We start from the raw sequence: 72,089 nt of genomic DNA, 5'->3' as shown, positions 1-72,089 counted from the left end.
AAATTAATTTTTTTAAAAAAATATCCAAAAAAAATATCTCAAAAAAAATTAAAAAATACCATAAAAAATTATATTTTTGAAAATGCCATTTGAAATGGCATTTTCAAAAATATCATTTCCCATGGCGTTTTAGCTGGTTAAGACCCAAAAAAAAAGAGAAAAAAAGCAGAACCAGAACTCACCTTGGCGGCGAGCTCCGTCTTCCTTCTCCTCTCCGACGGCGCGGTGGTGAGCTCCCTCTTCTCTCCTTTTCCTTGGCCCGTCGACGATAGCTGGCCGACGGCGGACCCGCATGCCCCCATGTCGTTGGCCCGCTGGTGGGCCGGCGGCGGCCGCCCCGCCCCTCCCTTCCCTTGGCCGACCGCCCCATCCCCTTACTCGACCGCCCCTCCCCGCGCCCTTCCCCCTTGCTCAGCCGGCGGTGGTCCTACGGTCAAGAAATATCCATGTTCACACATTTTAGCTGTGTACCAAAAAATTACTGTATATTTTAGTGGGTTTGTGGATGATGCATATACAATTACAGCATATATGAATGCTTGGAGTGGCGAGTTTAATCCATTACTATATGAAGATTATTGGATGCATACACGTATGTTTAAATGTATTTCTGATCATCATTATTTGAAACCCAAGTAGAAAGGCAGACCAAAGTCAACAAGACTGCGACATGAAATGGATGATAGGTAAACAAGAAGTAAGAATCACTGTGGCATTTGTAAAGAACAGGATCATGATCGTCGCCGTTGTCCTAGGATACTTCAACACACTTCAACTTCAAATAATGGAAGAAATTAAAGGCTTCGAAGATGTATTTTCAATATTATTTTATGTATTTATGTGGGATATTGTTTTATGTATTTATGTGGGATTGTATTTTTAATGTTGTTTTCTATCCGAAGATGAACCACATTGTGTGTTTAAGTTGTATTATATGATAATATTGTGTTTAAAATATATTTCTCATAAAATGAATGGCTATCATATTTTTCATGCTCTAATACACTTGGGATAATATCATTATTTTAGATTCATTAGCGTGCTATGGCTTACGATCCATGATATCCAGACCTTCGAGACACCAGTATTCTTATATTACAGGAGCACCATCGGTCACAGACTATTTTAAATGGCGGTGTAAGCATTCCAATCCTACTCTTACTATTAATATTTTTTAAAATAATATACATTATCTAATTATTATATCTTATTGCAGGAGCCTAGACATTTTCGACTACGATGATCCGATGCTGACTTCTGGAGGATAGAGCATATCCTACTTAGAGTGGTAGATTATTTGCGATATCTTGAATTCTATGGAGTATATCGGATTGGTCGCATACAGATGGACGTTGGTCTTATTACTGCCTTGCTTGAGAGATGGCGTCCGGAGACACACGTTTCATCTCCCATTCGGTGAGGCGACTATCACGTTACAGGATGTCAGCATTCTTACCAGACTATTGATTGATGGCGATCTAGTTATCGAAGTTGATCCCACGCTTACCATTCTGGAGTGACAGGCTTTATGCTTACGATTGCTAGGGTTTGAGCCCGACGTCTAGTTTTTCGATCATTCATGACTCAGGATAGAGTGTTTGGATGATCGTTATCGATATTTTCACATTGAGAATAATGCACCAGAGGAGATGGTGCAGCAGTATGTTAGGGGTCAGGTGCTGCGGTTGCTAGGTAGTATTTTATTACTTGATACTTCATCGAATAAGATGAAGTTGATGTTTTTGCCATTATTGAAGGATTTAGAGTTCGTTCGTAGGCTCAGTTGGGGCAGTACAGTACTAGCTTGCCTGTACAGGGCTATGTGCTGGGGTTCTTATGCTGACCAGAGTGAGATTGGTAGTTATCTTGTATTAATACAGGTATGTGAATTCAAAATTTATATTTTTAATATTTTTAAAAATTTAATATTGTAGCTCTAATTTTATATATCAGGTATGATTTTTTTGAAATTTGCAGATTTGAGAATGGGAGAGGATACCGACTATTAGTCCATTATGGCGATAGTTGCTCGAGATGCCATCAGAGCAGCATGACTCTGATATTCCATTCAGATTAGACGGAGGATATAGGTATAAAAATATTGCTTCATTTACTTAAAATTTAGTACTATTTTAAATTTGAAAAAAATTATTTAACATGAGTAGACTGTCAAGCAGATGGAACATTGTATTCAACGTTCATCATGTATCGACGAGAGTGGCACGGGTTTATAGATGTCAGCTAGATACATTAGTTAATACACATAGACGGATAAATTTTATTTATTTATAAATATCATTTTATAGTATTCATAATCTATTAAAATTTTAGCTAACTAATTTTTTTAATTTTAACTCTATCAGTTTTTGTGGGAGCCAAATACACATGAGATATTGGCTATATTACCGCAGATGTGTATAGTTAGACATGACATATGGACTGCTATGGTGCCACTTATTTATTTTGATGTGGTAGAGTGGCATCTTTCCGATCGTGTCCTATGACAGTTTGGTCAGATTCAGGGCATCCTAGAGCAGTTTGATATTAGCCAGGGACTTCATCGTATTGATCGTCGAGGGAGAGCTCCTATTGACGGCGTATCAGACATGCAAAGTACATCGATATTTGGGATGCACGTCGAGATCACATTGTTCATGGTGATTCCATTTTGAGAGGCCGTCCATATATCGAGGACTACATGACTTGATTTTTTAGCATTACAGTGCGAGTCATTGGACAGTCTCGGTATGCAGTTCCAGGATATGAGGGTGAGAGTTCTGCTGTGTGTCTTTTGATAAGACCATGAAAATTATATTTTATATCAATGTCTTTACTTCTAATAATTAAGATTGAAAAATAGTTTATATTGTTTGTGTTATATTTTTATTTTATATTTTACAATATATTGTTAATTTTATTTTTATTATATAAACTGATTCTATGTCGGATCTTATGTTGGACGTTCATCGTGCTTTATCTACGACTGATGAGGATGAGTGGATTCAGATACTACGTGAGATAGAGAGAACAAGTTCAGAAACATTGGTGGCGATTGGTGTTGACCCAGATAGCTGTGCACCTTGGTATGGAGCAGTCGATGCGCCAGATAATGGGAAATTAGTCATTCCAGTGCAAAGTATTGAAACAAGGTGATCTGGAGAAATACACCTTAGTGATGCCTGATGTATGCCAAAATTCAGGCATAGATAAAGAACAGCAAAACTAGGATGTTTTGACACTAAAATTGAGCATGGATTTGCTTAATTAACCAGGCTTATTGGGCTTTTGCCTTTCTTATCACACTTTAAGGACCATCTTCTCCGTTATTTGAATGAGATCTACTCTTGTAGGTCTTTTCTACCCTACTTCTACTCTCTTTACTTCTACTCTCTTTACACATTAAGGAGCATGGATATTAGCAACACTCATCATCCTAGACTTCTACATATTAGTTATAAACAGTATTTGATATACACATATTCAGGCTATGATCAGTATTTGCTACAGATGACTTAGAATATAATGGGAATAAGAAATTCCTTTTATTGGTTCTTATCTACCATTTATTACATCAAAGCACCACATCAAGTAGAATATGAGTCAGTATTTGATATACACATATTCAGGCTACTACAGAACCAATAAAGACTAGAGTATGATACAGTGACAAATGCAAATTTGCAATATATATATATATATATAATTAATTATTAAGTCAAACAAGTTACGAATCTTGACTACCACACATTATGCATAGCACATAGTAACTTACCTCAACTAAAGACTTATGTAATGCAATAAATTCTTCATGAGATATGGACTTGAGAATAGACTTCAGCCGGTAGACATCACGCTTCTTGAGAATGAGAGAACTTGTGCCAGTTAAGGATGTCATTGAATGGCAAGTCATAGTAATTAGATAAATTACTGAATGGAGTCAGCTATTCGAGCACTATTAACCTGGGAGCCACCTGGACAAATGCAGAACTTAGTCTTGTAAAACCACTTTTGATATACCAACTCTCCTATAGCTCTGCTTCTGCAATTATTGCTGATAGCAAGCTCTGTGTCATTCTCCCATGCATATGCTAAAATAACTCTTATCTTTTATATTTATATATTTTATATGATTACTAACTTTGTTAAATTTTAATTTTATAAAATAATATAGATGCCCCTAGTGAATATAAAGAAAACTATCTAAGGTCGGTTGGTGAGATGTGGAGGAATTGAAAGTCTTATATCAAGCGTCATTACTATGATAAGCACCAAAGGAAAGAAGATCTTATCTCTAGACCTCCTCCGCGTGTGAAAGCTGATCAGTGGGAGGTACTTTTTCATTATTGGGGACAAGAAGATGTCTAGGTATATATTTTTTAATTACCTTTGTGATTAGTTTCTTTTCATATAATGAAAATATATTATATTTTTAATTACATTAATAACTCTTGTAGGCACAGTGTGCATAAAACAAAAATAACAGGAAGATGTTGGGAGGTTTGCATAAGACAGGAAGAATTTTATTTTTTATTATTAGAGCAAATGTATATTAACAATATTATAAGTTTATATTAAATATAACTCTAGTGCAAATTCTTATATATATTTGGGTTATTTATGTTAATAGATGGAAGCAGAGGGATTAGAAACAGATCGACTAAGCATGTTTATTAGAATACGTATTTCAAAATAGGGTGTCATTGATGCGGATGCGCAAGAGTGTCTTGTAAGTGCATAATTTAAATTTTTTTATATATAGTATATTTTACATATTAATGTCAATATTATAATTTTTTATTACAAGAGGAGGTGAAATGATGACTTGAGAAGGTACTTGAGGACGAGCACACACCAGAACTGAAGGATCATATCTTTATAGAGGTGATGGGAGAAGATGGACATGAACGGATGCGTATTTGAAGTTCGAGCATGACAAGGGACGTTTGCATGAGCAGTCTTCTCAAGCACCATCAGAGGAGACTATTAGGAGGATTCGAGATGAGCTTTGGACTGAGTTTGATGACAAAATTTTCTGTTTGGAGGCACAGCTCCATCAGATGCGTGCTCAGATGGCGAGTGGATGTTTTGCACACTGCCCAGTAGGTACTCTTCGTTCAGTGCCATCCAATAACGAGCAGATATAATTTATTTATTTAGTTAGATTTATATTATACATTAATGGGTTATTATTTATAATTTATTTTACATCTTTCAACTTTTTATAATATATAGGTTCCAGATGCATCTAGTGCTCACCAAACACGTGCATCGGAAAATGAGAGATTCATCCAGATGCCTGATGAGGTTTGTGATCATATTCTTGTTGTCCAGATTTTTTTCGAACTATCATTTTTAATAGTTTTGTTAGCATGTGTTCAAGGTGCTTCATATTTCATGAATGTGCTTGTTACTAATTGGTGTCATTGACTGGACTGGTTAAAATAATTGCTCATGAGTGTGGTTGCCTCCCAGGCATGGGGTGGAAGAGTGAGATATGAGCAATATAGGAGTAATGTAGTGATCCAATTTTTTCATTCTGCTCAATCTATGATTTTTTCTCTTTTTCCCTTTTTCTCCATAGCTCATACAGCATCAGAAACCAGGGCATCCTGGCTTCTGATTGAATGGCTGCAGGTTTTGCTATTTTGTCTTGGGATTCTTAATATACGTACCTGATGTTTTCTGATGTTCATTACTGTTGTTTTTGTGTTGAAGGTGTTGAGCTTCAAGGAAACACTGGCCTCCTACCAGAGTGTCTATTTTGTTGGCACCATCGTTCCCATTATGTTTATACTAATGGGTTAATTATATTATCAAATCAGCAAGGCCCGTCAGGCCTAATGCTCAGAAGAGCCAATAGCATACTGAAATGGTGTTTGTCCTTGGTACTAGAAGAAGTAGAAGCGAGAGCTAGTATATCTGCCTCTGGCCTTGACAACTCTCACAATTAACATCTATGGGTTTGGTTGAAGTGATCTTTTTCAATTGGTGTTTCTCCAGTGTCCTCTGATCTTGTGTAAGCTTATGTTCTTAGCTGAGAATTCAGGAATCATTATTGAGGTTTCAACATTTGATTGCTGTGACTCTAATGATTTCCGTGCATCTGAAATTCATAGGTGCCATTGTTAGATTTTCAATGACATTAGAAGAATTTGTTCAACCAAAAGAACACTTTCATCATGAAGGGAGCTGTTTATTACAGAACTACCAGTTCTTTTTGTTGGTGCTGTTTTTATTGTGCAGTCATGTATTGGGTGAAATTGCTCCTTGCTCATGTTATTGCAGGTGAATTAACTAGATGTATCTAGTCTAAACCAAAATTTTTGACATATATTGCTGCACTTTATTTAAAATCGTGCTTCTATACCCTCTTCTAGACAATTCTGTCGTGCTTCTATTAAGCATTTTATATCATTTGCTGATTTGACCTGAGTTTTATTCAGTTAATTTGTATAATATTTTTCGTTATTTCTTCAATGTATGTCTTATTTACTTACAATGCAAGCAGGAAAGTGTTAATTATATTATTTTGTGATTCTATTTTATCTGCTTATGTAGACGCATGATTCTGTGTTTGAAACTTGCTGTGTCCAAACCCACATGTCGTTTTGGAATCATTTTTATATATTTTGTATGAAGCCTTGTCAGTGACCTCATTTTATATTTTTTTATAATAATTTATTAGATTAATATATATTTTTTAATTTATTTTCAGATTTAGCTACAATTCTATGAAGACGAAGCGAGCAAATTTCATGTTTTATTTTGCTATGTTCTGTTTTGCTTGTTATTGTATTTTCGATAGCGGACATGTTTTTGAATACTTATGTTATGTTTAAACAAAATTTAGATAAAATTTTAATATTGAACAAAGAATTTCAAGTTATTTTTGGTTGAATGGATTTGTTTTCAATATTTGAGTATTATGCTTTATTTTCTCTCTAATTGATAAGCGGGTATATCAATAATGGTTATAAGTTCACAAGCACAATTATATTAAAATAAATAAATATAATTAATAAAAATATAATTTAAATTATTTGTGACGGTATTTGTTATCGTAAAAAATTATTAAAAATAATAAAAAAAAATTTTGCTATCATTATTTGTGACGATAAAGTGCTATAAGGAAAAAAAATTTTGCTACCACTATTTGAAGTGCTGTAACGAAAAAATTTTTTTTTGCTATCACTATTTGCGACGGTAAAATGTTATAATAAAAAAATTTTAACTACCACTATTTGCGACAGATATAGTTGGTGCAAAAATAAAGTACTTATTTGTGACGGTAAAATACTGTGAAAAAAATTTTTTGCGACAACATCTTTCATCGCAAATAAATGTTATAAATATATCTTATCCAACGTTCTTTGGTAACACAAGAAATTACCGTCGTAAAAAGTTGTAAAAGCTTTTTGCAATGGCATTCTTCTGTCGCGAAGTTTTTACTATGGTCAAAATGACGACGGTTGAAATACCATCGCAAGACCTTTGCAAATACTCTTCTGTGATAGTAAATGATTTTTTGCGACAGCAAAATGCCGTCTGTTGGAACATTTGGATTTACTCTCCTGATTCTATGTTGGCTGCCCGATTCAAAGTCAGCTCTCCCGATTCCACATCTGTCGGATCAAGCACACGACTTTCAAACTCTAAAGTAAAAGCAGAACTATATTCAGATGCTAGATGTTACTTCCGATGGAAGTAACGATGAATGCAAGCTTTGTAGAATGGATGGAACTTTGACTTGCTATGATGGATACCCTTCAGCACACCATTCAAGATGCATAGGGTTGAGCAAAGTATTTATATCTGGTGGGGTGTGGAACTAACAATATTGCATTGATTATCACCGACACCATCAGATACTTTCCATACAGTGACTATAAAATACAAATGTTGATAAAAGGTGGAAAATGAATCTGCCGCTACAATAACAATGAAGAGAGTGTTAAAATGTATCAAAACCATACCATCAGTATACTAACATCTTGTCAGCTATTAACATCTTTAAACAGCTATCGATATTACATCAGTTTCCGATCCATTCTCAGCCATAAACCATCGAACAATCTCCAACTAGCATAAAGAAAGGATGGCTTATCTCGCCCATGGATTTCTCCTGTCAATTGCCGACCCCGCATTGGATTTTAGCTGACCTCACTTCAACTATTGATCTCTAACAGTTTCGAGCAATTCGAGATTTCTTCAAGATTGACCATCATGGCCGAAACAGAGTTATCATGACCGACTGATCAACAGCCGGCTGTCAAATGACTGACTGCCGACTGCCATGGCCGACTGACCATCATAACCGACTGATCATTATAGCCGACTGACCGTTGTGACCGAAGCAGCATCTTCATGACCGACTGCCTAATGACCGACTACCTAATCTACAATCATGATACTACAATTATAGATAATAACTACATGCCACGATTGTTAGTGGGCATAAATGCCCACTAACTTCATGCTTATGGTCCGATAATCAGGATTAACTATTTTTTAGTACCATAAATATTGGGAATGCATGCTCGACGGTTACACCCAAGTCATTTATAAAGGAGAGGTAAAAGAATAAGCAATGGTAAGATACTTCTGGGGACAAATACTCTATCACTTTCTATATTCAACTTACTATTCGTCCATTCTCCATTGATTTAGGCATCCAAAAATTTTTGTCAGACATAATTTCAACTAGTGGATTTTTTTTTGTAGATAACTTTACACCGACGTCAGATGCTTTAGCGGATTTGCCGCAACACCATCGCAAAATATTCTTTTTCCTATAGTGTGAGTTGCTGATCCAGGATTTGGGTGTTCTCACAAGCGATTGCCGTGAATGGTGCATTAATCTGCTAGGAGAAATGGTCTACTATATATACTGTATGTTACAGGAAAATTGTTGTTTTTTTGCAGTTGATGTTGCTGCTGCTGCTGCTGTTGTGGTGCCATACCATTGGCTTTGTTGCTGTAGGTGTAGGAGAGGTGCACTTTGAAGTAGAAGTATACGGATCCCACGGCATCCCCCAGCACGGTTTCATGTACCTCCAAAATCATCGAGAAGATTGTGCACTGCAAAAAAAAAATTAAAACTCTATGCCGAGTAAGGTGTCTTTCTTTTTCTTTTTTTTTTTCTTTTTAGTCTTTTTTTCAATAAAAATGAGGTACTATTGTCCATGTTCGCCGGGTTCCACGACTTTAGCCCTCCAGGCTGCCATAGAGAGAGCAGTCCGAGATCTGGCATCTGCCATGGATAGATGATGGGGCAGGAACGGCGTGGGCGCAAAAAAAGAAAAAAACAGAATGGGGCGGGGTTGATCGTCTTCCCCCATCTCCGGAAAACAAAGCGATCCTTCCCAGGATACACCGTCGACACGATATTGTTCAAGGGAAGCGGAGTTTTTTTCCTAATTAATATAAAAAAAATTATTTATTTAAATAATTTTATTTTTAATTTATTTATCAAAATGATGTAAAATTAATAAAATACTATTTTGAATGATATTTTATCATGACTACATCATCTCCTATTTTTCATATAGACCACGTAAAAATAAAAAAATTTAAAAAAAATACCAGAAAATATGATATTTTTAAAAATGCCATTTGGAATAGCATTTTTTAAAACGCCATTTCAAATGGCGTTTTTAAAAACACCATATTTTCTGACGTTTTTTTCCCTCCAAAAAAAAATGATAAAAAATGAAAAAAATAAAAAAAAATAAATTTATAAAAAAATAAAAATTCTAATTTTGATAAAAATAAATATTATCATTTAAAATTAGTATCTCCATTTCAAATTATCTTCTTAAAAAAATATCTGAAAAAAATTAGTGTAAAAAAAAAAATTAAAAATACCATTAAAAAAAGAATCGAAAAGAAATAAAAATTATAATTCTAAAATTTAAGAAAATAAAAATTTTAATTTTAATTCAAATAAAAATCTTCATTTCAAATTACAATATCCTTTTCAAATTAATTTTTTTAAAAAAATATCATAAAAAAAGAAAAAAATAGAAAAAATTATAATTATAATTTTGAATGAATTTTAAAGAATAAAAATTTTAATTTTAATTCAAATAAAAGAATAATTTTAAATTATTTTATCCATTTAAAATTTATTTTTTTAAAAAAATATCTCAAAAAATCTTAAAAAATTAAAAAAAATAAAAAATACAATAAAAAAAGAAAAAATGAGAGCCAAATAAAAATTATAATTTTAAAATTAAAAAAAAATAAAAATTTTAATTTTAATCCAAATAAAAACCATCATTTCAAATTACTTTTCCCATTTCAAATTAATTTTTTTTAAAAAAATATGTCAAAAAAATAAAAGATAAAAAAAAGTACCATAAAAGAGCAAAATATTTAAAAATTGAGAAGAAAATAAAAAAAATATCATTTTTAATTTAAAAAAATAAAATTTTTAATTTTAATTAAAATAAAAAATATCATTTCAAATTACTTTTTTCATTTCAAATTATTATTTTTAAAAAATATTCCAAACAAAGAAGTAAAAAATGAGAAAAAAATATGAAAAAAATAAAAATTAAATATTAACTCAAATAAAAAACATAAATTCAAATTATTTTTTATTTAAAATTATTTTTTTTAAAAAAATATCCCAAAAAAATTTGTGGGGGTTAAAAAATAAAAAATATCATAAAAAATATTTAAAAAATGAGAAAAAAATAAAAATTATAATTTTAAATTTAAAAAATAAAAATTTTAATTCAAAAATTTTTTCAATACCGCACCGTACGTAGCTGTTTGTACCCGTACCAGATCGAAATATACCAGTGCAGTCCAATTCATCTCATAATTAAATTATCCGATATACTATTATTATTTATATTATAATTTTTATAGTCCTTTTAGCATAACTTTTTCTCTCCTAATATTTTGAGACATATTAGAGTATGTATAACCATATCCATAAAGCATAATATCCGATCACTTAAAATAAAATAATATAAAATAAAATCAATAATTAATAATATTAAATAAAATTAAAATGTCAAGTGTACAAAAAATAATACAATAAAAGTTTCAAAAATACTAAGTACAAATCTAAAAAACACTAAGTCCTACAAGAACATCGTGGTGCCCGTGGTCACTTGGACCTTCTCAGGAAGGTCCTCAACGGCTATTCCTGCTCTTGCTGTGATGGCTCCTCTCTTATATCAATGGAGGAGGTCTGCTGGTCATGCTGCTCAGGAATAACGGATGCTGTCAGATCATCTACGAACTAAGTGATCCGCTCAACCCTCTCATCTAGATACACGAATGGGCCTGAAAAGAAAGTATCATACTCATATGGCCAATTGGTACCCGGTGATGTCATCTGGGGGATGTAGGAAGAAGAAAATGCTGCCATCTGTGGATCAAAAGGCGGTGGTATTTATGCAGTATCTAGTGATGACATCTGCGGAATATGCGGTGATGGCATATGTAGAACATATGGTGACGGCGTATATCTCATATCTGACGCATCGGCTGCTCATACCCAGGCACACAGCTATATGGATCAACACCAATCGCCACCAATGTTCCAAAACTTGTTCTCTCTATCTCACGCAGTATCCGAATCCGTTCGTCCTTATCAGTCATAGATAAAGCATGACGAGCGTCCAACACAAAATTCGATATAGAATCAATCTACAAAATAAAAATAAAACAATCAATATACTATAAAATATAAAATAAAAATATAACACAAATAACATAAACTAATTTTCGTAGTCTTACCAAAAGACGCACAGTAGAACTCTCGCCCTCATTTTTGAAAACTGCATACCAAGGCTGTCCAATGACTCATACTGTAATGCTAAAAAATCAAGTCATGTAGTCCTCGGTATATGAACGGCCTCTCAAGATGGGATCATCATGAACAATGTGATCTCGACGTGCATTCTAAATATCGATGTACTCTGCATGTCTGATATGTCAGTCAATACGAGCTCTCTCTCGTCGATAAATACGATGAAGTCCCTGGCTGGTATCAAACTGCTCTGGGGTGTCCTGAATCTGACCAAACTGCTGCAGGACACGATCGAAAAGATGTCACTCTACCACATCAAAACAAATAAGTGGCATCCTAGCAGTCCATATGTCATGTGTAACTGTACACATCTGCGGCAATATAGCCAATATCTCATCTGTATATGGCTCCCACAAAAACTGATAGAGTTAAAATAAAAAAAATTAGTAAGCTAAAATTTTAATAGATTATGAATACTGTAAAATAATATTTATAAAAAATTTAAAATTTATCCATCTATATGTATCAACTAATGTATCCAACTGGCCCCTATAAACCCATGCCACTCTCGTCGATACGTGATGAATGTTGAATGCAATATTCCATCTGTTTTATAATCTACTCATGTTAAATAAATTTTATCGAATTTAAAACAGTAAGTTTCAAATAAAAAAATAATATATTTATACCTATATCTCAATGGTCCATCCAGTCTGAATGGAACATCAGGATCATGCTGCTCTGATGGCATCTCGAGCAACTGTCATCGTAATAGACTGATAGTCGGTATACGCTCCCATACCCAAATCTGCAAATTTCAAAAAAATCATACATGATATACCCAATGTTTGGAATATAATTGAATATTAAAAATAAAAATTTTTAATTCACATACCTGTAATAATACAAGATAACCACCAATCTCGCTCTGATCAACATAAGAACCCCAATATATAGCTCTGTACAGGCAAGCTAGTACTGCACTGTCCTAACTGAGTCTACGAGCGAAGTCTAAATCCTCTAATAATGGCAAAAACATTAACTTCATCTTATTCAATGAAGTATTGGATAATAAGACACCACTTAACAATCGCAGCACCTGATCTCTAACATACTGTTGCACTATCTCCTCTGGTGCATCATCCACAATATGAAAATATCGATAACGATCATCCAAACACTCAATCCTGAGTCGTGAATGATCGAAAAAGTGTACGTCGGGCTCAAACCCTATTAATCGCAAGCACAAAGCCTGCCACTTCGGAATGGTAAGCATGGGATCAACTCTGGTAACTGGATCGCCATCAATTTCTAGCTCCCGTAAAACACTGTTAAAAATCTTCGACAAATTTGTAGTTAAGACACTATAGCGCAGGCCATCATCATGTGCCAACGTCCACTTCTTCCTTTCTATCTCAGACAACCAGCTCCAAGCCTCTTCATTCACTGTTCTGATCCTACCTATGATAAAGTTGAACTTGCGAACTTGATAAGCGCTTCCTGCTTGCCATACTGCTCTTTTTAGTTGTATATTTTAAAAATGAGTGTTGAAATTACTGCAGATATGTCTTAAGCAGTATCGGTGATAGGCACGTGATAGACTCCATCCAATAGACTCATCTGCGATAGCATTTAATATACCTAGATGCCTGTTAGAAATTAAGCATATTCCATTTCTATCTTTGACGATATATGTTCTGAGCTGGAAAAGAAACCAACTCCAACTTACAGTCATCTCCTCATCCACAATTGCATATGCTAATGAAAATATCTCATTCTCTGCATCAATTCCTGTTGCAATTAACATCTTACCTTTAAACTTTTCATACAAGTACGTGCCATCAATACTGATTACAGGACGGTAGTGCGTAAAATCCTGGATAGATGTTTGAAAGTCTAAAAAATATAATTTAAAACTCGGACATTGGAATTCATAATTTGAAAAAAAAATCATGAAACAACTGTACCGAAATTTGCTTGTTGAAGTACAGCCATATAATAGGATAATTTAGCATAAGACGGCTCCCATTCTTCATAAATATCAATCAATACCTTCTGTTTTCCACACCATGCTTTCCTGTATGACACTGTATATTGAAATTGATCATTAACGGCTGCCACAATAGCTTCAACTCTGACATCGGGATCTTTTTCAACAATATGTCAGACTAGTGTGCCAATCATCCTTCCACTAACATATTTGTGGTCTTGACTCAACCCCGTAAACAAACAAGTGTGAGGATCCTCATATTTTATGATTTGAAAATATCCATATTTTTTCAACAATGTAGCATGAAGCCTCCATTTATAATTTTGAGCATTATCTGATGATGCGCATCGTATGGACCATAATTTCGAATGCGACTGAACTACATTGTATGTCCGATGCTTCATAATGTGATAAAGATCAACAGCTTTCCTTACATAATCTTTACTCTCAAACATTAAACCTTTAGAAAATTCGGTCATCAAGGAGTCCCACAACTGATAGTCAGAGTTCAATCTTCGACAAGTACTAACACAACCACCATCATCTAAATTTATATCGTTAAAAAATTATAGGGGTTCGTGCAAATGAGGTTGAGGTTCTTCCACATTAATATTAGCCTGAACATCTTCATCATCATTCTCATCTTAACCATCATCATCATTACTGCTACTGTTCTCATTCGTCCAATAGTCTTCATCTCTGCTTTCATCTGACTCAAAGCCTAGATTATCAGAATTTATTCCACTGACTATCCAATGATCATTCTCTATATGAGTATCGTCTCCCGTACTTACCACTACTTCTAGCAAAGGAGTAGTCACCATAGCAGAAGACACAGGAGAAATCACCATAGGACTCTGAATAATTGGACAACTAGGACCGGAAGTAGTGGGATGTTGTTCTGCAAATACGGCCTCAATACTATCGGTTTGCACCATAGGAGTTACGAAAGGTGAGGAAGGCCCAACATTATTGTCTGCTTGAGTTAAAAGCTGACTATAGTATCCAAAGCTCGGTACATCTTTCTTTTCAATATATAATTCTAAAAATCAACATTCTGCATATTTCAAAAGAAAGGTTAGTATTTCTTCGACATCTTCATCATCATCAATTGGAACTAAGATATAATTGCTCTACATTAACTGTTCCGATAAATTAGGAGATTTTTATTTCAATTTTATTTCATATTTTTCTTTGTCTACGAGAATACTGCTGTATAAATGGTCCAATAATTCTTGACGTGATAATGATGAAGATACTCTAATCATCCGATTTGGAGGGTGAATGTACTGCACACCAGTTTCATCATTCTGTATCATGCCATCATAATACAATAGTACACGAACTCGAGTACTGGCCATTTTCTCGAAAAAACCTATGACAAAATTAAAATCAAAATATTTAGTATTACTAATTATTTTATCGTTTCAAAAGATTTGCATGATAAATACATCATATCATCAACAAATAGGTACAGATAGATCCTATTCTATTTGGGAATTGCATTAATTCTATAGGTTAATTACATTAATCAAATGATACGCAAAAGGGATCGAAAGAAATTTTGACAGCATTTTTCTTTAGTTCTCCCCACACGACTGAAAATGTATGAGGAGAACTAAAGAAAAATACTGTCCGAAATTTCTTTCGAACCCTCCACATATCATTCAAATAATGTAATTACCTATAAAATTAAATATAATTCTCAAACTGTCCAAACTGGATAATCAATTGACCAATGTATATATTTTACGGTATCCGTACAAAAATATATAATCAAATATATATTTTGTACGGATATCGTAGAATATCCTACATTGGTCAACTGATAGGTCTATGTTTTCATGAAATACAATATATTTTAAAAATTTTAAATTATGATCGAATCAAATTTTAAAATAAATCTTAATCTAATGAGATAAAAATAAAAAATAAAAAATAATGAGATAAAAATAAAAATTAAAAAAATTGAAATAGAAGGGTGTCGCAGGGCCGCACAGGCCCACCATCGGAGAGCCGCCGCCGCGGATCGAAAGAGAAGGGCACCGCAGGGCTGCACGGACCCGCTGTCGGAGGGCCACCGCGGCCCACCGTCGGGGGGCCGCCGCAGGGTCCCACCGCGGCCCATCGCTGGGGGCTCGAGGCCCACCACGGGGGGCCACCGCAGGGGTGCGCCAGCCCACCACCGGCCCTCTGTTGCCGGTGGCCAAGGAAAAAGAGGGAGAGAGAGAGAGAGAAAGAGGGAGAGAGAGAGAGGAAGAGGGAGAGGAGGGGGCCGGCCAAGGGAAGGGGAGGGCCGGGGCCCGCCGTCGGGGCACGTTGGCCCGCCGCCGGCCCTCTGTCGCCGGCGGCCAAGGAAAAAGAGGGAGAGAGAGAGAGGAAGAGGAAAGAGAGAGGAGGGAGCTCACCACCATCGGGAGGTCGCAGCCATGCCATCGGAGAGGAGAAAACGTCGGAGATAGCCAGAGAAGAGGGAGAAAAAGGAGAGAGGAATTTTTTTTTTTGGAATTTAAGCTTGAAAAATATCAAAGTGAATGACGTTTTAAAAAATGTCATTCCCTTTGGCATTTTCATCCAATTTTTTTTTTTTTTTATAGTTTTTTAATTTTTTTTAATTTTTTTACTTACTTTTATGTGATTTTTAATAAATAAAATTAATTTAAAATGGGCATAGTAATTTGAAATGATAATTTTATATTTAAATTAAAGTTATAATTTTTTTAAGTAATAATTATAAATTTTATTTTTTTACCATTTTTTATTTGAATTATAATTAAATTTTTAATTTTTTAAATTTAAAATTATAATTTTTATTTTTAAATTAGAATTACAAATGACATTTTTAATTTTCATTAAAGTTAAATTTTAATTTTTTTCAAAATTTTAATTTATAATTTTTATTTTTTTTCATATTTTTTCATTTTTTCACCTTTCGTATGGCATTTTTTTCTTTTATTTTTCTTGAATTTAAATTTAAATTTTAATTTTTTATAACTTAAAATTATAATTTTTATTTTTTTCTCATTTTTATCATTTTTTTTTTATTTTGATGAAATTTTTTGAGGTTTTTTTTATTTATTTGAAATATTTTTTAAAAAAATTAATTTAAAATAGAGAAAGTAATTTGAAATGATGTCTTTTATTTTAATTAAAATTTAAAAAATTATTTTTTTTAAGTTTAAAATTATAATTTTTATTTTTTTTCTATTTTTTTAAATTTTTGACTTCTTTATGGCACTTTCATTTTTTTTATTTTTTATTTTTTTAATATTTTTTTTAAAAAAATTAATTTGAAATAGGGAAACTATTTTGAAATGATGGTTTTTATTTGGATTAAAATTAAAATTTTAATTTTTTAAAATTTAAAATTTTAATTTTTATTTGTTCTCATTTTTTCTTTTTTTGGTATTATTTATTTTTTAAATTTTTTATGTTTTTTATATATTTTTTTAAGAAATTAATTTTAAATGGACAAAATAATTTAAAATTATCTTTTTTATTTGAATTAGAATTAGAATTTTTATTTTTAAAAATTCATTCAACATTATAATTTTTATTTTTTTCTCAATTTTTTCTCAATTTTTTTTCTTTAATGATATTTTAAAAAAAAATAATTTAAAAAAATTAATTTTATGGTATTTTTTATTTTATGCTATTTTTAAGATCTTTTTTGAGATATTTTTTTAAAAAATTAATTTTTAAATAATTTTAGAATTATAATTTTTATTTTTTTTATTCTTTTTTAATGATATTTTTAATTTTTTTTACACCATTTTTTTCAGATATTTTTTTAAAAAGATAATTTGAAATGGAGATACTAATTTTAAATGATAATATTTATTTTTATCAAAATTAAAATTTTTATTTTTTTATAAATTTAAATTTTTTTATTTTTTTTTGAAAAAAAGTACTAAAAAATATGATGTTTTTAAAAATATCATATTTTTTGTTTTTTTTTTTACATGGTTTACGTGAAAAATAGAGGGTGATGTGGTCATGATAAAGTACTATTTAAAATAGTATTTTATCAATTTTATATTATTTTGATAAATAAGTTAAAAATAAAATTATTTAAGTAAATAAATTTTTTTTTAATATTATTTAAGAAAAGAACTCAGGGAAGCGGGGCGGAATTCTTTTTAGAAGTTTGGCCTGATCTTTTTACTTTACTTTCTACTAGAAAGGTATGTGTCCGTGTGTTGGGTTTGGGGGTAGGATTGACCTTTCCAACGCATCCGCACCAAAAAAGTGCTTTATCCTCGTATGCCCGGTGAAGCTTGGTTATTCCTTCTGCCTCAAAAAAGAGCTGGGTTATTCCTTTCCCTTGGAGTCATCACCCTTCACGTGATACAACATTTCATTAATCCAAAGTGTCATGGAATCACCATCAAGCCATACTGACCTAACATGCAAGGAGATAATGGTGTTTTTGACATTAGCAGTTCCTTAAGATTATGACCATGAGCTAGCCAAGCCCAATCTTTAGAGGTAAAGGCTGCAAAATAGATTGGTTGGACAAATTTTGGTCCGAAAATGACCCTAGAATAACCCAATCCAACTGTGATGGAAATTACCTGGTTCAGGTTTGGACCCGAAGATGTGACCTGTCTTCAATATGGATTGAGAAGTATGATTCAATCCTGGATTCGTATTGGTGAATGAAATATGGTGTTGGTATTTTGATTTGATGAGTATGTTAGAGATGTTTTTCTTTTTCCTTTTTTTTTTTTTTTAAGTTGGTTATATATTAAAATGCAGAGCCTATCTTCGAATTGTGATTTTGGAGGACTAGATGGTTGTCTTATTGTTTCTCTAATCACCTAACCAAGGACAAATCACCTTCTGAGGATTACATGTTTGTCCTACTGTTTCTCTAATCACCGACCTGTGGAAGTAGTACCTTAATTAAGTATTAATGTCTTATGCTCTGCAGCCTTAGAGACAAGAACTATGACTGGGTAAAGAATTTCGTCGACAATTACAGGATGCTCATGGAGAATAATGAAGGCGAATGGAGAGAAGACACCTTGCGTTACTCGATCATGGCGTCTGCAGTAGGAAGCAGCAGCATCAGAGAATCTTATTTGCCGCCGGAGCCAGAGTTTGGTAAGATACGGTAAGATGCAAAAGAAAGGGTAGTTTAGTTTATCATGAGAATCGGGTAAGCGTCACAAAGGATAGTTTCGAAATAAGGGTAGTTTTATCATAGTTACTGTATTGATTTCCACAAGGAGTCCATTTGTCAACTGCTGTTTTCTCTGGTTATCCTTTCTTTTTTTCCTAATTCTGTCTGATGATTATAGGGGGATCATCACAACTTAGTGCTGGTAATACTATTGGAACGACCCCCGTGACTGCAACTGAAAGGAGTGGTGCTCGCACCAGACCCATGAAGACTGGACTCGCAGCCCAGGTAGTTAATTCTAACAAGTCAAATAAGTCACCAGAATCCTAACTAGTCACCTGAATAATCACTCGAAGATGTGGACCTCTCGTGGCTATAGCTATCTTAGAGCAATGCTACGGTACGAAGAATATGCGGTACGAAGACCTGGCCACCGACTTCCGCTTTCCTAGAGAACAAGCTGCACGGAGCTCAACTTGTCCGGAACAACACTCAGGAAGGTCTGCCGCAAAATGGGATACTACGCTGGCCTTATAATATATATAGCTCAAGGTTCTCTCTCTCTCACACACACACATTGTCACTGAATTGTGGGTGCAGGTATGAGATGACACGTATATAAATGATAGATAAAGAGCCAAAGAACGATCGACTTGGAAAGCCATATGAAAATCATCATGCAACTATGTATATGAAGTTTTATTGTCAGTCATTTTGTCTACGGCAAGAACAGATGTTGTGCATTGTGTCTCGAATCAGCCCACTGGAATTCCTGTTAATTTGTTTAATGAAATACTAGATGTATGTTTCTCCAATTTACTTTTCCTGCTATTTTTATGTGGCAGTACTACCATGATTCTGGACATGTAGTATAGAATACAAGTTATTACCATCAGAGCTAAATTCATATGTTGAGGAAAACTAGCATTTTCTGATCAGATCTAACCATGAGATCACTAGATTACAAAGGTAAGGCATCCCTTATTTTGGCTTCATTCTCTTTTTTTCCTTTTCCAATCATTTTCACTGCGCCGACCATCGGTTGTGGAACCTTCAACTATGCTGCCATGGCCATAGCCACCACTGGCTTTTAGACCTCCCCTGTTTCAAGAAAAAGGCAAGCATGAGATCTCCTGTTTCCCCAAGAAACCAACAAAAGAAAAGAAAGAGAAAAGGGAGAAGGAAAAAAAAAAAAAAAAAAAAAATAAACGGAAAAAGAGAGAATTTCGTTTCTCTTTCTTCTCTTCTTGATCTCTTTGCTCCTTCTCATACTTTCTCTTTCTACATAGTTTATCTCTCTATTAGGATTCTCTATAACCAGAGAAAAATCTTTTCTCAATAATTTTGGTTGGCTCTAATAAAGGAGGTCCTGATCTATGGTTGTCAGACCAGCTCCCACCCTAATCCAAATCAGGCATTGCTAGATTATACTTTTGTTATTTTTTATAGCATTATTTGCATCTTAGAATAATTTTTAATTTATAGTGGATCAATTAGATGATATAGATCAAACAACTAGGATATCGGGTATATGTTTGGTCAGTCTTATAACAATATTGAAATTTAAAATTTTTATTTTTAAAATAATTATAAATAAATTTTGATAAAATTATAATTTTAGATATTATGCTTTAAAGGATCCCGAGTGTCAATGCATCGAATTTGGCAGTTCAACCTTAGAATTAGTTGGATTTGCCCATCCGTTGTTCAAATTTTTCCACCCGCAGTTTTCACTTCACCAAGGACAAAACCAAAAAACATAGAACTTACGTCAATCGAGGGGGACTAGATAGATATTTCATGTCGCCTCCTAATAAATTTAGGTGCTGACTTGGCACTTCACTGTCTTTATTGGAAGGAAAAAAAAATAACACCAGTCTCAGTATGATAAGGCAAGTAGATATTAAAGTTATTTGTTGTCAGTGCAATTTTCTTGCCTCCTGTCAGCATTTCACACATTAAACATCCATTAACGAAGAGAGAGTACTCAATTTCCTAAAGCATTGGACAAAGAGCATGAGATTCATTTTTGGTAATGAAATTTTAGTATTTTTGAAATACCATTAATCATTTTTTTAAAATAAAATATCTTGTATATAATTTAGTTGGAGTTTAAATTAAACACAAATACTAATAGTGTTGGAATTTATACATTCATATACGTTTCAAAAATTTCTTTGCTAAATAATATAGCAGAATAGAAGATTAAAATATCTTTTAATCTACATCATGCATACATAAAACATAAAGCACTAGGATCTACTTCATATGCTGAAATTGAATATATACTGAATTTTATACTGAAATTAAATATGTTATCGAATCACATACCTATTTCGCAAATCTTTTTTTCAAATCTAGATCTAGAAGAGAGTAGATTCTCTCTTAACCGTGCAAATATCTGGTCTCTACTGATATCTACTCAGGATTAGTTTGGAACAGCCCTCTTTGGTATTGATTTTCTTCTCTAAAAAAAATCAACCTATGAATCTGAACGAAATTGGATTGCAATCAACTCTTTGATCCTTTCCTTGATCTTCTTCTTCTTTTCTTCTCTTATTTTTCTTTTCTTGATTATGAAGCAATCAGGGACTAGAAAATCAACAAACAAAGGGGATGCCCAAACTCCTTCGGGCGTAGAAGATGGAGGACGCCCAAGACTTGGGCATTGGATCTTCAAGGGAGAAGAGAAGGGAGAAGAAAGAGGGGGCGTGGGCTGCTCTATGAAGGCGTGGGGCTACTGGTTCAATTGCCTAGAAATCTTAGGATGGTCCATTTAAATAGACATAAGGTTTGAATCCTATTCAAAATCAAACAACCACTTAATACAACTCCTATTTGCATTATGATTCTTTATTCCTTTAGTTATTTGACTCTCTTTAGGAGATCTTTTAAGCGCCAACTATTGGAGCCTTTGCACCCATAAATACACACGCTACATAGCACCCATGGGACACCCCATGCTGGTCCCACATGCCTTTTAATGGGGGGGCACGTTCAAGTTGATCAAATCAAGTGGCGCCCAATCAAAACTTTCAAAAAAATTAATTAAGAGTCTGAACCCTTAATTCACTGATTCAAAATTTTAGGTACTCAATAATTGGAGCCCAATGAATCTAATTCATTTAGGTTATTAGCAGATAATTAAATTTGAATTAATCTTATCAAATAAGAAATTCAAACGTAAAAAAAAATTGGGTCCAATCATATGCTAGTAAGATTATCCTGAACCCAATAGGATTTATCTAAATCCAATTGAGACTTCATAAGCCCAATTGCTTATTCCAGATTAATCCCTTTGTTGTGTGACCCTATAGATTCAATTCTATCTGGTAATGAAATATACAATGATCACTATCATAGTATCATTGAAACTCTTTCTATAGATCGGAATAATTTCACTCTAACTTATCAAGGATTGTCGATTCTGAACAATCCTAATGAGCTCTCACTATCCACCATTGACATCTAGCAGTATATAGTAGCAATCCAGTAGAATCAAAAAAAACCTCAATGTGTAGTTTACGTGTGATTCAGTTTCTCTATCGTGAGTTCCGACTAGATGGCAGGTCATGAATAAATTGTCAAACCTCATTAGCAGTCATATGATAGATTCGATTAGCTCAAGTCCAATTGTGATCCTTATGAAAACTCTTTTCATCAATCACACTGCTGTGGCCACAGACTCTCGAACTTAGCCTCTCAAATCTCATATGACTACTCTCTATCAAGGTTGATAGATTCCATCTTGATGTGCATCCTACTCCTATAGTAGACCAATTATCATCAACATCTACTACAAAGCTCATTCAGATCATATTTATGTGTTAGTTAAACTCTAACAGCCTCACTGCGAGCAATCATACTATCGTAGGTCAAAGGATCATTCACACAACTACAGCATCGAGACAATCACTGATGATCGAGTAGAAATCTAAGTGATCTCTCGTATGGTCACGCTCAGTACTAGTTGTTCTCTAATAACTATCCGCACTCATCATTCAATATCTCTACACTATAGATTGGAGACTCATATATCCTGAAGGAAGCGATCTATGTGTCGGTCTATCCGGATCGATGCCGTCCTCATGATGATACTATGATCGAAAGTATTTAGAAATTAAATACATATCTCTAATTCTCAATACTTTGAGAATATGTATCGAAATGTTAATTCCATAGACGATTCAAAGACATATTACACTTGAATGAAAAATAAACTTATCCTTTTATTGATCAAATCAATGTATTAAGTATAAAATTATATCCTAACTTTATTATAATGTGTCAGCCATATTGACTTATAGAACATACATCTAACAATCATCTACTTGGACTAAAGCCAATTGCCTACTAATCTAAGTCCTATCTTTGCAAAGTGGACTTACATCTTCGGTTGGCTCAATTGCTTTATCAGCAGGCCTGTCACATTGTTCGCAAGTCTACTCTTCGCACCTCGATATATTTATTTCGAGCTAATCGCATATGATATGGTACCACGTTCAATGTGCTTTAATTTCTGATAAAACCTTGGCTCCTTAGCAAGTGCTATGGCTCCATTGTTGTCGCAATAAAGTGATATGGCATGATGTCATAACCTCAAGTTTCGCGATGAACTTTTTGAACCAAAAGCCTTCCTTTGCAGCATCCAAAGTAGTGACATATTCAGCCTCTGTGGTGGAATCTGCTATGATGGGTTGCTTAAAATTTTTCAGCTGACTGTGCCACATTACATACGAACACATATCCTGATGTAGACTTTCTATCATCAAGATTAGACATGAAGTCTGAATCAGTATACCCCTCGATTCACAGCTTAGAACTTCCTCCATAGACTAAGAACAAATCTTTAGTTCTTTTTAAGTACTTAAAGATGTTCTTTACAGCTATCCAGTGCTCTTCATCTAAATTCGACTGATATCTGCTCGTGACATTCACAGCAAGAGCAAAATCAGGTCGAGTATATAGCATGGCATACATAAGGCTCCCTATGACTGAGGCATAAGGAATCCTACTCATGCGCTGAACTTCCTCAGATGTGGTCGGACATATTATCTTGAAAAGATGAATACCATGTCTAAGAGGTAAAAGTCCTCTTTTAGAGTTTTTTATGCTGAACCTCTTCAACACTATCTCTATATACAGCTTTTGTGACAAGCCTAGCATCCTTTTAGATTTATCTCTATAGACCTTTATTTTAAGAATATAGGATGCTTCTCCTAGGTCTTTTATGGAGAATTTCTTAGACAACCATCTTTTAACCATGATTAACATGGGAATATCATTTCCAATGCGGAGAATATCATCCACGTACAATACGAGGAATGTTATTGCACTTTCACTGATCCTTTTGTATACACAAAGTTCCTCTTTATTCTTAATGAAATCAATGATTGATCGCTTATCAAAATGAAGATTCCAACTCCGAAAAGCTTGCTTTAATCTGTATATGGACCTTTGTAACTTGCAGATTTTGTGATCACCATCACCAGATGTGAAATCCAAAGGTTGTTCTATATAGATATCTTCCTCAAGATATCTATTTAGAAAAGCAGTTTTCACATCCACGTGTCAGATTTCATAATTATAATAAGCTGCAATAGCAAGCAGAGTACGGATGGACTTCAGTATGGCTACAGACGAAAAGATTTTTTGATAGTCAATACTCTCGTGCTGGCTATAACTTTTTACCACAAGCCTAGCTTTATAGGTCTCTACCTTACCATTGGTACCTATTTTTCTTTTGTATATCCATTTACACCCAATGGGTATTATACCTTCGAGTGGATCTACTAAGGTCCATACTTAGTTCGAATGTATCGAGTCAATTTCTGACTTCATTGCATCTAATTATTTCTCGAAATTGATGTCAGACATCGCCTCGTCAAAGGTATTAGGATCATCACCATGACTCTTATCTCCCATAAGGAATATTTTTTTTATTTCCTCCGTAAGCATACCCACGTACCTTTCAGGAGGTCAGAAGATCCTGCTAATCTACGAGGTGGTAGAGAAACATCAACTACTAGCTCATGAATAATGGGTTCCTGAGGATCTATAGCATTTTGCTTTTCAAAGATCTTCTTTTCAAGCTCAACTAACCTTTCACTGCCACCATCCTAGATAAACTATTTTTTTAGGAATATGGCATTCTGACTCACAATCACATTGTGATCTTATGGAAAGTAGTAGTATCCTATTGATTCTTTTGGATACCCTATAAAACGAGCTATTACAGATCTATCCTCTAATTTATCAGCTATTTGTCTCTTGACATAGGTCGGACATCTTCAAGTCTTAAGATAACTAGACTCGATTTTTTACTGTACCATATCTCATATGGTGTGGTAGGAACGAATTTTGATAGAATCATATTCAACAGATGAATTACAGTTAATAAGATATATCCCCAAAGATATAAGGGTAAATTAGTGAAGCTCATCATGGACCTGACCATATCTAATAGGGTCCTATTCCTCCTTTTGGATACTCCGTTGAGTTGAGGTATTTCGAAAAGAGTCCATTGAGAGACTATACCGTTGTCCTTAAGATATCCTAAAAATTTTTATTACGGTATTCACCTCCTCGATCAGATTGAAGAACCTTAATGGATTTATCTATTTATTTTTCTACTTCATTTTGAATTCTTTGAATTTTTCAAAGGCTTCAGACTTGTGTTTCATCAGATACACATACCCATACCTAGACAGATCATCGATAAAATTGATGAAGTAGCCATAACCACCTCTGATCTGTACATCAAATGGTCTACACACATCGGTGTGTACCAGAGCAAGTAACTCAGTGATCCTTTTTTCATGTCCTACAAAGGATAACTTGATCATTTTTTTTCGAAGGCAAGATTCACAAGCTGGATACGATTCTAAATGAAGAGAGCCAAAGATCTCATCCTTTTTCAGTTTATTTATCATGTCCTCTCCAATATGGCCTAGTCTATAATGCTACAAGTACTTTTGATTAATTTTATCTCTGAATCTCTTTTGACCTATGGTACTCACTATTTGCTTATTCAAATTCACATTCGCATCAACATGCAAGTGATATAGACTATCAATCAAAAGACCTCATGCAATCAAACTATTTCATAAATAAATGGAATAAAATTTTTATTAAAATTAAATACAAAACCATCCTGTGCTAGCACAGATACGAAAATCAAATTTTGACTGACTACAGGAACAAAATAGCAGTCTTTTAATCTAATCTAAAATTGATAGTAATCGAAGAGGATAAGTACCAACGATTTCTACAGCAACTTTTACTCTATTATCGACCTGAAGGATCATATTACCTTTCCTCAACCTTCTACTTTCTATTAGACTCTACATTGAGATACATATATGAGCACTCGAATCAGAATCCAATATCCAACTAGGAGTAGAAAAAATCGTAAGGTTAGATTCAATTATGAGCATACCTTCTGAAAGTTTATCATCTTTCTTAGTTTTTAGGCTCTCCAGATAGAGCGGACAGTTCCTCCTCCAATGGCCTTCAGCATCACAATGGAAATACTTTCTCTTTGCTTCAGTCTTCTTTGGAACGTCTTTCTTTGGCTTGCTCTCTTTCTTCTACTTCTTAGTGGATTATTCTTCTTCTTCCAACTAAACTTTCTCTTGAAAGAATTTTGCTCCACAGCAAGAACAGTGCTCCTTGAACTCTTCAAAGTTCTTCCATAGTGACAACATGTTGACCAGTTTGGATATAGTACAATCAAGTTTGTTCATATAAAAATTTCCAATAAATTGACTATATGAACTTATAAGGGATTGAAGGATCAAATCCATCTGCAATTCCTTTTGTATATCAAGTCTGAGCTTTCCAAGCTCCTCAATGTCCTTGATCACTTTCATACAGTGCTTATAGACTGACTGTCCTTCACGCATCTTCAGATTAAAAACTTTTTAGATACTTTGAAGCGTACTGTATGGCTCTGTTCACCATACAACTCTTGTAGGTAAGTGATCATAACCCTGACAGTGGGCATATGCTCATACTGACTTTGCAACTCATTTGACATGGATGCCAGCACATAGCACTTGATCCGACTATCTTCATCCGTCCACTTTTCATAAGCAGTTCTTTGCTCGCAGTAGAACGGTTTGATGACATTAGGAATTTCTGATCGAGTACATGATCTAGTTTTTCAGAAGTCAGGACAATCTTGAGGTTTCTTAGTCAGTCTTTATAGTTTATTCGATCAAACGATTGGATTCAAGGATGCGGCTAGAGGGTTTGAGACTGACATTATTTAACTGCGAGAGTAGAGATTCAAGTTAGACTTTTATACTTTAAAATTATATTTACTTTTAGAAACTTTAAGATGCAAACAATGACTCCCACTAATTTTTTGGATCCCTCCACTCTCCGGATGGAAAATGAAAATCCTAACGCGATAAATGGATTCCTAATGGGTGCTGCGATTCCACCGATGCCATGTACCTCACCTAACAGTTATTGATAACATACACACCGATACATGGATAACTCTTTGCCCAGATACTTTTCTAAGCATGTTGCAGCAACTTGATCTCTAAGTTATATGGGCTCACCTAATAGTTATTGACCACACTCCTTAGTTAAGCCTGACCCACCATTCACAAGTAAGTACAAGATCGTTATTGGGTCCAACCCCATCCTTATCCTGAAGCAACTCTTTGCTAATAAAGTGGTTACGTATTCTCGATACAACTGAACCACTGTAATCAGTCGAGAATAATCAACACCAGTAGCACGCCGCACATCTATAATGGTGGAAGACCTATGGACTTAATATTTATGGAGAGATTTAGGTTTAGATCTCATCTAATCAATCATCATATGAGTGATCTAATTGGCACGGACTAAACCAAACCGTCAAGTAACCTCATTCAAGACTCAATCTTTCAAATTGATCAGGTAAATGAAGATCGGTGGGAGTCCTCCCGTTGCTTTCTTTATATACTAATTAATTGATCAGATCAGCAAACGAAACCAATTAAATGACTATCTCTCAATTACTTGTCTTAGACACCAATAGATCAATTGGTCCAAATAGATTAGCTCAAGTGAATCAGGCCCAAGCCATCAAGTCGAATTAGGTCCTTAGGTTAATCGATTCTACATATAGGATTCAATCGATTTGATCAACAACAATTGCATGATCATATAACTTAATTGATCAAATTTTAATCAACACTTGTCTCGATTTGATCAATTACTTAATCGAATTAAATTCGTTACGTTCAAATCAAAAATTCTAGATGCAATCTAATTATATGATCTAATTTTTGATTTTTTCATAACTAAAATTTTATGCACAAACATAAATTTTAGATTTTAAAATTAAATTTTAGATCTAAATTTTTTGCATGAAAGATAAGCTTTAAATCATGAAACTAATTTTCAGATTTAACATACAAATATATATCTCATATATGTATGCAAAATTCAGATCTAAATAAAAATTCAGATATAATATTATATCATGTATCTCATATACAAATCATAAATCATATCGAAAATAATTTTCTGACATAAATATATAATTATATATCTCATATATGAATCATGAATCAGGTCAAATTAAAATTCAGATTATACATGCATGTACATATCACATGATTATTAACTGAAAACCATTCTAGAAAAAATTCATATCTATGCATGCTTTTACATATCAACTATATGTTCTAAAATTACATCTAAAATAAATTTTAGATTCAAAATACTCATCTATATATCTCATGTATCAAGAAAAAATCAGATTTTGAAATACTTTTTAAAACATATATGTCAATTTCATGCATATAAAATCAGTAGCTCTGATACCACTATTGGAATTTTCATATCGGGGCATGCATATATGTTTCAAATTTTTTTTTCTAAATAATACTGCAGAATAGAAGATTAAAATATTTTTTAATCTACATCATGTATGCATAAAATATAAACACTAGGATCTACTTCATATGCTGAAATTGAACACATGCTAAATTTTATATTAAAATTGAATATGTGATTGAATCATATACCTGTTTCGCAAATTCTTTCTTCAAATTTGGATCTAAAAAAGAGTAGGTTCTCTCTTAGCCATGCAAGTGCTCGGCCTCTACAAGTATCTACTCAAGATCAGCCTGGAACAGTCCTTTTTTGTATTGATTTTCTTCTCTAAGAAAAATCAGTCTTTGAATCTGAACGAAGCTAGATCGCGATCAACTCTTTGATCCTTTCCTTGATCTTCTTTTTCTCTTCTTCTCTTACTTTTCTTTTCTTGATTATGAAGCAATCAGGGACTAAAAACCAACAAACAAAGGGACGCCAAAACTCCTTTGGGGTGGAAGATGGAGGATGCCCAAGGCTTGGGCGTTGGATCTTCAAAGGAGAAGAGAAGGGAGAAGAAAGAGGGGGCGTGGGCTGCTCTATGAAGGCGTGGGGCTGCTGATTCAATTACCTAGAGACCTTAAGAAGGCTCCTTTAAATAGACATAAGGTTTGAATCCTATTCAAAACCAAACAACCACTTAATACAACTCCTACTTGCATTAGGAATCCTTATTCTTTTAGTTATTTGACTCCCTTTAGGAGATTCTTTAGGCGCCAACTATTGGAGCCTTTGCACCCCAAATACACACGCCACATGGCACCTATAGGATGCCCCATGCTGGTCCCACATGCCCTTTAATAGGTGGGCACATCCAACTTGATCAAATCAAGTAGCGCCCAATCAAAACTTTCAAGAAATTAATTAAGGGCCTGAACCCTTAATTCATTTGATCCAAAACTCTAGGCACCTAACAATTGAAGCCCAATGAATCTAATTCATTTAGATTATTAGAGATAATTAAATTTAAATTAATCTTATCAAATAAAAAATTCAAATATAAAGAGAAAATTAGATCTAACCATGTGCTAGCAAGGTTATTCTGAACTCAATAGGATTTCTCTAAATCCAATTGAGACTTCATAAGAACAATTACTTATTTCAGATCTAATCTCTTTGTTGTGTGACCCCATAGATTCAATTCTATCTGGTAGTGAGATATACAATGATCTCTATCATAGTATCATTGAAACTCTTTTCAATAGATCGAAACAATTTCACTCTAACTTATCAAGAATTGTCGATCCTGAGCAACCCTAATGAGCTCTCACTATCCACCAGTGACATCTAACAGTATGTAGTGACAACCCAATAGAATCGTAAAAGAACTCAAGGTGTAGTTCACGTGTGATTCAGTTCTTCTATCGTGAGTCCCGACTAGATAGCAGGTCATGATAAATCGTCAAACCTCATCATCAGTCATATGATAGATTCGATTAGCTCAAGTCTAATTGTGATCCTTATGAAAAATTTTTTCATCAATCACACTGCTGTGGTCACAGACTCTTGGACTTAGCCTCTCAAATCTCATAGGACTACTCTCTCGATAGATTCTATTTTGATGTGCATCTTACTCCTACAGTGGATCAACTGTCGCCAACATCCACTACAAGGGCTCATTGAGATCATGTTTATGTTCAGTCAAACTCCAACAGCTCATTACGAGCAGTCATACCATCGCAGATCAAAGGACCATTCACACAATACAGCATCGAGACAATCACCAACGATCAAGTAGAAATCCAAGTGATCTCTCGTATGGTCACGCTCAGTACTAGTTGTTCTCTAACAACTATCCGTACTCATCGTTCAGTATTTCTATAGTATAGACCAGAGATTCATCTATCCCGAAGAAAGCAATCTGTACGTCGGTCTATCTGAATCGATCACTTTCTCATTATGATACTATGACCGGAGTATTTAGAAATTAAATATATGTTTCTAATTCTCAATACTTTGAGAATATGTATCGAGATATTAATTTCATGACGATTGAAGGACACATCATACTTGAATGAAAAATAAATTTATCATTTTATTTATCAAATCAATGTATTAAATATAAAATTGTGTTCTATCTTTATTATAATGTGTCAGTCATATTGACTTCTAAGATATACATTTAACAAATAGCAAAATTCTTGTTAAACCTTCTTTTACACATTCTTATGTATCTCATATATTAATTAGAAGGTAATTCAGCCATAGCAATGCAGTGGCTCCATTGGGAACGTCCTTACTCCAAGATCCCACGCCCTGTTTGCGGGACATTTTGCCTTTAGCGCATCAGTTCCCTCAATTTTCTGGACGCCATCTGTTTTAAGGGGCCAATGAGGCAGCTAATTGGTTGGCCAATTTTGCTGTACATAATATAACCCAGGTATTCATGGTAGAGGCACTGAAATAGGATGGATTAAGATGTCTTATCTGTATGACAGAGAGGACGAAAAAACAAACGAAGTATCCAAATATTATCTAAAATATAATCAGGGAGTCAGGCCATCACCTCACAATTGCCTTGCGGAACGAAGCAAATTTATAGCTAAGCTTCATGCGAGTCTGGCAGCACCACAGCACTTTTCGGATACTTCAAGCTTGCGAGTTGGAAGCTAATAATTATTCTTTTTGATGGATTTATTTGTTCAAACAAAAGCATTCTGCTAAAAGGATAACTATCAAAAAAAATATCAACCATGATGGGACAGCAAAGATCTAACTCTTTTCACACATGGCTAAGAAAACTGACAGCTAAAGACAGCTTGTGGTCGAAAGGCGATGGGACGCTGTCAGTTTTACCTGCCCAATGTCCTTTTTTTTTTTTTTTTTTTTGATACAAGAATCCAAAAAAAGACTTTAAACTGACGCCCCCTCTTGTCATTTATAGTCATCAAGTTTGTGACATACAAAAGTGGATAACCTGTCGGCGTTGAGGCCACTCTTTGGCATGCATGTATTTTTTCTCGATACTTTCTACAGGAGTTCATCAATAAAAAACAAGATTCTGGTGGTCGTTTTTTCTTTTAAAGATAGTAATGGTCGTTGAAAAGCAAAGACAACGGCTACTCCAAAAGGATCATCCATCAAAAATCCAACAGTCCCGATGGAGCCCATTCGCACCGCTTTTATAGCACTATAATTATTTTAAATCTAATAATTTTAAAAAAAATTATAACGATATAAAAAATCTGACTTGAAATACAATATCTTATTCTATTTATTTATATAATCATCGCTTTCCAACGTACATTTAATATCACATTTTATTTTTTTATTTAAAATTTTAAATGATAAAAATATCTTTATATTTTAAAAAAATTATAATATCTATATCTATATTATAAATTTTATATCTAAAAAATTATAATTTTTTCCACTGTATGCCATAATATAACGCAGGATATCATAATATGTATAAAATATCATAATTTTTATAAAAAAATAAAAATATTTTCGTTATTCTAAATTTTCAAACTAGAAAGTAAAACTGCAGACATTAAATACACATTAAAAAATAATTAGACAAAAATATCTCTTTTATATTATGATATCTTGAACCATATTATGACATCCTGCATTCAGAAAATCATAATTTGATGCAAAATGTCATAATATGCACAGGATGTTATAATTTTTTGAACTATAATATGACATCCTGCATATAGTAAGTCATAATATATCACAAAACGTCATAATTTTTTTCAAAGAATGAATATTTTCGTCATATAAAATTTTTAAACAAAAAATGAAACTACAGATATTAAATAAACATAAAAAAAAATGATAACTATATAGACCAATCATATAAAATAGTACACTCCATATCGAATTTTCTATATCATTCACGATGCACAAAGAATTTTTCATAATTTAAACCACCATACAGAATTCCAAAGGCCAATTGCCAACCAACGTACACCAAAAAGTTTAAGTGTTCTTGGAAGAACAAAAAAACAATGCCAAAGAATAATAGAACCATCATATGCACTTTCTTCGATTATATTGCACAAAAACTTTCATTCTAATACAACCGGAAGAAAGCAAAGATCCAGGGAAGGCAGAATTAGATGATCATGAGAAACCTAAGTATCATAGCCATTTCTCATATAAGCAAATAATAAACCCTCACCAATTCAAAAATAACACCGAATAAGCCAAACCTCTTTTTTCATGAATATACAAAAACCTATAACAGGGGCACGATAAACAAAAGACTGCCCACCGCATCAATTTCGGGGGGAAAAAAAAAAATCACCCCTATAATGTTGCATCAGGTTCATGCTATTCAGTGGATGCAACTACTTCCCCACCTTTGTGTTTGCTTGCTCATGGAAAGATATGCATAAAGCACCAGCGAGGATAGATGATAACAGGAGGGTGAAGGTAAAATCAATTGACTATTCAGTAATCTATAGGGAGAAACAAAGCACCCCTTCTGGAAAATTCCCGGACATGGGAAAAGCCGTCACATGTCTCTGGTGAAATGCTCTGCGTGGTGCATTTTCGGAGGTTGACAAGCTCTCGACTCTGTCTGTCTGAGCCCGACCATGGAACTTTGCAAAACAGTTGATAATGGAGCATCTCTCCAAGTCCTGGCATTCCACTCTTAAATCTAATATAGAAGACCTCTTCTCCAATCTGAGACACACAAATTGAACTGATGAAATTCGAGGTGGCAGGAATATAATGAGATATGGAACAAAGTTGGCCTTCGATATATCTATTGCCCATATAAGAATGCCTTTTTTGTATAGTCATAAGCATGTAATTATCAAGAAAATATTCATATGTTCTTTCTCCATAAAAAAGGGTGTACAGCACTCTCTTTGCAGCACCTGTTCAGTGCAAAATAAGAATGACATCAATTTTGGATATTGCATTTTGATTTAAATTCCTTGGTCCTTTGTCAAATGCCTTGCTAACTGCACAACCACCCATTTCCAGCATATCAAACACGAAAGCAAAAACTGTATTAAACTTTAAACACGTCGCTTGAACTAATTCCTCTAACCCTATGTGTTTTCCGTAATACAAAAGACATGAGGTGGTCCGTCCTAACCATCCAAAAAGGTTATCTATTTCTAAAATTGTGAAACCGATAACCATCTACCAAGCTTTGTCCATCCAATTAGGCTTTGATAATGTAGATCCAGCTCCATTCAAGGGCTACAAACCTAGCTTTTGTCTTAAATCTACATGTTTCTCATGCATTCTCCTTCAACCCTTTCTGCAAAAGTCCCCTAATCTTCATTCAAGATGGCCATGATATTCACTTAAAAAAAAGAAGGAAAAGAAAAAAGATGATCACGCCATATCAGTCCGGCATCTATGACATCATAGTCAAATATGTAAGTCATATCTTTCATCAAAAGTTTTATCAGGGACTTCAATATGCATTCACACCAAAATTACATTATTATAAGCCCTTGGATATCTATAACTTTTTGCCGCGGTCTTGATGATTCTCTAAATTTCCATTTCAGCATTCATACAGTTTGTCTCAGAAACAAGCACTTAGTTCACAAATAGCTTACATGATTGAATGATCTGAATAGTAGCAATTGATTCATCTAAGACCTATATACTACCTAGATTCTTCTACATGGCTAGGAGACTATTGTTGAACACATGTTGGCATCCAATTTGCAGAAATTATTGTTGGTTTTCCTTAATTGCTAAGACTATACAACAAAAAAAAAAGTCTTAATCTAAAAAATCATTATCTTCTTTAATTTGTTGGCTACCTCGAAGCCAAAAGATTGAGCACTATATCACAGAAACACAAAACGTTTGCATGAAATACCATACAGACGAATACCTTTACAGATCAATTTGATCTACAGGACGCTTCTTTTTAGTTCCTTTCAAAAATTTTCACTTAAACCATGCAATTATTACATAAGTTATCTGAGCTGTCTCTTGGTCTTTATTATGTTTTCTACAGAACATATCCCAATTATTTTGTTTAGTGGTCTCTTCAACAGATTAAAGAACATATCCTACATTTAACATTATTATGAACTCAATAAGAGTGCGATGCATATGTGTTAGCCATGTCATGGAGTTTCATATTTCAAAATTCTCTTTGAATGTAATATGCATCACTTATTATACATTTTGTAGTTAATTTGAATACACCCTTTATTGCTCTCTTGAAATTCTTCATATCAACATACCACCATTTCTAGTACCTTTCATATTGTTTTGTTCGACATTCTTTTTCCTCCCTTTTCCAGATCATCTTCCCCAAATGACCGACTCCTATCCTTCATATTGCTTAAAAAAGAAAAATCCATTCTATCTTATTTATATGAACCTTGTCTTAATCAGTAAGATGGATCCCTTTCTTAGTATCATCTACCATCTATTTAAATTGCTTTGCATGTACCCTAGTTTCCTTTTACAAACTTCAAAATGCAGACAATAAGAACATTGAGAGGTAGGATACCTTTACAAGAATCATCAAAGCTCTTAACGAGAGAAATCACCTTTTCATCTTGCAAATATCCTACAAGCGCCCTCTCGCAAGGTTTCCAAGTAAGAGCTCATAGTCTTATTTCTTTACCATACCCAATATACTTACTTGGTGGCCTACAGCAATGCACCTAATTAGCCATGCCCTTGATATAAGCCTGTATATATACCCAGCAATGTGCTCTTAGAAATCTTCAGATTTGGTCCCATTACCCATACAAAGCATATTGACAGTGAAGCTAAAAAACACCAATTTATCTATGCTATCTTTGAAGAAGTGTATTCTAAACATGTTCTCCCACTCACATGGACTAGACTAATTTATCCCCCCCTATTCCCAGAAAATAGGCGCCTGCTACGAACTTCCACCACTAATGTTAAAAGAAGGAAAATGGAATTCCCTTCCAACAGAACTTTGTTGGAGATTATATTTAAGTAATAAGAACTGAACTAGTCTTAGAACTGAAGAAAATAGACACCAATTTAATTAGAACAGTAGTAGTCTAAGTAATAAGAAACTTCCAGGCCTAATTTTTTTTAAAGGTCACAAATAGAGATTGTATTTAATCTTAACAAAAAATTATCACTTGATGTTTTCTCAATGGTTGTAATTCTTCCTTTCCAAATCACCGACTGTAATGGATTATGAATCATGTTCTGATGCCCCACATACCTAGATCCTTCTCATGTATACCGGACAAAAATACCAAGAAACTTGAGCACCAGCCAATATAGGTCTTCTTAACATCAGTTCGAGTGAATATGCAATGGAAAGAAGATGAACAAGAAATCCAGTTCAATGAACATTATTTCAAAATAAGTAGAAGAAAATAGTGTTCCTTCTTCAGCATACAATTAGATCAAAACCGCCACTCTGATAACTAATACCATCTTATAGAAGTGACCCCAAGCATTTAAACCTTATTATATCATATAATTAGATCAAAACTGCCATGCTGATAACTCATAACATCCTATAAAGTGAATCAATGCACTTAAACCTTATGATATCTTCTAAAGACTTCAAGAGCTATTTTCAGTCTCTGGATGGTAACTTCTATGCTAAATATTTATAAAAGATGTAATATTAAATTCAGGTATCAGAGCCTTGTTAGTCTCCACTTTATTCAACTCTCATTCAGTTAATGTTTGGCAGCTCTGATGGCACCCAGCTATCTTCTCGATGATAGCTATCCTGACGAGTGTACTACCAGTCCTATGTTCTGGTAAAATATGCATGGACCAATATATTTGCATGATTGTATGATCATGCATGTCAAATGTATATATGCGGTCATTTGGAAGATTATGCATTATGTCAATAACATGGATGAGTACGTACACAGATAAAAATAACCATCATGCTTCTGCTTTAAAGTTCAATAATTTGCAAGATCTAATATCAGTGTCAACATTTCCATTCCAATCATATCACGATCACCAAATTATTTGCAAATAATTTTGCAGTACAGTACATATGTGCATCTTTGAGACTGAATTTATCTAACACAACATTCATGCATGCATGCTGCATAGAGGATGCTGATTGAGAATCTGAAGCCTCAGGATGCTAGGGTTTTTCCCATACCATATCCATGTGTTTGGCTCTGGTACAGCATATTGATCAGTCTGTATCACCAACATGGTAGATATTGAGAGCAAAGACAAAAGAAAACCTTTGTGCATGTAGCAGCATTGTCAAATTGGTCAATAAAGTATACTGACAAATTGAGATAAGCCCATTGACCAATTTGATACTCCTGCTAATAGCTTGTATCCACAGGTTGTCAAAAAAGAATGCAAAAGGGCATCAAAGAAATAGTCACTGATTGAATTCCAAGGGTAATTCAGAAAGGTGAAATATGAGGGCAGAGCTCTGTGACTTAGATGGCTGACTTAGATTTATCAGTGTGCTTGAGATCATATATAAATAATGGCATCATATTTGGATTTCTGACTTTAAATATGAAATATCATGGGCAGCACCAACAGCAATAAAAATCAACAGAAGAAAAAAGTTACAACATAAAGCTCACATGCTTACCTCAAGAGGTTGCTTTCAAGTTTCCCTAATCTTCCAATAAAATTCTCCATGACTTCCGATAAAAAGGAATCTCCTGCCTTCTCAGCAGTCTTAAGTTCTTCAGGTCTCCTGAACAAATTTTAACCCCCCCCCCCCAAAAAAAAAAAAAAATCAAATATGTTCATAATGAGAGACATCTAGTTGACCATGCAAGTCCAAGATATGAAGAACCTATGTTAGTAAAAATTAAATAGGATTTTTTGTATGTACACCCTCTTAAACATCTAAATTTGCAAGAATACCCTTTTAAAATTGATATATGCATGTATATCCTCATAAAATATCTTTTTCTGCATATGTACCCATATCATCTAACATCGTTAAAAATTAACGGTTTAAAATTAAAATGACTAAAATATCCTTATAGATAGATGTACAAAAAAAAAAATGATAAGGATATACATGCAAATAGTAATTTTATCAGGATATTCATGCAAATTTGAATGTTTAGAAGGGCATATGCGCAAAAATTCCTAAACATAAATACATCTCTCTCAGTTTGTTAATTCTTTTCTTATTCTGATGGAGAAAAATTAACATGCACAACTAAAATAATAAATATATTTGATTTATTAATTTATATAGATAAAATGATCTTTTTATCAAATGATAGATCAAAATTATTTTATCTAGAAAATAGACAGATCATAAGCATCCATGTTTCCTCTAATGTATAATAATATACTTCAGAAAAAAGTGATTAAACCTGATATTAGATAGATACCTTGTATATTTGCACAGAATGGACATACTTATGGATTTGGACATTATGTAACATTGAGAATTTGTAATCTTACTATATTTTATTTTAAAATTTTTTATCGAAAATATCTTTATGAAGTGTATATGATATATCATGTTGTTATAAGATGGACATAAATGTCCTATATTGACTAAAAATAAAATATAATAATAATATAATATTTTAATATATAAAATATTATATAATATCATCATCATATTGTTATATTATGTAATATGTTACTCTATTGTAGAGTAAGAGGGTCCGGATCTATTTAGATGAAATAGATAAAAATTAAACTAGAATTTTTTGTCAATATATCCTTCTAAACATTCAAATTTGCATGAATACCCTCATGAAATTACTATTTACATATATACCCTTATAAATTTTCTTTTGACACATCTACCATAAGGATATTTTAATCATTTAAATTTTAAACCATTAATTTTTTAACAGCATTAGATGATGTGGGTACATATGCAAAAAAAAAAAAAAAAAAAAAGATGTACATGCAAAATAAGTATTTGTTGAAGGTATACATGCAAATATCAATTTTAAAAAGATATTCACACAAATTTGAATATTTAGGAGGGTATACACATAAAAAACTCAATTAAATTATATAGCATACATATCATATACTTTGAGAATTTTAAAAGCAAGCAGCTTGCTCATTTTGAAACATGTAATGCCAGTGTAAAGCTCACATTTTTCTATCATTCAAAAGCATGTGAGAATCATTTCCCAGACAAGAGATAAGGCTGCATGCATCTCCTAGTGCTAATTTAGCAACAAAGTATGCCAGACTTCCATAAGACGCAGTTGCATCTGCTTTCAGAAACATAGCTGGTACAGAGGGAATGAGTTGTTGCATTAGCTGAGTTGTAAAGACAAGCCTTCTCCGCAATCGGGCAATTGACGGGCCATTTTCAACTATCTCAAATTCTTCTTCAACCTGTACGTATGAGCGGTCAATATACTCTGCTATGAAAATGCCATGGAGCAAGACAAAGAATCACAACATGCAACATTGACAACAAGCAAACCTTCTCAGTCAGCCGATTGGCAGCCTGAGCCCAATCTAACTCTGCCATGCTGTAAAAAAATATGAAAGAATTCAATTATTAACTAGAAAAGATAGAGAGAAAATAACATGCATCCGGTTATGCTTGTGGTGATGACATGCAAACACAAGGACCATGTCCCCACATAAGCATGTATACATAGCCACAATGAGCCCAATATATATATATATTTTAACGCAAATCATCAAGCAAATTGTTGTTTTTATGAATACTACCTGATAGTTTGCAGCCTTCCAGAACCCTGTATCACCTCTTTGTGCCAAGGTGACAGCTCTGATGTTGCACTTTTACGCTTCTTTGGCATTAGAATCATATTGTTATCAATGGCATCCAGAGGCAGACAATGAGAAGGTGAACCCTCACTAGCAGCAATGGCGGTAGATGATGTATTCTGCTGGAGGTTACCAACCTGACTGACATCAGTTCTTTGCTCCACGACAGTACCATTATGCATGCTTTCAGAAACTTTTGCAGAGAAGCAGGTAACACCTTTTGCAGTCCTCTGGGAATTACCAAGACCATCATACATTGCCAGAATTTGACCATTTTTATAGGTTCCATACTGCCCAAACCAGGAAGGAGCCATTTGAGGACTAATCTGTGGCCGTTCATTCCCTCCCACAGACATTGACTTGGAATTTTTACTCTGAGAATGTGCATGATTCTGAATATCATGCTGTCCTGAAGCAAGTAGATCTTGAGAAGGTACATCTCTAGCAGTGACCTGAGAACATGTGCTTGCGCTTTTGTCTTCTTTTGAAGAAAAGCTTAGCATTTTGACATCAGAAGCAAATGAACCATGCTGGAAGCTTGCATCCAGTTCATCCAAAACTGGTTTCTGTCCAAAAATAAACTTCTGACCTATCCCCTCCATCTGGAAAGCATTACAACACAAATCTGCCCCTTTGAGCCTCTTTCCAACCCGTTTACTAGGATCAGACTCTGTACCCTTCACAGCCTGTTGAAGCAGGGAACAGTTTTGTGTATGAGCATCTAGAAATTTTAGAGTTTGTCCAGAGGCACCCTTATCATGATTTAAAGAGGCAAAATCCGAGTCCTGTCTATGTTTTACTCTATTGAGACCTTGATGATGTAGATGCACCAATGATGGAATGGAGATGGCAGAATTTCCATCAGAAATATGTTTTGGCACTGGTTCTTGCCCTTGGGATGCACTGCCTTTCTTAGCAGCAATATCCACCTTATCAGGAGGCTTTTGTTGAGAGGAATCAGTTTTAATGGAATGTTTTCCTCCATAAATGAATTCTTGCGAATCAATAGAAGATGTACCAAACTCATATGAAGCACTTTCCCCTCTCCTATTGCTGTCACCGACAGTAATCTGCATGGTACAAGAATTTGTGACCCTCATGCTAGGCAATGGGCTTGTAGACTGATTTATAATGGGCAAGGCCTTTTGAGGCTCGGCTCCAGATAGGCATTGTTGAGATGACACACTTGCTCGTACATTATGTAGCATCGTTGAAAAGCCACCATGTTGAGAAAAGCCTGCTGTAGCAGAATGCTGGTCGACCGACTTTGTTTCCATGAGAGAGAGTTGTTGGCCTGAATTTATTATATGAATATTTGCATTTATCAGCTGAGAATGCCCTGAATCTAGTGAACAAACCTATGAAGAAATGGGTGCACAAGTATCAGCAAAGAGTGCAACTCTGAAAGAGGAAACTCTACCTAGATGAGAAGAACCATCAGAAGCAGCTGAGCCAAGGATCTCAGGTGGTGCACCATGTTTAGAATTACTGAAGTATGTGACAGTGTTTCTTTCCCTTGATTGGTCCACCTTGTGAAGAAAGTTGAGCATATTTTGACTACAATGGAACATATTTATTTGTGTTAGAACTTAGAACAAGGCATATATAGGAAAGCTATCACCCTGCCAAACATTATATCTGAAAGTAGCAAGATGGTAAAAAGAAAAACGAGGGATCAAAAGAAGAAATATGAATTTTTATCCAGAAAGCTATTACACAATTTCATAACAAGACTTTGATGCACTGGTTGATTTCTCATGAGTTGCAAGCTCATGAAATAGCTAATGTAAGGTTCTATTCTACAAGGCCGTAATGTTACTGCAGAAAGATCATCATGGAGGGACATTAAGAATTAATATTCAGGTGCTTATAAAAATAATATAAAGTACAGCAGCAAATACTAAAAGTGATTACTAACCTTGCCTGACCATCACTTATATTCTGAGAAAAGCAAGCAGCTGATACATCAAAGGGAGACATAGCAGAGTGATGACCAGGAATGGAGCCTGGGTATTGTATTCCCTCCATTCCTTTTGCACTCATTTGCATATCAATTAAGTGCCCCTATAAACGGACAAAAAAATACATGAATAGTTCCAGCCAATTAAAAGGGCAGAGAGAGAGAGAGAGAGAGAGAGCAAAACTCATTTTACAATAAGTTCACCATTTACCTTTCTGATATGAACAGCATCATATCCGATGACATGTCCAGCTTGCTCCTGATTCTTCAAACCTTGAACCACCAAGTGGGAAGAGCCCTGAGAATATGATCTCTGAATTTGGGAAGCAGTTTCCATATTCATCTCCAAATTCTCCATTGGGTGATACTGAAACCTACAAGGCCCCAAAGTTTTCCGACTAGATTGACCAGATGAATTTTGGCCATTGGTCACTAAAGAATGATGTTCATTTCCAGCTAACAATGAATCTGCTCGTGCACCACCTCCTGGATCAGTATGTTGCATGGGATGTGATTGACTGAAAACATATCCTTCATTAACCTCTCTTGGGAGGCTATTTTCTTGTTTATGGTTATACATTTCAGCTGATCCTTGGTCAGTGCTATTTAAGGACGAGTCCCAAGCATGTTGACCGCTGCTTAACTCATTCTGGTTCTTTGTAAAATTTTCATATCCTTCATATTTCACAGAAGAATCAACAGCAACTTGTTTTCCATAATAAACCCTATGCCTGTTAGCAACCTGTTGATTTATTTCCCGATTAAATTTCAAGGTCCTTGAAGTTGTAATAGCAGCATGGTCACCCATACAGGCATCAGCACTGCTCATTCTAGGACTGGTTATATCAGATCTAACTGGCTGCAGCCCACCAGAAAAGTTAGGGAAGGATACAGTACTGTTCTCACAATTCTCATCCACATGCAAGATTCCATTGGTCTCGTATCTTTGGGCATCTTGATTGGTCGCATCATTATCATGGACTTTTAATATATCAGGAGTCAGGGACCCATTAACATTCCATCCATCTGGCTTGTTACTATGCTGGCTATTTACATTATGCAAGGGCATCTTCTGTTGATGAGCCAAAACCTGCATGTTCTGCAAGTTCAACTCCATGCCTGCAGATTGTGCAGAGTTTACTGACTGTTCATACATCTGTCCTTCCCAAACACCATTAGAAACATTATCCAAATGTGTTTGCACTTGAAAATTGGCCCCTACAAATTGCTTTTTCTGGTGACTCTGATCTAGATGCTCGTTGCTGGCTTCCATTGATGGTTGTTGAATGGACTCATGGGAAGCATCAGCTGATACACTCTCATTCAGTTCATATGCAAGTTTAATAGGGTGCTCAAAACCAGGGATTGTATGACAATTTGAGCTGGCATCAGCATCATTAAACAAAGGAAAAGGTCTAGAAGTCATAGATGATGCACTCTGTAGATTGTTATCATCCCACATCATTTGGTGTTTCCCATTATCACTTAATACAGCAGATTTGTTCCCATTCGATAGTTCTGTTTTCTGGAAACTCAGGCCACTCCACTCTTCATGTAGTCCAGTGTCGCTGCTGGAAGCTTCCAGAGCCTCCTGCATAAGAGCACTCCAGCTTCCATTTTGAATAGAAGGAAATGCATGAAAATGGTCATTACTTTCCGAAGGATTGCCATGCAACAAACCTGTTGAGTTTGTGATACTACTTCCAACAGAAGCGGCCCAACTGCCATCATCTTCTGTACCGAACAGGAGTTTCTCTTCTTTCCGATCGAGACTAGTTCCAATATGAAAAGGCTTTACCTGCATCACTGCCTTTTCCGGTAAGTTCACTGACCAATCATTTTCTTCTGGCCCACAATGAAAATCTTGGGCCTGCAAACTACATGAGAAGTTATCTGCTTGATGATAGCTACCTGATGTGGCGCCACCATTCGGGCCTTGCACTGGAGCAACCGCAAATGAAACCTTCCCTTGAAAGCCCTGCTTAACCACCAAAAACCTGTCCTGTAAGCAGCCCTGCTTTGGAACCATAAAATGATCACTTTGAAAGCTAGTTAATGCAGATGACAGCATTGATGGCTTCTCTGCCAGGTTCCCACCTGCAGTGGTCATTGCATCAGTGCCATCATGAGACATTCCTTGGAACTGGGAGAAATAAATCAAAGAGTCTCTACAGTGGGAAACAGGAGTCCCATTCAAAGATTGATCAAGTTGTGGAGCAAACCCCAAAGGTCGCATTAATTGGCTTTGGTCATGTGAAAATGTAAGCCCATTTGAAATTCCATGCATGAGAGACTCACTTTGTGGAGCCATGTTCATACCCCCAGCAAGAAGCATACGAGAGCTACTTGGAGTCTTCAATTCCCCTTCCATGTGCCCATCTGACCACATGTAATTAGATGCCTCACTAACGGGCATGCCATTTAGCACACCTGGAAACCGATTGACAAGTGCCTGTCTTGCAACTCCAGATGGCTGAGTATGTAAGTTCTGTGGCCCTCCCCCCTGGTCCAATTGCTGGAGTTGCTGCTGCCTTTGAATCTCTTGTAGCTGTTTGTATATCAAGTGTTGTTGCCATAACTGCATATCTTTAAACCCTTGCTGCTGCCTAGAGAAACAAGGTGATCGTCCTGGGTGTTGGCTCATTATGAGCTGTTGCTGACCACCAAGAAAGACAAAATTCATAGATACTTTAACCACATGTGACCTCTTGGAACCATATTCAGGAGCCTTTCCCTGCTGCAGTTTTAAAGTCAGTAAGCATGTCATCATTAAACTATGACTATCAGAAATTGTTCCATCCCTTCGAACACTCACTTGAATGGAACTTGTGGGAAGACCATTAGAACCATGCATAAAACCATTCAAGTTGAATTAGTGGCTTCTAGACTGGTTCTTAGCACATTCTAGGTTCAGGGTTGACTGGGTCAAATTTGTGCCAAAAGAAACTTCTGAAGACTGCCTAATATTTCCTTGCTCAGACTCTGCCAAAAACAAACCAATGGCAGAAAGTTATACATGAAACCACAAAAAGAAGCATCCTGTTTGTTCAATCAAATCCATGAGACAATATCAAAATAATTTGATTTCCCTCTTTCACTTTGCAAGTCAGTCCACCAAAATTACAGAGGACGATATACAAAAAAAAAAAAAAAAAAAAAGAAAAACAGATGACCAAATTAACAACTTGACTGCAAATTTAGCAAGCTTTTGGGGATAACAGGGTGCCTAATGCAGGTTACAGAGGGGGAAATTCACTGGATAAAATAAGTTCATACCTGAAGAACAAGATATGTAATTCTTTGAATCAGGATTATGAAGAACTCCATTCTGCCTCTGAGTACCAACCCACAAAATGTTGTTTAAAACTGGCCAACTTTCACCTTGCACTTGAGATGGAAGAATTTGGGAGAAGCTGTCTTGCTCAAAAAGTTATGGATCCTCACCAACTTCATTCCCAGGCATTGACGAGGTGACTTGAAGTAACCAGGGCTAGTGCTTGGGTATTTCCGAGGAACAGTAAGGGCAATCAACCCAGATGGAAAGAAAGAGGCAAACTTCAATAGCCTCTGAGAACTGGAGAGCAGAAAAAAGATGGTCAATAAAAAAGATGGGCAACTAAATAATTCAAACCCCCTCAAAACATGTGATGTGACTATTCATGGCAGTTTAAGTTGTGCTACCACTACACTTCTCTCACTAATCAGGACTGCAGAATAACAACTTCTCTGATACAATGTAAAGGGAACAACCAGAAAAGAGTGCACAGTCCAATAAAAGTAGCTGTACATCTTTTAACAAGTTTCTACAACATTGAACAGTCTATGATGATCTTATAATCCATTAATCTGTAGCTTCTTGTTTGAAAGCTGATTTTCCCTCAATCATAACTTCCCAAAACAAGCTTACTACCTCACCTCATAAATTCAAAATATTGGCATCAAAAAATATGCTATATTTTGGGGAAGGAAGCATAAAATAGAACAAAATTAAGAAAAGCATGGAAGTAGGTCTAAAAAGAGCATGAGAGTTAAAAATAATGAGGCTATCAAAAACTGGTTCCATTCTCGAAATTTTCCATCAAGAACTCATGCTAGGCCTGCATGCAAAAACATCCACTCAGACAACATTAATATAAACAGAAAAGATTGTCAAATAAAAAGAAAATGTTCTGCACTTAGAAATATTTATATCCTTACACTAAGAACTTCCATTCCTTTGGTTCAAATTGCAAGCCATAGACAATTATGGCCTATGGCCTAGAAGAACAAAAAGGATTAAAGCTCTTATCACGAAAGGCATGCAAGTCAAGTGAGAGAGAGAAAGGAAGGGGGAGGGGGGATTGAAAGCAATTGGCTTACAAAGACAAACATAAAGCATACAACACAATGTGGCCTGATTCAACCATCACCTTTCGAATTCCCAATTAAACTCTACTTGATGACAGAATTAGACTTGGAATATGAGTCTGATATATGAAAGGAAGTTTGATAACTTGGCTTATAAGAAAAATGAACTACAGAAAATATTTGTGTAACATATGGCAAACAATTTTGATGACAACTTGCTCAAAAGGGATGACAGTTCTGATTGATCAGGTGGTGATATGACACGGGAACAATGGCATATCAGGGAAAGGTCGATGGAACACTTTCTTTGTAACATAAACTCTTCAAAACATGTGATAGTACTCACTGATGGGTGGTCCATGGGATATTTAGACACTTTCTGTGTAACATAAACTCTTCAAAACATGTGATAGTACTCACTGATGGATGGTCCATGGGATATTTAGACGGATCCTTTTAAAACAAAAAAGTAAGTGACATGAACCAGTGCATTTTTAACGTTGTTTGCATTATCAAAGCCAAATGGAAGTGATATGTAAAAGCAGGTGATGGAAACCATAGATCTGAACCTTTTATGATAGAAAGCAAAGGTAATCACCATCAAACAAGAAGCCTATAATATCTCACTAAGACAGCTTGGTTGCAGGTGAACCACCTCTGATATTTGTTAGACAGCATCAAATTATTTGTTCTCTAATCCATCAGGGAGTGGGACTGAAATGCAGCATTGCAGGATGCAGGAAAGTTGAGGCATTCATCATAAATTTATAACCGAAGAGTAAGAGAATTCAGTGGATAAACTGAGAAAGATGAAGCTTGAAATCATGAAAACAGGAGATCATGTCCAATAGATAATGCTCCAGCAAAGAAACCATGTACCACATCTTTAACTGTTAACAGGCACGTTCTTCAACCATACTAACTGATTTCACAAACAGTAACAATACTTCACCCCAAAAAGAATCATGCTCCACTGGAACAAATTACGGTCCCATGTTAAAAAACTATGAACTATCGCACATCCGGGAGGATCGAAAGAAGATGCAATACATGGTAAATAAATTCGAAATTTTAGGGGTGCAATACATCCATACATCAGAAAATCTCGCTCTAAAAGAAGCAGCAACTACCAATTCAGTTCAAGATACATGAACTAAAAAGAAATATCGATTCTCATAAACTGGAAAGCTTGAGAAAGCACCCGAGCATCAAAGAAACGAGAAGTGAGCTTTTCTTCAACAACTAACAATTTCCACACAGCACGCACGCAAAAAACAAGAAGCACCCAAACCCTAAAACTGCACCTCCCCACCTAACCCACTGCCCCGTCCAGAAACCATACCTTGCCACTGAACCAACTCCGAAATGCCAGAATGAACACACAGCCGGTGCTTCCTTGGCGTAATTCACACAAAAACAACAGCAAGCCAAGGAATTCCCAATCACCACAGACGAGTAGTGCCACGGAGCGAAGCAAATCGAAACCCGACACCAATCCAGCGAACAAAAAACCAGAACTTTAGATAAGAATCGCCCCGATACGGGGACTGCCGATCCAGCGTGGGAGATGGAGGAGTTTCAGCTAGCTTACTCAGACTGCCGACAGGTTCCGCGAGTGGAGACACAGATTCCCCTTGAAATAGGGTTACAGTTTAAATCTCTCGATTCCAAGCTAGGATTAGGGTTGGGAGTGGAAGAAGGAGGCAATGGAGACCCCTTGAGCTCTTCCCCTCTCGGCGAGAAGGGGGGCTTCGGACCAAAGATAAAAAGTGATCGAATATTTCAACGAAGTCGGGGGTAGACGAGGAACCCGGTTCGTATCCGAACCGGGCAGGCTCGGACCCCCACCGTGGGGCTTAGTTTTCCGATAGCCCAGGTGACAGGGTAATCAGAACCGTCCCTTTGGTGGGTACCACGTTGACAGCGGCTCATCACTGTCCGATATGCGCGCGGGAAAGGTTTCGGAGCGCCGCCGGCCTCTTGTGGCGAAGACGGAGTTTGTGACGGACGTTATGTTGGGGAGGTTGGGCCGTGTGCGGTTCGGTTCTCTTTTTGACTTCTTAAAGTAAATGTAATAATAGAGCCGTGATAAAAGGTATAACCGGCTTGTGGACCGGCAAGCTGGCAGTTAGTTATATATATATATAATATATATATATATATCAGATACCGATTGATGATTAAGTGAGCACCAGTGGATGGATATAATTAAGTACGGATATTGATGATTGGATCTGGACTGCTTTGATTTAGTTTTTTCTCAGGGTAAACTATTTTACCAAAAAAACATACAGTACACTAGCTATCCTAATAAATGTTAACCGTTGGAACTAGACCGGCTCTCTTCGGTTTTCATCATCATGTCCAACTAATTATGAGTTCATTGTTGGTAAGGTAATTATGTGTTCGTTAATGGATGTAGTCATTGTAAACTAGCTTCCAGGGATTATTTAATGTGTTCTTTTAAATTGTAAACGAGCTTCCAGATTATTTAATGTCTTCTTTTAAACCTTTGTAACGAGAGCTTCATATTTTTTCCTACATATTTTGTTAGAAAACTCTAAATTCACATAAACATTCATGAAATTTTGTAAAAATGAAAACATGCCATGACCTTTTTTAGCTAGATCTATATAAATATTTTATCAAAAAAAAATTATTTTTGCTATGAATATACATCTTAAATTTATATTCATGCATGTAAGCTAAGCTAAGAGAGTATAATAAGATTAAATCAAGACTGAATCCTTTTCAATCCATTCGTAAACCAAGGAGAGTTGGTTGTCTAGTTAGATATTTGGCCTTCACCACTTGAGGTGCAAATCAGGGAGGAATTCTAAATTAAATCTGAAAGGATCATTAAATAACCTGCATATATATCTTAAATTTAGACTTGAGGCATTAAAATTTGATTAGATCATGGATAAGTGTTATTGGGAGAGATTGGTTACATATTGAAAGAAAGGTTATTGTGCTCCCAACATATCATACCTATTGTCAAAAAAAAAGTTTGTGCCATTGTTTGCACCTTGGTCCTAGAAGTACAACAATGAATAGCTTATTTTTATTAAGAAAAATGAAACAAAAAAAAAATGCCGAAAGAACTATTTTATGGGACAGTGATATGTATTTTTTTAAAAAAAATTGGCATAGATGTGCTTAAAATCACATCAGCACATCATGAATTGACACATAGTATAACAGGAGCCTCATTTCAGTCGAACTCATATTCCCATTCTTTAGAGCCCTATTTGACTCAAGCATAAGAGACCCTCTGATCAAAATTTTGATAGCAAATCCATCAAAACTCTCCTCGTCTCTCGATCATTTTGGCAGCAACAGGCACCACTATGCTCCATCATGATGAAATATTAAAAAATAGCCGAATGATTTTTAGGTTTGAAACCATCGCAAAAATAACCCACATCCATTCAAAGCAGAGACAAGGGCGTGAGGCAACTTCTGATGCAAAATGGTTAGCCCGATTCCAAACAGGAGCCAGGTTAGCCCAGCCCTCATTTGGCAAAGATTAGCCGAAGCAAAAAGATCGGGGCTAGCCTGGCGGTCATTCTCAGCAGCGCGCCCTCAAAGCCGTTACTGGTGGCGTACCCGGAAGCCCGCCGATCTCGCCCGCGGTACCACCGCAAAAAAAAAAAAAAAAAAAAAAAAAAACTCTCCTTCTGGGGTTTCTTGGAGTAACCTGGATTAGGGTTTTTCTTTTAACGAGATCGATAGAAATAAGAGAATGGAAGCGGCGGGCGAGGAGGAGCAAGACGGCCTCTCGGTCCATTCCCCGGGTCAGGCTCCCCCGTCCTCAGCCTCTTCGTTACCCATGGTTCGAAATCTCCCGTTGGACTCTTTCCGCTTCTTATTTTGGCATGGTTTATGCATTGGATTATTCGAATCAACTTTCTTTGTTTAATCTGTGTGTATATATTTTATTTTTTTATGGTTTTTCTCTTTATTAGGAGCAGTCGCAGGTGGAACTGGAATTGAGGGTCCTGGAAGCTCTGGAAATCTACCCTCCTTCTAAATTACAAGGTTTTTTTTTTCCTCTTTATCCTTATTCTAACTTAATTAGTTACTAGTTTCTTCTTTACTTGACGCTGTGAACCGATCTGTCTCTTCTATGTCTCAAAAGTTCTTGCATGTTTGTTTGTGGTGGAAATTCTTTATGCCCGTGACGTGGAAATGCAAGGAACAACTAGATGGTCGCAATAAAAATGATTTTTATCTCTCGTGTTCTCGTTCGTAGGAGCTTCTGCTCGCTCCCTCGGATATAATGTGGCGGACCAAAAAGGATGCATGGAGATGCTAAGCTTTGATGAAAAATTTGGTCTTGGTTGGACTTGATGTTGTAGGGTATATCTAGTTGATATGTACACTGGGATAATGTTATTTGGTTCTAGATTCTTAGTTCATGATTAGGAAGATATAAGAATGGCTTCCATGTAACCATAATCCATGCAGGAAGCTATGAAATTGTTCATGTCCTTGAAGTTAACACCCAATTTGATGGACTTGATGTCTCCATCTTTTACGTATATTAATCTAAGGGTGAAAAAAGGTTAGTTTTGAGCCAAAATCTCTAAATGAATTGTAATCAAGCCGAGTATACCATGTTCTAAAAGTGAGACAAAAGTACTACTAGCGATAATGGTTTACGATCTTTTGATTTCATCCTTTCTAGTTATGAATATGATTGCCCATCTAAATTCTCGTGTTGTACGACCATTTCTATACAGGTATCCATCGCCACTTTGTTCTCTATGGTCTGATGGAATATTTGCACAGGAGGTTAGTTTTGTGGCCTTTTGATTTATGTATTAGGAATATGCGATAATACCATGCATGATGAATACAGAAAATTCATTATATGTAACTTATGCTTATAGCTATAGCTTGTTATTGCAGCTTTGACAGACACTTCTCAGCAGATGAGGTTTTGCAGTTGCTAGACCGCTTCTTCAATTTGGAAATGCTGGTGAAGTGAAGATTCTTCTTAGTATCTATGGTTCTATTGCTATAATGTTTGCCTTTATTATCACATTAGATGTAGCTAGAAAGTATGATGTATCCCTGTCCACATTTTTGACTGGCAACTTAAAGGATAAAAGAAATGCAAGGGAACATTTAACAACATGTAGAAGATGAATTAGTTCCATGGTATTAGAGATAATAACTGCACATACTGAAGTGGTATGACGTATATTTGCGTGTTCATTTTTTCCTGGGGGTCGGGGGGAGAGGAGGTGGGGGGAGTGGACTGTATGTGAGTATTAGTGAGGTCTGAGCAGAATTTATGTCATATACTACCTTATCTTTAATCATTTTATATTTGAAATCTAAAGATTACATGGGGTTCGTGCACTTAATGTTGGTGACCATCTGCAATGTTTGGTTCATGCAGGGCATCTTTATCTAGCTTTGATTAATTTCAAGTCAATCCTCTGTAATGTGGGCTTCTGTGAAAAAAGGATACACCTCATACTTGGTTTGAGATGGTACCTTGATGAGTGCTAATGGCTAATATGTTTAGAAGCATGGCTGGGTTAAACATTTGAATCTTAATTCTATGCAAACACATGTTTAGGTGAAACTATTCATTGGTTCTTGGACATGGAGCACCTTTTAAGTGAAAAGATGCCAATTCTTGCAACCGGTAAAATAATCAAATTATGATACTAAGGACTCATGATCTTGTTTTATGGAGTTATGAAGTCGTTTATAATGCATATAAAGAAAGCAGAAGTAAACTATTGGCACATAAAGAATTTGGTACAAGCGGCAACAAAAAAATTCTCATCTTTTACCTTCACTCAATTGCGATAATAAATTTTATCACCTTATTCAAGTTTAGTAGAGCTCTAATAAGTCTTGATGAAAGATGGCTTCTTATAATTGAGGATTTATGAGGTTGCAATAGAATGTCAACCGGTTTTGGGTTCATCTCATCAAGGGAAATCAAGAACTAGTTATTTTTATTGAGAAAAGTCATATTAAAGGCCCAATACATATTTTAAGTTGATACTCCAAATAGCAAAGTAATTAATTTTTGAAGGTATACAAGAATGTCTAAGAACCTTTTGGCAATAGAGTTTCTAGATGTTAAACAATATACACAAATGCATCAAGGTATGAAATGTTTTTGGCACCGTTAAAATTGACCAGCAAAATTTTGAAGTTCAAGAGAAAAGGAATTACATTGTTTGTTGTGTCTTTTGGAGCTGGAGGTGAATGAGATTATGAGAAGGTTCATGAGCATGCAGATTTCATCAACTCCTAACAAAAAAGCGAACATAGAGATGGTAGCAAGTTGTAGAATGCTTTGCACTGTTAAATTCTAGTTCTAAAGTATAATTAATGGAGAGGGTTCCAAAGGTTAATTGTTTTGATCGAGTAAATGAGGGTGCAGACAAGGGAGGAATCTACTTGCATGATTGATATGATAGACAAACAAACTATACAAAATTAGCCTATGATTGTGGACCAAATGTAGCATATTTGTTGCACCAGTATGTTGTGATACAGGCTGATGCTTCAAATGCATAGCACACATAACCATGTCATTTGAACATTTCAACGTCATAGTATGTCTTGTACATTATAGTATGGATATGTTAGTCTTTGACGAGCTTAAGTAGGTTTTTATTGTGAAGTATCATTCTGAAGCCTGCTAAAATGCATGTGGCTAGGTTAATTGTCACAGCCATGGCCTCATGGTGCATATTTTCTGATGGACAGTCTCACGCACTGAATGACCTTTGGTGGGAAGAGAAACTTCTGCTGAAAATGGACTAAGTAAACACCTCATTTACATCAAACAAAGGAATTATACAAATACCATGAAACTTTCATTGGAAGAAAGCTGTAAAATTAAGAGTGTGGTTGTTAACTGTCTTATAACTCTGGGAATAAGATGCCAAATTAGGTGAAATACTAAACCTTTGTTGTGTTAAAATTTTTGAAACTTTGACTTGGAGGTATTGACTTATGATGGGCTTTACATTACTTTGAAACATGTTAAAAAGGGTAGTCATATGCCCATATGCAGTAAATATTGCAGATTATATTTATATTCAACATCTTAGCGAGAAGAATCGATATAATGCCTGAACAATTAAGATTCCCTTGTACCAAGCTTACATATAACTGATCCTTCTGTTGTGTCTTGGTTAACTCTAATGTATCAATCAGTTACAAAAGGGGTTGTTGCACAACCCCTTTGTGATTTAGTAAAGCAGCAGAAGGCACTGAGGTGGAAATTGTACCATGGATGGCTCCTTGTATCTGATTTACATTTGCTGTTGGATCTGAAAGGCCAAAGACATTATTAATGCTCTTGAAAAAGTTATTTTATTCAACTGTACAGGCTTTAATTGAGGCACTTCTATATCTACACAGTGGTCCTTACATTATAGAGTCTTATCCATCAAAAGAAGACAGATAAAAGTTCTTCATTGTTAGATTCCTATCTGTTGGTTTCTGAAAGTGCTCGTTGCTCTTCTATCATCAGTGCTAAACTAATAATTGTCTGAATGGTACTTTCCTATGTGAAGGTTTCACACATTTAATGATTTGGTAACCCTTAGATAATCATGCAAATTATACCAACAAGTGCATTCGGTGTTGAGACTAGGTTGTTTTGATCATCGTCACATGGTATTGCTCACGTATTCTCTTTGGTGTGGGTTTGTTATTCCCTCTCTTAATTATTCTTATTTAAACAGACAATCATAAAACCTGATTTAACACATGTTTATAGGAAACAAGGAGAACCTGTTTTTTCAAAGCTCATTTTTCAGGTTTAATGGCCTGTCAGTTTTTCCAATACAGATTTTATGAAAAGCCACCAAATAGAGTTTTTCAAAAAATTCATTTACTTTAAACTTTATCTAAACATGCTTTAATTTTTATTACTACTATAGTTATTATTAATTTGAGTGGTGATTCTTTTAGGTACATGCAGTTTCTTACTACATAAAGGTGACCAACACAACATTGATTTGTATCAGGGTTTTCAAAACTGTGTCGAACCACCTGGTACACTCTGTATCGAGCCGAACCGACGAGGAACCGGGATGGTTTCAGTATCCAAATCGGTTCTCGGAGGGACGGAGAAGAAAGAGGGGAAGAGAGAGGGGGGAGAGAAGGATAGGGAGAGGAAAAAAGGGTCTCGGGCAGCCACCGAAGGCCGTTTGACATTTTGCAAAGGTCGATATGTGCGGAGGGAGGGAAGGAGAGAGAGTGGGAGGTCCTTATTGAGCCTTTAGAGGCTGTTGAAGGCCTCTGGACAGACGGTGCCTCCATTGTGAGATCTCCGGTGGCCGGCGAGCCCACGCCTACGGGCCTATGGGCGGTTGAGACAGAGGAGGGCCTCTACGGCTCCGCCTCCTTTGTTTTCGAAAATAGGGGTTCGTCCCTGTTTCAGATTTTTTTTTTTTTATTTTAACACGTGAAATCGGCAACCTAGTGCCAACTTCATGAATTTTTTTTTTTAAAAAAAATAAGGTGGAGTTGGCATATCATTTGCCAACTTCGCCTGTTTAGAAAAAAAAACAACACGGAACAAGGGCGAACCCCTATTCTGCGCGGGAGGAGGGCGGAGGCCGTCCTCGGCGCGCTAGGCATCGGCCGCCCTCGACGCTTGCTTGTCGGCCGTCGGAGAAGTCGCATTGGCATTGGCGTCCATCCGGAGACCTCTGACGGCCTTCGGTGATCTAGTGAGTCTCTCCCTCTCTCTCCTTTCCTCCCTCCACTTATACCGAGCTCGAAAAGAGCTCCGACGGCCTCCGGCTTGGAAAGAGCTTCGATGGCTGCCGGAAGCCCTCTCTTCTTCTCCCTCTCTTCCTCTCTTCTTTCCCCTCTCTTCCTTTCTTTTTTTTTCTCCCTCTGGTCCCTTCTCTACCGTGTCGGTTCGCACCAATCTGGTACGGACTCATACGGACTCATACCACCGGCCCGCCGGCATGGATCCCGGTTCCATCTCCGGGAACCTTGATTTGTACATGAGCTCTGTTAAGGTGCTTCTTTTTAAAATATTACACCTGAATCCCTTTATGCAGGGGGTCACCCTAGCACCTGTTCCAGTTTGCTTCAGGGATTTTGTTTTGCGGTTTATTAAGAGAGAAAATTAGTCCTCAGTTGCTGATACACATGGCAATCTTATGTCAGTTTTCCCTTTCACCTGTGTTGATGCAACTGGTGATCTCTTTCCTGACTTATCTTTTAAAATGGACACTTGCAATGCATCTTGCCGTTGATTTATATATTTTTCTAGTCAAATTTATTCATGTGGTAGTCTTTTGTTGATACATCTTAGATAAGCATCACTTTTATATGTAATGTGATTTATTTATTTATATCTCTCTCTATCTCATGATACATGACCACTGCACAAAACTCTGAGAACACCTTTGACTCCATCCAGTATGCTGTCGGGGAAGTGTTCTTGTTTTTTAATTCACTTTTTCTTTTCTTTTCTTTTTTTTGTGACTCAAAGTGAAGTCAAGAAGTTACAAAACTGATGCTTCTCCAACACATTGTTGGCTATTGATTTTAACCAAAGCCTTAAATATTTACAACCTTAAAATGCAACTTGTTTTTCTTTCCTTTTTCAAGAGTAAATTTTTAGACCTTGCTATGCCTGACCTTTCTTTTTAACTGTAAAATTTTCCTTTTCAGGTAAGTGTTGGAAGTTTCCACATAAAAGATGTGGATTCAAAGTTGAGTTTTATGTGATGTCACCTGTTGTAATGTTATAAATTGCTGGAATCTTAGTCTTGCATTTGTAATTGTTTTGCATCAAATGTTGGATAGTTTTTACATTCTGCCTTTAAATGCAATTACCTGTCTGGATGATAAGAGTAAAAATAACAGCAGCTATGTTTGCTTGTAAATCCAGAAACCAGATGATGAAGAGACGGACACTTTAAATCAGGAGGAAGATTTTTCCTTGCCCCAGAGTTTTTTTGTCAAGGACGAGCAGTAACATGCATTAGTAGAGGTGATTTTTTTTTTTTTCAGATTACTGTATGACATGGCAGAGAATGACCTGGAGAGTTCCATCTTTTTTAAAGTTTAGATTCATGGTGGCATCATTCTATCTTATGTAAAAGTGTTTTTTGAATCAGAGGATCGAGATTCACTAATGACGGTGACTCATCTGCACAGCTCAATACCAGAAGCCACATTTCCCCCTCTCAGACGTTTCAGCCCTCATGTATATATGCATTAGTTCACATTTCCTTCTTGAAATGTATGTCGCCATGTTTTTGGAACTGAATAGATGGCAAAGACCTTGCCAACATCATTTATGTTTAGTGGAGGTTCCTTCTGGACTGCCCTTTGTAAATTCTATTTGGGTGCAAAAAATTGATGTTACCTTGTTGATTACTTGCCATGGGATGCGTCATGTGTCTCATCAACCATTCAGTTGCATTTGGTTGGATTCAAGAACTAGACCAGTTAAATGCTCATTGCTGACTTTGAGATTACTCAAATGGTGTTGTAACCTCAAGTTATTAGGACTAAAATTCTCCTTATTGCCAATCTTTTTCCGTATTTCTTGTTTCAGGTTCCCAGGGAAATATGTTTCTGGAGAAGCAAAGAAAACCTCCACTTAATATAGGTTAAAATTAATAATTTCTAGGGTGTTAAGATACGCAAGGTTTCAGCTAGGGGATCCCAACTGCTGGTTTGTTGGTGGCCCCAGAAATGCACGCCCAACAGATATTTATGTATTCAGGATGGTCGAGCGGGTCTAAGGTTCCCATCATCCCAGCCTAATCTTCTCATCCTCAAAACCTTGTTAGGGTGTTGCGTGGGAGGGGCGAGGAACTAATGTTTTATATATATATATATATATATATATATATATATATGTGTGTGTGTGTGTGTGTAGAGAGATATATAATTGTATATATATATATGTATATGTATATGTGTGTGTGTCTATATGTATACATACATACATGTGTGTGTATTTATTTATTTATGTATGTGTGTGTGTGCATACTGTTGGGGGATACCCACCGCCCGACCGACCAACGGCAGCCCGACCGACCGACCGGTGCCCGACCGACTAACGGCGGCCCGACGACCGGCGGCCCGACCGACTCCGACGGACGACTCCGACTGGCCGATAGACCGACCGATCGTCGGTCGGGGCGACCGATTGACGGACGCCATCACCGGTTAATTATCGACTTACGACCGACTGAAGATACGTCGGGCGCACCTTTCCCCGACCGACTGAACCCCGAGGTCCGATGGCCGACTCAGGGGAGGCTCGCCGACCAACGGAGGGGCCCGACGCCACTCAGCTGGCTACCGACTTTGGGTCGGTCGGTTCCTTCAATCGCCGTACAGCCGCCAGACCTTGTCAGTTCTGACAGCGACATGCGGCACGGCTACCTAGGGGCATTGTCCCGTCGGGGGCATGGTCAACCCTGGTGATTTGACAGCCGCGCGGCGACGTGACATTTTCACGACGACTCTGACAATCTACAGTGAGTTGACAGTTCCTCACTTGTCCGCGCCATTAATGACGGCGCCATACCGTGCTCCGCTATATAAACCGGGGAAGGCAACAGTGCAATGGATCCGCTCCGTCCCTCCCAAAAACGCAGGCTCTCTCCTCTCTCTCTCTCTCGCTCGAGCTCTCTGTCTACATTTCACTGTTGCCCAATCACCTCTCTGACTTGACCGTCGGAGGGTCCCCGCCGGAGCCGCCTCCGGTCAGAATGGACTTCTCGTTTTTGCAGGTGCACGTGCACGCTTCCCGGCGGTCGGACGACGAGGCGATTGGCCGCAACACATACATATGTATGTATGTATGTATCTCAAAGATTTTCCAACTGTGTTTATATATGTATCTCAAAGATTTTCCAACTGTGTTTATATATTTGTAGGAATGGTGAGTTTGTGTATTCGGCAGGTGGCTACGCAAAACTAGTTTCAGGATACCACCAATGCCAACTAAAATAATCCTATTTGCTTGGTTAGCAAACCAGGGTTAGCTTCTTACTCTGAGAACCTGGACAAAGAGGGGTGGCTGCATAAGCTCTACAGAAGGCCCGTGACCACCTCTTCATTGCTACTGGTCTCTTAATGATTAGGGATGCTTCAAATCAGAAAAAAGGTGTCCTACTTATTATCATTAAATCTATCTGGTTATCACCGTGCCATTAAATTCTTTCATCAAAGAATGGAAAGAGCAGGGATCTCCGCCATGGTCAGGGAATTCTGCTTCTGGACCAGGAAAAAAAAAGCATTTGTGGAACCAGTCAGATCTCTTATCATCTAACTTTCATCTCCTATAGCTGTTTGTTTATTTTATGGTATTTTTTCCCTTTCTCTTAATTAGTGCACTTCTGTAAACTTCATTTCATTTGCTTCATGAAAACTTTGGATGGGCATCGCCTTCCTTATTAAAAAAAAAAAAATGCTGCACAGCCCGTATGTTTGCTTCACCATGGCAATATCTGACACCAATCTTTCAACTAAGCATTCTCATGAATCAAAAGTGATGATAGCTATACCAACTAGACATTTCCATGGCTGATTGCAAATGCGATGAACCTGGATTTTACTATTTTTATAGGAAAGCCGACCTTTGTGCTTTTCTTCTGTTTTTCCTTTTTCCGCAACATGACTGACTTGACTGAGAAAACTGCAATAAAATAGGTCTGCAAATCATGTCAAATCATAACCCTGAAAACCTCTTTATATGATCAACTAAAGTATCAATAATTCTCAAGCCTCCTGATTCTGGATGAAGTCTGAACATGACGACTCTAAGTGCAATTACACAAGCTATATTTTATGTATTATTACCACCACCTGTCCAACCACCGGGTAAGTAGGCACACAGGCACTTAACCATTTTGTTCGAGCAATTGGCTCAATTCAGACAAGACTTCTCAACCTCTTTTTACCAAGCCTCTTCAGATTTTAAACCTCACTCACCTATTATGATGATCCTAAGCTCCTCACCGCACATGAGCATACCAACTCGCTTGTTAAGGTACTGCATGTTTGAACGGAATTTTCCCAGGATAAATCTCTGGAAATAAACTATTGTTGCCTAAGCTAGATGTTGCTACCTTTCAAATATTTAATATTGCAAATAACATTAACAAACAAACCTTGCATGTTAAAATTTGAATTAACAAATAGTGCAAAGAGCAATTTAGAAAATTATGTAGTTATGTGAAAAGATCAATGTGGAGGTTGATTCCGTAGACAGTTCAGAAACATTTAAGAAAATTGATAAGCAAAAAGAAAACAGAAATAGAAACGCCACCACCGCTGGTCCACCACAAGCTGCATCTGTCTAACCTCATACAGACCACTATAAGATGCTTTATCATTATAAAAAGGGAGAATGAATAAAGGAAGAAGGTTAAAAGATCAGGAAGACAATCCACTGGCCAGCTTTCTCCTATAATTATATAGAACAGAAAACAGAAAAGCCCTTTCAAGGAAGAGACCCATAGTTTGATATATAATGGAGAAACTCCCATTCAACTGAAAAAAAAAAAATGCCCTTGTGAAGACTGATTTCTCATGGTTGCCCCATATAAGACGGTCCCAAATTTGCGGAACATGAGCATCACCACTAGTCCTTTGACTGAAAAACAAAAGTTAGATTATCGTTAATACAGACAAAACTCAAAACTTCATAATAGACTGTTTCATGAAAAAAGACCAGAATTCCGGTGACTGCTATACCTCAGATTCAGCAGCTGCTTTAGCATCCTCGCCCTTGAAACCATCATCACCTGCAGTGCATGTCAGATTTGAGACCAATTGAATTGGCTTTTTCTAGTCAAAATACCCCTCTCTCTCTCTCTCTGTGTGTGTGTGTGTGTGTGTGAAACCTCTCTCTCTCTCTGTGTGTGTGTGTGTGTGTGTGAAACCTCTCTCTCTCTCTGTGTGTGTGTGTGTGTGTGTGTGAACTAGAGGGCTGGAGCCCGGAAGTCTGGTCTCTCTCTCTCTCTCTGCGTGTGTGCGTGTGTGTGCGTGCGTCCGTGTGTGTGTGTGTGTGTGTGTGTCTGGGAACTAGGAGTGCAGGAAGCCTGGTCTAAATTAAAGGGCAGGATTATACCCAAGTCACTGGTATCAATACTCAGTGACTTTACCAACTGAACCAGTTGGCAGCCCCACCGAACAAAGGCGATAATACTCAAGCATCCCTCTGGCAAGCATCTACATGACTTCATATTTGCCTCCCATACAAATAACCAGCAGATATTTGGGGGCACATACATATACACAAACAACCCATTCATGCTAGCAAAATTCATAGTTATCATGCCTAACACAAAAAGGATGTCAAGTATATTGAACTTATTACAAATTTGGATTCCACAGATCAAGGAAAAATAACTCTGGGAATTTGTTTTGGTTTCCAGTGTCACTGCATCTTTTTCTTTTTCTTTTCTTTTCTTTTTTTGGTGGGGTCGGGGGGCGCGGACCAGAATACGTGCATATGTAAGATAGTAAAATGCTATATGTCAAGTTAACTGACAATATTGATGGTATGATACCTCCATCATCAGGTAAATCAGAAGTCCAGAGGGTAAGATTGTCCCTCAACAACTGCATAATTAATGTGCTATCCTTGTAGGACTCTTCGCTTAAAGTGTCCAATTCTGCGATTGCCTCATCAAAGGCTTGTTTTGCCAAATGACATGCCCTGAAAAATTGTCCAAAAATTATTCTAGGAAACCAGGGGAGGAAGGTAACGACTCAAAACAAAATATTAGAAAGACCTAGTTATACCTTTCAGGGGAATTCATAATTTCATAATAGAAAACTGAGAAGTTCAGTGCGAGACCGAGACGAATTGGATGGGTCGGGGGCAGATCAGTGTTGGCTGTGTTAGTAGCAGCCTAAAGAAATGCAAACCATGTAAGAGAAAGCACTGGCATAAAATAAAGAACAAACGCTGGACATACTTGATAGCCCTTCAAAGACTGTTCAGCTGCTTCTCTCCTCTCTTGATCGGTCTTAAACTCTGCAAGATAGCGGTAATAATCACCCTTCCTACATTATACACAATTGGATAGATTGATAAGTATCATTTCAGATTTGGGCATCAAGGAATGGAAAAGGGTGGGCCTATCTGATATCAAGTGGGAACTAATAATTTAAACTTCCATCCTCAGCAAAATGGCAATAATGATGTATGTAATGCAAGGTTCTGGATGTCAAGTCATCACTAAACAGAGCCATCGATGAAGATTCAAACAAATTTCTAGTTTGCAGACAAATTATTATATATCAATATCATTCAAACACAATATCATGGTAGTGAGAATCGTGACTAGCAATTCACCTAATGATCAGCCATAGGCACATTTCACCACATTCTAATTAGCCTAACTTTCCAGTGTTACTACCACACTTTAAAGCAAAGAGAACGAAAAGAAAAGAAAGCAGCCTCAATTAATTGATGGTAAAATACATAGATTATCGAAGTGCTCACTCAATATGAATTTGGACTGCCATATGCCCATGTCTGATAAAACACAAATATAAATGTCTTCTGCACCATCTCAACGACACATGTGGATAATCAAATCTTTACCATGATTCCATGAATAAAAATTATAAAGAAAATGCTATATACAATCTGGAAGCAAAGACTATTTAACAAGCTATTATCTAAGATCATAGGTTAGCTCAGCAGTATCAAGTAACTTCCAAACATTTCTTATCAATATAAACTTAGAAGAAATGCTATAGAATAAGAAATACAGTAAAGTGGAAATATGACTTACATCTTGTAATAGAAAACCGTAGACTCCCCAGAGCCAGAAGATGGGATCAGGTGCTGATCTATGATAGTCAAGATATCATTGCATATCTGAGTGAGTTCTTCTTCCACCTTTTGACGATAACCTTTAATTTGTTTAACATTTTGTTCATTCCCCTTTGACTCTTCTTTCTGCTCGATAGATGACATGATGCGCCATGATGCTCGGCGAGCCCCAATAACATTTTTATAACCCACTGAGAGGAGGTTTCGCTCCTCAACTGTCAGCTCCAAATCAAGCTTGGCAACTTTCTTCATACTTTCAACCATTTCTGGATCAAGAGAATAGCAACCATCAGACCATTATTGCCATAACAGGTGCGCAGGTTTTGCTTGCACTGTCTAGAAGTCATCCACACCATGAGTGGCAAAAAGAAAAAGCTAAGCAAGAAGTCTAGATAAATTTGTATCTCACTGTTTTTGATGAAAATAGAGAGAACGCACCTACTAGAATTATCCAGGTCTAAATTCTTGGAGAATCACCTCCAAAGTTTCAAACCTGGAGTCTCCTCCGAACGGAAGAGGGGATGGCAAGTACTGTTGCAACATGCATCCAAACACAAAATAGCATATTACGTGAAATCCAAAATTTATAACCTGTCCATTCATAGCATAGCATGCCATATGGCCATCTTCATGTTGATATAAATCCATGAAATAAAATTTAATTTAGTATTGCATCTGTACTCAGATGGCTTGCTCCTCCATGTAGAAACTTATTAATTAACGTAACACTAATGTGCCATCATAACTTTTAAATTTTCTCCTTCAGATTTGTCTCCGTTTATACTTGCAGATAACTAATATCTCGGATTTTATCATTTTCCTTAAAGAAGACAAAATTTTCCAACTGCTATGAACCTTCCTTCAAAGCATAGGATCTCGCAGCATCTATATCCATCATAAATGATACTTCCACTCCCAACAACTCCCTTTTGAGGTTTACAGAAACAATACAAGCACTGACCTTATGATCATCTTCTAAATTTCCAAAAACAAGCATGAGCAAACAAATAAGCCTTCAAGAAACAAATACGCCTTCAAGAAGATCAAGAATTGCAAAATAACCGATCAAGATATGAAAATTCTATAATTTATCTCATGAACAAAGAAATTTATCCTAGATAAGATAACAGCAACAACAACAACAACAACATATAATCCAAACAGGCGGCAAACATATAAGAACAGTTCTCGCTAAAAAATCAGACAAACAGAATCAAAATTGATCTAACAAACAATATAACTGCATGACTCCAATAGAACCTACATTTCCCCAGAAGAACGACAAAAACGTCAAGAAAAGCACAGGGAAATGCAACAAGGAACGATCCATGGCCTATGAGTTTCGAAATATAAAATATGAATCAATGAAAAATGAACTATAGTAAATGAAATCTAGGTCAAAAGAACACGCAAAAAAAAAAAAACACAGATTCAAGGCGAGGCAAGGGGAAACACGGATCGAGAGCCTCACCATCGTAGCGTTCGGCCTGCTCCGCGAGCTTGGCCATGTAGACATGGCTCTCCCTCTCCTTCTCCGTCGACATTGGCGAGATCCTTCGAACCCCAAGAAAACGCTGCAATCTAAAATAGTGGAGAAAGAAAAAAGAGAGATGTGAAAAGGTCGGAGGAGAGCGAGAGGGAGGATTTAAAGGAGCGAGGGATGCGGTTAAAGGTCGAGCGCTTTGTGGGCAGGAGGGGCCGGGATCCAGCCGTTTGTTACCCATGTTTGAACGACCGCCGCGCGAATCGTGATGAGAGAAACCCGTCGAGGGCTTCTCTGGGGCCATCTGGGCCGTCCGTTTAACTCCTCCCCCGGGATTAAGGGTGACGAATGCATGCTTCTTTCTAATATAAGAAAATAAAGATGTAAAGATTTCCTGGCCACCTCCACCTCCAAGTTTTTCGAAACTGAGCCGATCAATGAACCGTAAATTGACCGGTTCGGCTTATTTCTCCTCCCTTCAAACAAAAGGCTCCGGTTGTTACCTTTAACAATCGATCGCATCTTATACGGATTTCAAAATATTTCAATCTCTTTCTCCAATTTATTCATCTAGATTTTGAAATAAATATTATGCAATCTAATGATTGATGTTGGAATGATTTCTTTGTACAGAAGATACAACCGAAATTCTCAAAGAACGATGTCCATAGCCCAAAGGCTGAAGAGCTATTTTACAAGTCAGATTGAGTATGCATGGTCTAAATTTGTGTCAGTGGTAGCAAGTTTTAGTTGTATCAACGTGAAAGAATTCATTAATTTGATTATCTTAATCATTTAAAATTTAAAAAATTAAGATTAAAAATAATCAAATCAATCCACAACATGCCTTAATGAAGACCATCTTCTTTGTCGAGTTTATGTCCACAACATGCTTTGAGGCTAGCCTAGTTTTGTTCAACTTTGGATGTTGCCTTGGCCTGCGAAGGATGTTCTAAAATTAGTTTTGGGCAAACCTTGGTCCAACCAAGGCTTTGCTTCACATGAAAAAAATTTAAGAAGTTTTATAATGACACAGGAGGAATACGACAAAGCATTGAAACGTTGGTAGATTATAGGTGGCTTCACGTGTAAAACATTAAAATGCCAGGACGGAGTTGGATCCGCTGAACGAGTCATAGAATGGTAAGTACAAAATATAGGACATTATCACTAGATGCTTTATATTATGTACTTTGTTCGAGAGCAACGAGCACCAAGCCTTCCTACGGAGAAATGTCTCAAAGGCAGCCACTCATTCATGCCCCTACTTATACGGGTTAGGTATTTGCCCTTTTTCTACAGTGTAGGCCATATCCTAAGGCTGCTGCGCATTGGAAATTCCTATTAGGAGGGTGTGGAGTACTTGCTAAAAACTTTCACCCGTGGAACATTGAGAAAAAATTGCTTAAAACGCAACCCTGATATTAAAAGTAAAAAAAAAAAACAAAACATGGCCATGTGTCACGAGGTGATTGATGCTCTGCAGCAACACCTCACAGCACATCACACTATTCCGGTGAATCACAGCAATTCTTATATACCTCATCGCATTTTTTTTTTTTTTCCTTTTATTGATAACCTTAGTACAAGAGTTGGGGGAATTACTTTTACCATGGGTCAAGGATATATGATTCCATGCGATTGCACGTATATTACTTCCTTTTAAAGCTATGCCAAATATTGATTCCAAAAAAAAAAAAAAAAGCTATGCCAAATAAAAATATGGAGGGAATGGCATGTGCCGGAGGCCCAAGGAGTCATGCATCCGTGAACCAAGGCACCATGGAAAGCTGAGATTCCTGAGGGCCGGTGGGGGCTTCAACACCTAATCCACCACCATGTCTAGGCGGGCGCATGTTAATGCTGCTGTTGGGCCTGCGTGCATTTAGTGTGGGCCCCGCCATCCGCATGAGACGCGCGCCATTTGACTCCTACTCTCGCGGCGTCAACATCATGACGCACGTGGCCCCCGGCGTGTCTGCCGCTTGCTCGACTGCATGGGAAGTGGTGAAGCAAGCAGGAAATTAAAATTTTGGAAGGAAACTTCAAGTTTCAAATATTGTAGAATATGAGAGACAAAATCCCCAACGGGGATGTAGCTCAAATGGTAGAGCGCTCGCTTTGCATGCGAGAGGTACAGGGTTCGATCCCCTGCATTCCATCTTAATATTAGTTGTCTATCATTAATGGGAATGTTTTTTTTTTTTTTTTTCCTTTTCCAACGTTCATTTATTCCCGTTATCAATATTTTTTTTGTCCTTTCCAGGATGCAACTGCACACCCCCACCCCCTCCCCCCTTTCTTCTATCAGTATGGGGAATCTTACGACATGAATCAAAAGCTTGTAGCTGGTATCTAGAAGACTAAGAAGAGGGTTTGAACGAGTAGTGTCTTGGAGGGGCTTTGGGAGGCAAAAATGACGTGCTTGAGAAGGGGCAGCACACCCATCATGCACGCTTAAATCATGCCCAAGCTAGGACATATGGAGGAAGGCAAGGGACCCATATGTGACTTTTGTGATCAGGACTGGTGCCTTTTGAGAGAGATTCAAAGTCGTTGTGGACCGAGGTAGTGTGACTTTGGGGCCTTGGACCGCTGAACATATACTTGTGTGGGGCTCAAATTTTCTGACCATCATTTCTAAAGAGGTGGGTATATGATGCCTTGAGGCTATTTGAAGAGATAAACTGATCGGTGATATTTCCGGGTTTTCAAAGATAACAAAAAGTCAGTAGAGTGAAGTGCAAATTTTAACCAACTGAGTTGGAATAAATTTGGTTTACCTTGACTCCTGAATTAATTGTTTCCATTCCCATATCTAAGTTACTGTAGCACAAACCATGAAATAGTAAAACCTATCTATCAAAAACCACCACCCAAGTTGTGACCACCAAAACTTGAATCTAATGGTAAAACCTTGGCACTTGTGGCAGAGGACGGGTTTTTGATTACAAAGGACATCAGTCCTTGCTTCGACCCTTATATATCTACGCGAGTGGGGGCTTGGCTTGTTTGGTAGCCTAGACACCGGTCCAACTCCAAGTAAGGTTGGGATATGTACAGGTAATGGATGGGGAATCGCCCCTCCTAGTGTTAAAAAAATAAAAAAAGTTGTTGGACCGAGATTCCACAACACAATTCATCAAATAGGCAACATCTATTTAGCACCATGAATAACCTTTCAAAGAAAAACCATAACTAAAGTTGAATGACAAATCCTGAGAACACTTGCATGAGTACAAGAATAGTTCAATTTTGCCGGGGACTACTAAGATGGTTAATAGTTCACAAACAAGATTTGTAGTCTCGATACCAAATCTTGTACTGGTACACATCTCAATACCAGACCTTGTACCAGTACCCATCCCACAGTGATCTTGCTATGGTACACACCTTGATACTTACACTCAATACAATAATTATATCAGGTCGATAAAGTGAACTTTGTTATGTTAAACCTTAAAAAATCTTACATGCCAAAGAGCTCTAGAGGCATCAGTCGAGCTAGTCACTGAAGCTTCAATTTGAATGCTTAATACTTATTATTGCATGATAGATTTGCTCATATAGATTTAGATTTGTATACTTGAGATAAGTAGTCTCTCTTTCTCAAGAATAGACAATTAATCGAGGTTTCATCTATAAATAGAAAGAATTTACTTTCTCAACCAAATCTGATAATCAGAACCTTTGTCAACAAACTTCTGCCAGGTCCCCTCCAAATTATTCTCTTTGGAAGGGTTCCAGTCGAAGGATCCTATCTTCATCACAAGGCTGCTGTCGACTTTGGCAACGTATCCCTCATTGTTTGCATGGTATATTATGACGGGGCTCCTGCAGTTTATTCCAGCTCGTCTTCGGGCCTCAATTAGCTCTGTAATGGTGTCTCGTAGGCCGAAGTCATAGAAATGATCATAAAATATTACAGGCTACAAAATGCAAGTACATTGATATGGTTAGAAGGTTAGCATAATAAAAAACATTATCCAATCATATTAGAACCCTATCCACCAAGAGTTGAGACAAACTTCATTTTCTGCAGATCTACTGAATCAATCCTTGCTTGCTGCTTACTGATGCCAAGCATGTTGGTAGTTTTTTGGAGTGTATGGAGGAGTCTATGTGGAATAATACTGTTGCTGTATCCCATGATCTTTGGTTTTCTATACAGTATTACATAGATAAATCTATTTTGCATTCTTCTGATATTTCATGTATTTCTTCCCAAACTTTTTGCCTTTCCACATTCTTTCAGATCTTGGAGTTACCACTTATAATTATTTGTGATTGCTGAACTTGTATTTGATCTTTGTTGGTTAGTCTATGCCACACTACGAAGCAGGACCATTAATGGAAATAAGGCATTTGAATTAATTACCGTTCCAGGGTGTGTAAGAATGTAAGCATATCCTTGTCCAAGCTTATCCCGTGGAAATGGCCAATGACCCTGGTAATAACAGAGGAATATGACATATGAATTTAGACACTTTTTCTAATAAGAATAATGTTTCTGCATCCCTTTTTTTTTTAATGAAAAAATAATGCACCAGACCTGCTACTGTGATAACTAGTTAATTATAAGGACTGGTGTACTGTCATGTCTACAGTCAAGCTAGATATTGCCGTCCACTATTGCTATATTTTCCAAACAGTAGAGCATGCCGTGAAAGTGCAACAAGTGCTCAGAGACCATATGGATGTCCCAAATCATGATTACATAGGGTGACCCAATGTTAATATCGTGAATCTTTCCAAGATGGTACTGATGGGAGCTAACCTCATCTTTTAATTGGAGGATTGGGAATGAAGAGACTTATGTGCATGCAGTGTTTGTGCAATAGAAGAAAAATGTAAATAATATAATTTTAGCAGTAGTTCTGTGATCGTTTAATAAATGCAGATATCCACATGGTAACAGATGGACAAACCTGGGTAGATCCTGTGTCATGGTTCTCTAAAAATGTCACAGCTCGTGAGGGCCACCAACCCATGACTCCTGTTGGTTTCCCCTGAGGATCAATTAACCTCCAATATTGGTTATGCAAAGCAGAATGGAGAATGCCCTGTCAATACACAGTTGCCCATAAGAAAGAGAGGTGCATCAGAAAACACACACACACACACACACACATTTCTTGGAGCATGCACAAAGGCTCTTGACATATTGAGCATCACCTGAATTTCATGTAGGCAGATAGAAAATGAACTCCAAGGAGTTTCCAGCAATATCAGTGATAGAATTATTTAACTCAGAAGTGTAGAAATTGAGAATTTCATTTTCATAACTCCAATAAACAATGCATTATATGGACTTTCATTTTTGAAATTTGTAATGTGGGAAGATACAATGACTGACTGTTTTACAACAAATAAAAGTCCACAAAACCACACAACCATATTTAGTTCTATGAGCTCCTTTTGATGTGACAAAGCTCAAGGTCATTGCAGAGCGGTTGCATCTGCCATGGGCAGTGAATTTACACTTGCCAAATTATTACCATGCAAGTGCAAATAACTCAGCAGACTCGTAGGAATCTACAACCTGTCCAGGGCCCCAGAATTCCAAAAACTGACATTATAAATTAAACATGCCAAAATCTCATATTGTATCAGGGTATGGCATCATATGCATGTCCAAATTCCAATTAGTGCTTCCCATGCTAAACAAGTACAATAATATTGATTACACCACCCATTGTAAGAGACAGCTCCCCATTAATCAGAATTCCACAATGGTCAGCTGTTCACCTTTGTTGTGACATCAAAAGCAGATGACGTGCCTCCAGTGGCATTGATCCAGTTGACAATTCTTTGTCGATGAGCATCTATTTAAGTGGAAAAATTATGTGCATCAGTCTAGTGTTCGCTAGAACATCAAAACAGAGAAATAATTGCACTGAGTATATCCATTTAAGTTAATGTCCCTAAAAATATCACATGATTCAGAAAGGGCAAGAAAAAAATATAAATGACGTTATGTATAAAAAGCTTCAGCTAAATCCAAACAGCAAGGGACTTGGTCAATCTTTCAGTTTTAGGCTATGGGTAATGACAGAAATAGCCAAGTTGGTGTGGTAGACAAGTTTCATGCTGCAGAGCTCAGTATAGAGAGTTCCCAACAAAGGAACTCATCTTTTGATGTACATGCACAAATAAAATATATTGACATTTAATGGAACATGTTTTAATAGAGAAAACAATACAGGTAATGTACTTCAGATTTCATCATTGCTGCTGCAGTTTGTTGATAGAATGTGATTGTGGGGTTGTTCTATTAGACATTTTAGAGTGTGTGCATCATTGATATTCCCATAATTATTTGAAATTTAAAATAGTTAGATTACATATTTTGCTTTGAATCTTTGATAAAATATTTAACAATTCCAAAATCAAGGAGAGGTCATCTAAGTTCAAGATCCATAGGATCAAGGATGATCCACATTACAAAAATGCCAAGAAACAAAAATTCAACCTTTAATCTGTGCATCAAGTGGGTACTCAATTGTTCTAGGGTGCTAAAATCAAGGTTGGCCTTACCTGGACTAAGCACGGAACAGGTAGCTTACTAGTACAGTGCAGGTAGATACAGTACGGGGCATTTTGACACATGACACGATGCTGTAAGACAAGAACTATACCATGCATTGTTACGGGGTCAAATCAAGCCTCCATACAGTACTAATACCTTTATAGTATTGTACTATACACATGGTACCAGGCATTTTTTGCTCGATAAAACAAACCTTGAGTAAGAAACACGATTGGACACAAATTAAAACCAGTCCATTGATCATGATCTACACATCCTAAAATATTGGTAAATTTAAAATCACTAGGTTTTGATGATTGAATAATTGTAAAATATAATATCATATTATTACATTCAGTCATTCACCCACTTGATGCTTAGGTTAGAGACTACCGAAATATATAAATTTTGATCTGCAGTTTTTGCAGAGCATATCATCTTCAACAGTTTGGACTTTCAATTTGGATGACCCGTCCTTGATTTTGAACCACTGAATACTTTTTCAAAGACTTAATGTAAATTGTATAGTCCAACTCATGTAAAAACAAGGTCAATTTTCTTAAATTCCAAAAGGGCGCTTTTTTTTGGAAAAAAGAAAAAAGATAAGATAGTAAGCATATCTTCAGGAAAACTGACTCATCCACTGAAAATAAATGCTATAAGTCTAATAACCAACACCAGTCATGAGATAAACGTACTCACAGAAAATATTTGTGGACTATATGACTATCGCATGTACAAAAGAAAATGATTTCTTACTGCGCTGAATGGAATCACAAATACCTTGATTGTAGCATAAATTGCCACCTTCATATGCCAAACTGTCCCAATATTCTCCAATAGCAAATGCAGGATTTGAAGCTTCAATATATTCCTTTACATATCCACCAGAAAACCCTCTGAAAGCAATACAAATGTCATCTACTACTAGTGAAAACCAGGCTTACATGATTGACTAGACCTAATAATTTGAAGGTCATCTCCATACTGCAGTAAGCTGTAGGCCTTCGAATTTACTGCATGAGTCAATATTTTTTGAAGTTTTCAACTGCAACAATAATTTACTGTTCCATTTCCCCAATGATGGTGTAGTTACTAGTCCAGAACTTTCAGCAAATGCCATTGATTGTTGAATAAAGATGAACTCTTAGGTTCTGGCAAATGAAGAAAATTTAAGATACACATACCCGGCTGTATTAACGAGTATGAGAACTTTGAAGCTGGAAAGAGAATTAGAACAATAAAGCATTTTAAGGATGCTTGCCTAACATTATAGCCATAATTATGCTTCCACAAAATCAGGGTATAAAAGGTTCTATATTTTGGATCAATGTTTAATAAAGAAGAGCATGTTACAAGGGCTGCATGAGGAGAGGAGGTAGTGGCAATTAATTTAGAAGAACGATTAGGTGCTTATCTCATTATGGAGAGTTATTTGCAGCATTTGGGTATAATTTCAGAGAGGTATATAAATAATACAGTGAACAGCTGGGTTAATTATGTAGAATATACAATTGTATGAATCTGGCAAGTAGTATAATTTGAGATGCATTGCCAGGTTTAAATATCATCAGATGGCTAATCTCTGAGGCATAGTGGATGAAACTGAGATTTGATTTTTGGGGACATAAAAGTAGAAACTGTTGTAAACTGCCACAGACAAATGGAAAAAATATAGTGAAAAAAAAATCTTTAAGAAGTTGATTACCTTACAAAGTCGAGGCGCCATCCATCAAAGCCAATATCATTCCGAAGCCAGTTCAACCAGTCCTTGATATCTCTTCGAACAAATTCTTGAGAATGATCTATGTTAGGAGCTGCATGAAAGATATCACCTGGAAACAGAAGCAGAAGCAACAAAATAAACATTAACTTAAACTGAGGGGCCTTTTTCCAACAAAATATGCATATGGAAGACAATGATAGTAAAACTGATTAAATTTAATCATTGTGTAATAAAAAGAATAAAATATTTTCTCTCCAGACACTTGATCTCCGATCATCATCCCTGGAATACTAAATTTCTGGCGGTGGTGTCCTTCAAATAGCCATGTATGGAATCTTCAGCATGTCGGGTAATCCTTATACCGTTCTTACATTAGAGAGGCCTGTTATCAGCCAGAGACTAGTTAAGCAGCAGGAATAGCTTAAGGTTGGTGGGCGAAAAAATAGGGTGGGATATACTTAGGCCCCTTGGGATCCAAATAGTGAATGGTATAACTCCTTAAATTCTTTTCTTCAAGGGATTGGTGCCAATCATTAGCTTGTCGTCAGTTTGCCAAATCTAGTTTGACTCTTTGGTGCATCCTATCTTTGGATGTAAATGGCTAGATGCTAATTGTAGTACTTGCAACATCTACCCCTATATCCTGAACTAGACTGGAGTTTTCCAAGTGATTATAGTGTTGGGGATGCTGTGCTCAAAATAAGATGCCTAACCACCATTGATGTTGCTATTTGGTTAGTTGGAAAAGTGCGCAATTAATCTCGATTCTCTACTTACCTTGGTTATCTTCTAGATTGC

General features: G+C 36.3%; 4 protein-coding genes, 1 long non-coding RNA gene and 1 other non-coding gene across 10 annotated transcripts in view; 3 read left to right on the top strand and 3 right to left on the bottom strand.

Annotated features, from left to right (window-relative positions):
• The first annotated feature begins 4,208 nt into the window (after positions 1–4,208).
• On the top strand, positions 4,209–6,225 carry LOC140855446 (uncharacterized). 2 transcript variants are annotated; one of them, XR_012138372.1, is made up of 3 exons: positions 4,209–5,103; positions 5,233–5,304; positions 5,716–6,225. It is a non-coding gene; the product is annotated as an uncharacterized lncRNA (long non-coding RNA). The 2 variants fall into 2 exon arrangements; XR_012138371.1 differs by having other exon boundaries at positions 4,214–5,099.
• Positions 6,226–32,821: 26,596 nt separating this feature from the next.
• On the bottom strand, positions 32,822–47,489 carry LOC105058242 (uncharacterized). Of its 3 annotated transcripts, none has more exons than XM_010941133.4 (11): positions 47,067–47,489; positions 44,654–44,951; positions 44,193–44,359; positions 41,589–44,114; positions 41,336–41,481; positions 40,838–40,974; positions 39,361–40,711; positions 39,107–39,155; positions 38,768–39,015; positions 37,277–37,384; positions 32,822–33,396 (listed from the first exon to the last, which is right to left on the bottom strand). In XM_010941133.4, exons 3-11 carry the CDS (start codon positions 44,229–44,231, stop codon positions 33,168–33,170), a joined length of 4,833 nt encoding a protein of 1,610 aa, XP_010939435.1. In that variant the 5' UTR covers positions 44,232–44,359; positions 44,654–44,951; positions 47,067–47,489; the 3' UTR covers positions 32,822–33,167. The 3 variants fall into 3 exon arrangements, with proteins under 3 accessions (XP_010939435.1, XP_019710040.1, XP_010939426.1); XM_019854481.3 differs by having other exon boundaries at positions 41,589–44,111; XM_010941124.4 differs by having other exon boundaries at positions 41,589–44,359.
• Positions 47,490–49,296: 1,807 nt separating this feature from the next.
• LOC105058218 (uncharacterized) lies at positions 49,297–56,119 on the top strand. 2 transcript variants are annotated; one of them, XM_010941088.4, is made up of 7 exons: positions 49,297–49,559; positions 49,693–49,765; positions 50,470–50,521; positions 50,639–50,708; positions 55,409–55,450; positions 55,629–55,730; positions 55,858–56,119. In XM_010941088.4, the coding sequence occupies exons 1-6, from the start codon at positions 49,470–49,472 to the stop codon at positions 55,713–55,715; spliced, it is 414 nt and encodes a 137-aa protein (XP_010939390.1). In that variant the 5' UTR covers positions 49,297–49,469; the 3' UTR covers positions 55,716–55,730; positions 55,858–56,119. The 2 variants fall into 2 exon arrangements, with proteins under 2 accessions (XP_010939390.1, XP_010939405.1); XM_010941103.4 differs by lacking the exon at positions 55,409–55,450 and having other exon boundaries at positions 49,315–49,559.
• Positions 56,120–59,112: 2,993 nt separating this feature from the next.
• On the bottom strand, positions 59,113–63,220 carry LOC105058213 (14-3-3-like protein GF14 iota). The gene is made up of 7 exons (XM_010941076.3): positions 63,025–63,220; positions 61,513–61,819; positions 60,688–60,775; positions 60,512–60,621; positions 60,277–60,425; positions 59,459–59,508; positions 59,113–59,357 (listed from the first exon to the last, which is right to left on the bottom strand). Exons 1-7 carry the CDS (start codon positions 63,095–63,097, stop codon positions 59,346–59,348), a joined length of 789 nt encoding a protein of 262 aa, XP_010939378.1. The 5' UTR covers positions 63,098–63,220; the 3' UTR covers positions 59,113–59,345.
• Positions 63,221–65,125: 1,905 nt separating this feature from the next.
• On the top strand, positions 65,126–65,200 carry TRNAA-UGC (transfer RNA alanine (anticodon UGC)). The gene has a single exon. It is a non-coding gene; the product is annotated as a tRNA-Ala (tRNA).
• A 1,255-nt stretch (positions 65,201–66,455) lies between these two features.
• LOC105058203 (uncharacterized) overlaps positions 66,456–72,089 on the bottom strand; it is a 26,532-nt gene continuing 20,898 nt past the window's right edge. Inside the window, exons 11-15 of the mRNA XM_010941065.4 lie at positions 70,349–70,464; positions 68,785–68,861; positions 67,965–68,099; positions 67,415–67,483; positions 66,456–66,965 (exon numbers count right to left, since the gene is read on the bottom strand). Coding sequence (XP_010939367.2) covers positions 66,693–66,965; positions 67,415–67,483; positions 67,965–68,099; positions 68,785–68,861; positions 70,349–70,464 — 670 coding nt within the window. The 3' untranslated portion in view covers positions 66,456–66,692. The remainder of the gene's footprint in view (positions 66,966–67,414; positions 67,484–67,964; positions 68,100–68,784; positions 68,862–70,348; positions 70,465–72,089) is intronic.

Source organism: Elaeis guineensis, chromosome 2 (assembly GCF_000442705.2).
Source record: "Elaeis guineensis isolate ETL-2024a chromosome 2, EG11, whole genome shotgun sequence".
Lineage (NCBI taxonomy): Eukaryota > Viridiplantae > Streptophyta > Magnoliopsida > Arecales > Arecaceae > Elaeis > Elaeis guineensis.
This window is presented reverse-complemented; position numbering and strand designations above follow the sequence as displayed.

Bases quoted from the DNA above. Each gene is read 5' to 3' on its own strand.
- LOC105058213 (XM_010941076.3), bottom strand. From the start codon at position 63,097: ATGTCGACGGAGAAGGAGAGGGAGAGCCATGTCTACATGGCCAAGCTC. The intron at 60,776-61,512 runs GTAAGTCATATT...TGTATAATGTAG, and splicing joins ACGGTTTTCTATTACAAGAT to GAAGGGTGATTATTACCGCT. The intron at 60,426-60,511 runs GTATAACTAGGT...ACAATTTTTCAG, and splicing joins ATTATGAATTCCCCTGAAAG to GGCATGTCATTTGGCAAAAC.
- LOC105058218 (XM_010941088.4), top strand. From the start codon at position 49,470: ATGGAAGCGGCGGGCGAGGAGGAGCAAGACGGCCTCTCGGTCCATTCC. The intron at 49,560-49,692 runs GTTCGAAATCTC...TCTCTTTATTAG, and splicing joins CAGCCTCTTCGTTACCCATG to GAGCAGTCGCAGGTGGAACT. The intron at 50,709-55,408 runs GTGAAGTGAAGA...TTTCCTTTTCAG, and splicing joins TCTTCAATTTGGAAATGCTG to GTAAGTGTTGGAAGTTTCCA.
- LOC105058242 (XM_010941124.4), bottom strand. From the start codon at position 44,231: ATGCATGGTTCTAATGGTCTTCCCACAAGTTCCATTCAAGTGAGTGTT. The intron at 41,482-41,588 runs GTAAATGGTGAA...GTCCGTTTATAG, and splicing joins ATGCTGTTCATATCAGAAAG to GGGCACTTAATTGATATGCA. The intron at 39,156-39,360 runs GTAGTATTCATA...ATTTTTTTACAG, and splicing joins GGAAGGCTGCAAACTATCAG to CATGGCAGAGTTAGATTGGG.